Source organism: Herpailurus yagouaroundi, unplaced genomic scaffold (assembly GCF_014898765.1).
Source record: "Herpailurus yagouaroundi ecotype Mexico unplaced genomic scaffold, PumYag 189, whole genome shotgun sequence".
NCBI lineage: Eukaryota > Metazoa > Chordata > Mammalia > Carnivora > Felidae > Herpailurus > Herpailurus yagouaroundi.
In genome coordinates this window covers 11,648,300-11,718,324 of record NW_024412420.1, presented here as the reverse complement: position 1 = coordinate 11,718,324, position 70,025 = coordinate 11,648,300, and the positions used below count along the sequence as shown (strand labels likewise).

General features: G+C 49.8%; 1 protein-coding gene across 2 annotated transcripts; it reads left to right on the top strand.

Moving 5' to 3' along the window:
* The first annotated feature begins 18,932 nt into the window (after positions 1-18,932).
* Positions 18,933-60,897, top strand: IGF2BP1 (insulin like growth factor 2 mRNA binding protein 1). Of its 2 annotated transcripts, none has more exons than XM_040497257.1 (15): positions 18,933-19,429; positions 20,693-20,753; positions 44,722-44,770; positions 45,303-45,354; positions 47,637-47,700; positions 49,291-49,572; positions 50,494-50,628; positions 51,259-51,381; positions 52,713-52,848; positions 54,318-54,440; positions 54,775-54,891; positions 55,460-55,534; positions 56,589-56,720; positions 56,969-57,082; positions 58,902-60,897. In XM_040497257.1, exons 1-15 carry the CDS (start codon positions 19,255-19,257, stop codon positions 58,992-58,994), a joined length of 1,731 nt encoding a protein of 576 aa, XP_040353191.1. In that variant the 5' UTR covers positions 18,933-19,254; the 3' UTR covers positions 58,995-60,897. The 2 variants fall into 2 exon arrangements, with proteins under 2 accessions (XP_040353191.1, XP_040353190.1); XM_040497256.1 differs by having other exon boundaries at positions 18,934-19,429; positions 54,772-54,891.
* The last annotated feature ends 9,128 nt before the right edge of the window (positions 60,898-70,025 follow it).

Below are 70,025 nucleotides of genomic sequence, written 5' to 3'. Positions count from 1 at the left end.
TGACCTAGACTTTGATGAAAATAAATAAATAAATAAAGGGGCGCCTGGGTGGCTCCGTCGGTCAGGCCTCTGACTCTCTTGACTTCGGCTCGGGTCGTGATCTCGGGGTGCGTGAGTTCAAGCCCCGCGTCCCGGCTCCGCCCTGCCCTCGCGGAGCCTGCTTGGGATTCTCTTGTCTCCCTCTCTCTCCGCCCCTCCCCTGCTCATGCTCTCTCTCAAAATAGATAACTAAACTTTAAATAAGTAAAATAAAAGTCTTCGTTAAAAACAGGGAATGTACTACCTACCGCCTCTCTTGGCCAAGCTGCTATAAGGAATCCGTTTGGGAAGTCCCTCTCAATGCCGACCCCAATCCCTCTTGCTGTTTTCAAAGGCTCTCTTTTGTCTGCCTTGGTCAAGAAAAGGGCTCAGCCCTTAGTAGTCGCCGCCTAATCAGTGGGAGGAGAGCTGCGGCGGCGCGGCGAAGAGGCAGAACTGGGGGGTGGGGGGTGGGGGGGGCACAAGGCTCTCATCCCCCCACCCCCCACCCCCTGCCCCCAGGAAGAGAGGGAAAAGCTGGAGGTGTTTTTAGGATGAAAAGCCAAAGGGCTGGGCCTCCCAGAGAAAGCGGCTTTCCTGACCCTTTCTCTGCCCCAGGTGGGAGCACATTCCAGGGGGGAGGGAGGTGAGGGGGTGAGAAGAGAGGGCCCGCCCTTCATTTTCCCTGCAGGGGGACAACTTCCAGGGTCCCCAGCGAGCCCCCCACCCCCCACCCATTCCTGGGCTAGGCGAGGGGAGAGCCCTCTATAACCTCAGCCACCAACCAATCACACCCTTCTTTAAGTAGATTAGGGAGTAGCCTGTGGGGCGGAGAGGGGGCATTCCAGCCGCCCGCCCCTCCCCAGGTGAGGTCTGGCTTTGGGCAAAGCCCTTATCCGGGCGGAGCTTTCGTCTGCCCATCTCGGAACTGGAGATAAGATGGGAGAATCCAGGAGCGCCTGGCTGGCTCAGCAGGGTTGATCTCAGGGTGGTGAGTTCAAGCCCCACAGTGGGGCATAGAGCCTCCTTCAAAAGCACACGAACAGCCGCCGCCCCCCCACCCCCCACCCCAAACAAAAACAGAATCGGTCCTCCCTACCCCGTGGGCAAGTGTGGCATTGATGTCTGGTTCGCCTGAAGGCATCCTGCCAGTGTTGGCAGGTGGCATTCTCTGGAAAGATCTCCTCCACCTCACTCTAATGGCGAGGATTCAGTAAGACGGAATAACAAATCCAGGCCGACTCGGCCCTTCGCCTGGCGCAGGGAAGGTTCATGACATCCGCCTGTTAGGGGTGAGGGCTGTGGAGACAGACCCGCCTAGGCTAGCAGCTGGGTGGTTTAGAGCAACTCAATCAAAGGTGCTTCGGATCAGCTTTCTGGAAAATGGGGAATGTCATGATTCCTGCCTCAGAGAATTGATTTGGGAAACATGTCTACTGAGCAGATACATTGTGTTACCTTGTATGTTGATACATTCCTGATCTTTTGCAGGGGAACAAATTACTCCAAACCTTAGCAGTTTATTTTTTATTTTTATTTATTTATGTATCCATGTATTTATTTTGAGAGAGAGAGAGAGAGAGAGAGAGACTGAGCACGGGTCGGGGAGGGGCCGAGAGAGAGGGAGACACAGAATCCGAAGCAAGCTCCAGTCTCCGAGCTGTCAGCCTGGAGCCCGATGTGGGGTTGGGATCCACGGACCGTGAGATCGTGACCAGCCGGAGTCGGACACTTGAACGACTGAGTCACCCAGGTGCCCCTAAAGATTTTATTTGTAAGCAGTCTCTACACCCAGCGTGGGGCTCAAACTCAACAACCCTGAGATCAAGAGTCTCACGCTCCACCCACTCAGCCCCCAAACTCTAACAGTTCAAAGCCACAGACGGTTGACCTCTCACCGTTTCTGAGGATCAGGAGGACTCTGGCGGTGGCTTAGTTGGGTGGTTCTAGCGGAGGGTCTTTCATAAAGTTGAGGTCAGCTGTCAGTGGAGTCGCTGACACCCCCAGAACCCTGGGGCCTTAGATCACCTTCCAACACCTTCCAAGCTTGTTGCAGCGACTGTAGACGGAAGGCTTCAGCGCCTCCCCGTGTGGACCTCTCTGCATTTCTTCCCCCAGAGCAAAGTCACGCACTTAAAATGACAGCCTAGGTGAAACTCAGAAATGGCATGCTATCCCACCAGCTTTATGCTATTGGTCACAGAGGCCAACCAGATTCACGAAGCATTTCTTTTCATGGCCGTAAACTCTGGCCATTTAATATCTACTTATGCTCATCTCAGTCCCCTTCCCTCTGCAAGAGTGAGAACTGAGATGATTTTGCATCCTGAAGACAGGCAAAGCAAGTAATTTCGCTGATATTCCACAAAGACCCAGCAGAGTACAGACATCAAAATGAGTTGGATTCCAAGCCTGTACTTGCTTTTTAGGCAGAAAATACTGCTTGGGACATACTTACACCAAAAAAAAAAAAAAAAAAAGTTTGTTGTTTTTAATTTTTTAATGTTTATTTTTTATTTTTGAAAGAGAGCAAGCAGGGGAGGGGCAGAGAGAGGGACACAGAATCCCAAGCAGCCTCCAGGCTCTGTGCTGTCAGCACAGAGCCCGATGCGGGGCTTGAACCTTGAGATCACGACCTGAGCCAAAACCAAGAGTGAGACGCTTGACCAACTGAGCCACCCGCGCACCTCACCTAAAATAAGTTTTTAAATTGTTGTTTATCTGAAATTCAGATTTGGGGAGCTTGAGTGGCTCATAGGGTTGAGCCTCCGACTCTTGATTTCAGCTCAGACCATGATCCCAGGGTCACGGGATTGAGTCCGATGTTGGGCTTTGCACTGAGCATGGAGACTAAGATCCTGTCTCTCCCTTTGCCCCTCTCCCCCACTTGCACTCTCTCTCTCTCTCTCAGATATATTTTCTACAAAACTTAACTGCACATCCTGCCCTGTTATTTGCCAAATCTGGCACCCTGGCCTGGAAAGCTTTTTAAAACCCCAATACCTCGGGGTGCCTGGCTGGCTGAGTTCATAGGGTATGCGACTCTTGATCTCAGGGCTGTGAGTTCGAGCCCCATGTTGGGTGTGGTGCCTACTTAAAAAAAAAAAAAATCCCAATGCCTCAGCGCCATTCCCAAAGACTCTGATGTAATGACTCTGGAGATTTTTTTTAAAGCTTTTATTTTGAAATAATTTAAAACCGGGGCTCAGTTGAGCATCCCACTCTTGGTTTTGGCTCAGGTCACGGTCCCAGGGTTGTGGGATTGAGCCCCAGTCGGGCTCTGTGCTGGAAGTTGCAAAAATAATACAGACAACTCCAATATACCCACAGATTCATCAACTTTTAGCAATTTGCCACTTTTGTGGTATCATTCCATTATTTTTTTTCCTGAACATGCGAACATAGGTTATACATGTCATGTTCCTTTACCACTTAATAATTCCACGTGTATTTCCTAAGAACAAGGATATTCGCACACATAACAGCAATAAGGAAATCATGAGATTCAACAAGTTTAACATTGGTTTAAAGCATATAGTCCGTATTGCAATGTTTTCCATTGTCCCAATAGTGTCTTCTGGGGCATTTTATTTTCCCTTCGTTGTCAGATTCACCCCAGGATCATGTATCGCATTTCATTGTCATGTCTCCTTATTTTCCTTCAATTTCTCAGCCTTTCTTTGTCTTTCGTGATACTGACATTTCTGAGAGTAGAAATTCGTTGTGTTACTGAACGTTTCTTAATTTGGCTTTGTCTGATCTCTCTTCCAGATGAAATTCGGGTTATGCAGGGTGGCCAGCATACTATACAATTTAAAGTGTGTCCTTTTGGGGTGTCTGGGTGGCTCAGCCAGTTACGCAACCGACTCTTGGTGTCCGCTCAGGTCATGATCTCAACGATTTGTGAGTTCGAGCCCCGCATCAGGCTCTGTGGTGACAGGGCGGGATCCCTGCTTGGGATTCTCTCTCCCTCTCTCTCTCTGCCCCTTCCCCACTTGCTCTCATCTCTCTCTCAAAAACAAACAAACAAACAAATGAACATAAAAAAATTTTAAAGTGTGTCCTTGCTAAGGGATTGCACTTAGTGGATCAAAATGTCTACCTGCCCATGAGTGATGGAGATTTTCACGCTGTATAGTTACGATTTTCCTCTTTAAAAAAAAAAAAAATAATGTTTATTTTTATTTTTTATTATTATTTTTTTAATGTTTATTTTTGAGAGAGAGAGAGAGAGAGAGAGAGAGACAGAGTGTGAGCAGGAGAGGGGCAGAGACGAGACACAGAATCTGAAGCAGGTTCCAGACTGTCAGCACAGAGCCTGACACGGGGCTCAAACTCACAAGCTGTGAGATCATGACCTGAGCTGAAGTCAGGCATGTAACCGATTGAGCCAACCAGGCGCCCCTCTATTTTCCTTTTTATAACTAATAAGGAATCTAATACCTCCTTCCTCATTAGACTTCCCCCACCCTCAGATTTAGTTAACAACCATTGATGATTTTTGCTTGGACCCATTCTCACGATGATGATGAAAAATGCTCATTTTCCAATTCGCCCCAGTGCTATCCAGGTATAACTGACACATAATTAACTGCATATATTTAATTTAAAGTGCACAGGGGCGCCTGGGTGGCTCAGTCGGTTGAGCGTCCGACTTCAGCCCAGGTCATGATCTCGCAGTCCGTGGGTTCGAGCCCCGCATCGGGCTCTGTGCTGACAGCTCAGAGCCCGGAGCCTGTTTCAGATTCTGTGTCTCCCTCTCTCTCTGACCCTCCCCTGTTCATGCTCTGTCTCTCTCTGTCTCAAAAATAAAGAAACATTAAAAAAAAATTAAAAAAAAAATAAAGTGCACAGTGTGAGGGGTGCCTGGCTGGCTTCGTCAGTGGAGCATGTGAGTCTCGATCTCGCAGTTGTGAGGTCAAGCCCCATGTTGAACATATAGACTAATTAAAAATAAAAAATCTTGGGGCGCCTGGGTGGCGCAGTCGGTTAAGCGGCCGACTTCAGCCAGGTCACGATCTCGCGGTCCGTGAGTTCGAGCCCCGCGTCAGCTCTGGGCTGATGGCTCAGAGCCTGGAGCCTGTTTCCGATTCTGTGTCTCCCTCTCTCTCTGCCCCTCCCCCGTTCATGCTCTGTCTCTCTCTGTCCCAAAAATAAATAAACGTTAAAAAAAAAATTAAAAAAAAAAAAAATCTTGGAGTGCCTGGGTGGCTCGGTCGGGTAACCGCCCGACTCCTGATTTTAGCGAGGTCATGATCTCACGGTTTGTGAGACTGAGCCCGAGCTGGGCTCCTAGATATCAGCACAGAGCCTGCTTGGGATTCTCTCCCTTCCTCTCTGCCCCTCCCCTACTCTCTTGCTCACGCTTGCACACACAGACACTCTTGCTCTCTCTCTCAAAATGAACATGTAAACTTTAAGAAAGAAAAAGAAAAAATCTAGAAAAACCAAGGGGCACATTTTGACAGTTTTTTGTTTTTTTTCAACGTTTATTTATTTTTGAGACAGAGAGAGACAGAGCATGAACGGGGAAGGGGCAGAGAGAGAGGGAGACACAGAATCGGAAGCAGGCTCCAGGTTCTGAGCCATCAGCCCAGAGCCCGACGCGGGGCTAGAACTCACGGACCGCGAGATCGTGACCTGACCTGAGCCGAAGTCGGACGCTCAACCGACTGAGCCACCCAGGTGCCCCACATTTTGACGTTTTGAAATACATCTTCTCCCGTTAAATTGTCACTACAGTTAAAGTAATAAACACCGGGGCGCCTGGCTGGCTCAGTTGGAAGGGAATGCCACACTCGATCTCCGGGTTGTGAGTTTGAGCCCCACATTGGGTGTAGTGAACATACCTATCACCCCCCCCACCCCCCAATTTCCTTGAACTCTCTCTCTCGTGCTCACCCCTCTTCCAACCGCTGATCCGCTTTCTGTCGCTATAGATTAGTTTGCATCTCCTAAAACTTTGTACAAATGGAATTATATAGTATGTATTCTTTTTTCATCTGGCTCCTTTCATTCAGCGTACTTATTTTGAGATGTAAGTGTAGCACGATCAGTTGTCTGTTCTTTTTTATTGCTGAGTAATATTCTTCCGTCATACGCATATATCACAGTTTATCCATTCACCTGTTGATGGACATTTACGTTGTTTCAAGTTTTGGGCTATTACAAATAAAGCCGCCGTGAATATCTGTGGCCAAGTTGTTATGTGGATGGATGCTTTCTTTTTTCTTCGGTGAATACCAAGGATTGGGGTTGTGTTGAACTTTTTAAGAATCTGCCTTCTCTGCCCCTCCCCTGCTAGTGCTCTGTCTCTCTCTCTCTCAAAAATAAATAAACATTTAAAAAGAAAGGAAGGAAGGAAGGAAGGAAGGAAGGAAAAGAAATAAGGAAAGAGAAAGAAAGAAAGAAAGAAAAGAAAGAAAGAAAGAGAAAGAAAGAAAGAAAGAAAAGAAAGAAAAAGAAAGAAAGAAAGAAAGAAAGAAAGAAAGAAAAAGAGAGAAGGAAAGAAACTGACAAACTGTTTTCCTGAAGTGATTGTAACATGTTTCATTTCCATCAGCTGTAAGAGAGCGTCAGGCTTTTTAATTTGAGCCATTCTCATCTGTGCGTAGTGGTATCTCTGTGATTTTAACTTGCGCTGCTCTAATGATGGTGTCTTTTCATGGGCTTATCTGCCACCTGTACCTCTTCTTTGGCGAAATGTCTGTTCAATTTTTTCTCCCATTTTGGGGGGAGAGGGATGTTTGTGTTCTTGTTATTGCGTTTTGAGACTTCTTTATGTATTTTGGGTACAAGTCCTTTGTGAGATACGTGATTTATAAATTTTTCCTCCCAGTCTGTGGCTGTTCTGTTCATTGCCTTACAAGTTACCTTCTAGAGGGGCGGCTGGGGGGCTCAGTCGGTGAAGCGTCCGACTTCGGCTCAGGTCGTGATCTCACAGTCTGTGAGTTCGAGCCCTGCATGGGGCTCTGTGCTGACAGCTCAGAGCCTGGAGCCTGCTTCGGATTCTGGGTCTCCCTCTCTCTCTCTCTGCCCTCTCCCGCTGTCTCTCTCTGTCTCTCAAAAATAAATAAACATTAAAAAAAAAAAAAAAGAGTTACCTTCTAGAACCAAGAGGGTTTTTTCTTTCTTCCTTTCTTTTTGAAATTTTGATGAAGTCCAATTTATCGATTTGGCTTTTCATGAAGTTTGGTTTTGGTGGCGTATCTGAGATATCTTCGCCTAACTCAAGGTCACAAAGGTTTTCTCCTAGAAGCCTTATAGCTTTTGGTTTTATAGTTGACCTACATGATTACATTTAAGTGTATGATTGAGTTAATTTCTGTGTATAGGATGGGATGTGGAAGGAAGTTTTTCGGGGGGACATGAACATCCACTTGTTCCAGCACTATTTGTTGAAAGGATTATCCTTTCTCTGTTGAGCTGTCTGTACACCTCCGTATAAAATAAATTGTGATGTATGTGTGGGTTGCACGAGGATGTTTGTTTGTTTATTTATTTATTTTTAATTTTTTTAAACGTTTACTTATTTTTGAGAGAGAGAGAGTGAGAGAGAGAGTGTGAGAGGGGGAGGAGCAGAGAGAGAGGGAGACACAGAATGCAAAGCAGGCTCCAGGCTCCGAGCTGTCAGCACAGAGCCCGATGAGGGGCTCAAACTCACCAGTCGTGAGATCATCACCTGAGTCAAAGTCGGATGCTTAACTGACTGAGCCACCCAGGAGTCCCTATTTTATTTTTTAAATTAAGGAATGTTAGGGGGGTGCCTGGGTGGCTCAGTCGGTTAAACGCCCGACTTCGGCTCGGGTGATGATCTCACGGTTGGTGAGTTCGAGCCCCGCGTTGGGCTCTGTGTTGACAGCTCGGAGCCTGGAGCCTGGAGCCTGCTTCTGATTCTGTGTTCCCCCCTCTCTCTCTCTCTGCCCCTCCCCTGCTCATGTTTTGTCTCTCCAAAACAAATAAACCTTAAAATTTTCAAATATATACGTTAACAAACACAAATTTTTAAACAATCAAAAATATTTTATTTTTAAGTCATCTTGACACCTCATTGGGGCTCGAATTTACAACCCCAAGATCAAGGGTTGCATGCTCCACAGACTGAGCCAGCCAGGCGCCCCACGCACTAGCATTTTGAAACGCCGCACTGGTGTAGGAGCAAAGACTTGGGGGTCTAAGACACTGAGGTTGGAGTCCTGTTTTTGCTGCCTGTCTGTGGCACAACTGACCTATAGAGTAAAAGCCCTGAAGTTACCCACCTCGGGTGTTCCCCACATTTTGCAATGTCCTTTTCCCTGTTCCCGTCTCTTCTGCTCTTCTCCTGGAGCTGAAAGCTGGTCCTGAGGAATGTTTCTCGAAGCCCAGCCTCCCCAGGATCTAAGAAGGAAGGAAGGAAAGGGTGATGGGCACGGTGGTATCCATAAACGATTTTCAGTCAGTTAGGACATCTAAATCAGACATTTGCTCCCGGCAAGGCTGTATGGACAAAGTCCAGTTCCAAGTCCCTTTACTTTTGGTGGGAAGAGTGTAACTTCTCGCCACGTGTGTACAAGTTCTGCTTAGCCGCTCAGTACGAGAACAATCTATTACTACCTGATCAGTGGAATCTGTTGATAGGCAACATTTTTCAAAAGCATTGGGCTCATGGAAAACTAATAAAGGAGATCTTAGTTGGTGAAAATAATGGAAACCACTCACTGAGACAAAGGAGACAACATGGATCCTGCCCTGAGGTTTCCAGTGCGTCGAAAGACACCATCTCACCACGAGAAACTCCCAGACCGATGCGGAAGAATTGGGCTTCATCCTTCGAGGGGTCTGGTGAATGCACACGGAAACAAAAATATTCATGCCCGGGAGTTAAAAGGAGCGATGTGTCTGTAAGAACTGGGACAGACCGGGCAGGTGTGAATTGGGGTGCTTGTATCATCTCAGTTTATTAGGAATGCATGTATAATTAATCAGACCTTTAGCTAAAGTCAAGCCACATCCGTGATTGATCAGGGTGAGTCGCAGTTAACCCTCAACCTTGGTTACTAATGGAAGGACAATTTCTGGCTGCATCAAACCTGGAAACAGCGGATGAACCCAAACTATCCCGTTTGGTTTGTAAAGGTATTTTGGGGTGATTCACTTGAACATCCATTTGCCTTTTTTTTTTTAAGTTTGTTATAAAAATACAATAGCCTAGAAATCTTGAAAAATATAGCAGAGTCGAGAGAGAGAGAAACAGGGAGAGAGAAAGAGAGAGGGAGAGAGAAACAAAGACAGGAATAGAAAGAAATCCACTAATCTCAAAACCAGAGACTTACTATCGACACGGGTTTCCAGACTTTTTATTATTTCAATGGATTTTGGTTTCTTTCTTTCTCTCCCTTTCTTTTCTCTTTCTTTTCTTGCTTTCTAGCTTTCTCTCTCTCCCTTTCCTTCCTTCCTTCCTTTTTTTTTTTTTTTCTTTTTTCACTGCAAAAACCTTTATTGTTTCCATTTGGTCCAAGGCTTGGGAGAGGGCTCCAGGGTGGTTTAAAAGCTGCCTGGTGATCGCAGGTCTCTTTCTTTTCTTTAAAGTTTAACCTCTTCTGGACGCACCCCTAAATAACACGTTGTCAGTTTTGCATATTTTTGAACTTCTATAAATGGAGCCATACTGGGCATCTTCATCAGTCTCCAGGTTTTTGTTTGTTGGTTGGTCAGAATTGGGAAGTTCACGCCCGTTGCAGAAGTTCCTTCACTGTTATTGGCCCCAAATTCCATTGTTTAACTATACTGTTTTGCTTATCCATTCTCTTGTAGATGCACATTTGTAGGATTTCTAGGTTTTAGTATTATAAACAATGCTGCTATGAATATTCTGGTGCACATCTCCGTGTAGCCACGTGCGAGAGTTTCCGTAAGGTGATTTCTCGTCTTTTATGTTCACGTAGCTTTCATCATTGTTGTTAAGGTGGTTCCAATCAGACAGACTATATGAGAACAAATGCTAAATTGTGTGATATGCATTTTTTAAAATAACCTTCACCCAAGTTTTCTAAACCCCTTTTGGACACGATTTTTAATGGCTGCATAATATTTTACCATCTGGCTATGTTGGAAGTTGTTTGAAGATCTCCCTATTTGTAAGCATTTATATTGCTAACAGTTTTTTGTTTTTTTTTTTTTTTTCCTTGACAGTGGTAAATAACATATTTGTTCAGGGTTTTTGTTTTTGTTTTTTTTTAGTTTTGAAAAGGCTAAAATTTTTTGCCTTTAAAAGTCATAGTAAAATATACATAACAAAATTTATAACTTTAGCCAAGTTTAAATGTTTATTTATTTATTTTGAGAGAGAGAGAGAGAGAGAGAGAGAGAGAGAGAGAGAGAATCCCAAGCGGATCTGTGCTGAGCACAGAGCCCCACACAGGGCTCAATCCCATGAACTGTGAGATCTTGACCCCAGCCAACATCAAGAGTCAGATGCTTAACCGTGGGAGCCACCCAGGTCCCCCTAATTAGCCATTTTTAAGTGTAAAATTCAGTAGCATTAAGTACATTTACATTGTTATGCAACTATCACAGTATCCATCTCAAAAACTTTTTCAACCTCTCAAGTTGAAACTCTGTACCCATTCAACATTAACTCCCCCTAACCCCTGGTAACCACAATCCTACTTTCTGCCTCTATGAACTTTACTATTTTAGGTATCTCCTAGAAGTAGAATAATATATTTGTCCTTTTTGCCTGGCTTATTTTACTTAGCATAATGTTTTCAAGGTTCATCTGTGTGGTAGCTGGGATCAGAATCTCATTGTTTTTTAAGGATGAATAAAATGTTTCACGTACTGGCTTTTTGGTAGAAAAATTTCTCAAAAGTGCAACTTCTCAGGGCGCCTGGGTGGCTCAGTCGGCCGGGTGTCCAACTTCTGGTTTTGGCTCAGGTCATGATCTCAGTTTGTGGGTTCAAGCCCCACGTCAGGCTCTGTGATCTCAGTCTGTGGGTTCAAGCCCACATCAGGCATGGAGCCTGCTTAGGATTCTCTCTCTCCCTCTCTCTGACCTTCCCCAGCTCACATGTGCATGCACATTCTTTCTCTCTCTCTCTCTCAAAATAAATAAACTTTTAAAAAGCGCAACTTCTAAGTCAAACAATATGAAATGGCAAGGTTTTTGTTGCCTTAAAATTGTTGTCCCACACAGCCACATGGAATGTTTTATTTCACTATATTCTTGCTAGTAATGAGTATCATACATTAAAAACAAAACAAAGCACTTTGCTATTTTCACGACCTGCTTAAATTTGACTTTAATTCAGCCTGTGATAAAAAACTGGTTTGCCTTCTTCTTGAGTGTTCATAGCTTTGTTGATAGGTGGGTCTTCAGTCAACGTGTATTATGGCAGGTGGCTGTATATCAGACATCCTGGGACTCACTGAGATGGAAGGCTGTCTGGGGGTGACACTTGTGCTCTGGATGACATACAAAACAATAAATGTTCAGATGGTTGATGGGGTGCTAGGTACCTTCCTAGAAAGAAGATCCTGAGAGATCTGTCAGCAGGAGGTGCAGGCGGACCATTCCTTGAGTTGTCATCTGGTCGGATGGCATCCAGGGAGACAAGGATGGCTGAGGGTTGTGCCAACTAATTCTGTCGGTTGACATTGACCGCCTAAAGCTTTGAGTTGAGAAGACCTCCAAGGCTACTTACCAGACAGAACGGGAAGGTGATGCTCATCTGGAGGGAGACATGTGGCACAGGACAGTCGTGGGTACAAGACTAGGGAGTGACCAGCCGAGAGATACCCCTTGGTTGCTGTTCTTAATGTAGACCAATCAGCCTTTTGAATGGCTTCATCTACCTGTATTCAATCTGATCATTGCAGAGTATTGTATATACAAAAATTAAAAAAAAAAAAAGAAAAAAATAAAAGAAAGAAGAAAGAAAAGAAAAGAAGGGAAAAGACAAAAAGAAAAAGCCCTTACAGACAACACAGCATTTTGTTTGATTGCACTGACCATGTCTTCGTGGAGAGCGTCAAAAGATACTTATTTAATACATATTTTTGGACACCTGTCAGCATTGTGTGGGACTCCAGTGGGTGATATGCAGGCTTTGCCCTCAGGATTTGATACATAAAATGCTAATAACAAAATCGTTTACAAGCAACATAAGACAGAAAAGTGATACAAAGAAGTAAAAGTGTCCAGTGAACTTTCAGACAAGAAAATGCTGCCAGAACCCAGAGCTCTGTGGTCTGAATCACAAAGATGCCCACCTCAAAAATGTAGCAAGCTTTTCGGGGTGTCTTTTTGGTGTATGAGATAATGCAAGCATCTCTCCAGCCTTTCACTTCACCAGAAGTAACAGTTGGAATGACAGCAGGTTAGTGGTAGAGGGACAGGAAGAAGGAAAAGGGAAGGAGCGAAGAAAAGTCTAGAAGGTTGGGATAGGTATATTGATTAAAAAGGAAAGACATGGCTTGGGGGCAGAGGAGCTGGAGAATAACAAAGAGGGGAAGAGAAGTAACAAAGAAAAAAGAAAAATTAAAAAGAGGGTACAGGGAAAGGGGGAGGAGGAAAGGAATGGGCAGTGTCGGGAGTAGGAGGAAAAATGGAGGAACAAAAAGGGGGGGGGGGAGAAAGGGGAGGGGCGGGGGGAGGGGCGGGGAGGAAGAGGAAGATGGGGAAGGACTTCATGAAGCTCATTTCAAAGCAATTTAGAAATAACATTCACGTTTGTTTCCTACACAATTTGTAAACACATTTTAGAAATGAAAGGATAATCATAAACATTTTATTCAAGAATTTACCATATAAATGCCTAACCAAGTACTTTTCAGGTTATTATTTTTTTTTAAGAATGGAAGTTAAGTTGTGTTAATAGTAACTCTTAAAAATTTGGGAGTGTTTTCTGGAGAGGTGAGTGGACCCAGACTTCTTCTAGATTGTTAACCCATGAAAATCAGAAAAAGTTTTAGACTTCTATCTGTTTAATCAAACAACCAAAATAATATTCTATTAGTCTGGGTCCCTTTTCTTTGTAAAACTGCTTTGTGTTACAAAGACAGATGAAGTGCTTTGAAGGAGTATTTTGGTGATGAGATTTTAGTGAAATAGTATATGCATAAAATTTTTAAACATAAATATAAAAAAAAAACCATAGCAGGATCCCCTCTTAAGCACTTTGAAATATTTGAGAAAATATTTCTGGGAAAAAAAAAAGAAAAAAGAAAAAGAAAATCCTAACTAGAGACAAGAGTAAAAGCAATTAATCTTATCATCAGGAATAAAATTTTAAATAGGCAAACAAAAAGAATTTGCTTTCTAGATAGAAAAATTCTTTTAGTCTTAAAAAGCTTATACGTTATGTAGCTAAAATCGAATTAACTCTGTGCAGCTTGATGTTGTAACTGATGCATTTTGAATGAAAATCATTTACATACTTCGAAGACATGGGGATTTCAAGTACCAAGTTTTCTTCTTATTACTTCCACTTTAAATAATATTTCCAATAATCTTTTGTTGCTTTTTATAATTTGTGGAAAATAACATTTCCTTGTCTTTTCTTGAATGACACAGTCTTCCTCCAAATAACCTGTGCTTCATTTTGCACTTTGTGCAAAATAGGGACTAAACAAAATTGTTCATTATCTTTTAACCAAATGATTTTAGAGTAAAAAAAAAATGCAAAAGGCAGTGTTAGTGTAGTGTGATGAATGTCATTGACCACTTTTTGTACATGTGTCAATAGGGGCTAGTGTGGTATAATTTAATTTACTCACAAACTGACTCTGGAAACATCCATTTTTTAACAAGTTAATAAAATAAACGATTCCCTCCCTTATCTAAAGCTTTCTACATTGCAAACCTGAGCCAAAACAAAAAACTGAGCAGTTTAGTCACATAGGCTACGAGACCCATAGGAAAACAAATGATTGCTCTTAAAAGTTCTCTTTTCTCTTTGAGTCTTTTCTATCTCTGGAATAAACACATTTCTCTTTAAGGTCTTAAACATACAATACTTCTCTATAATAATTTGAAGGAGGAAATTTTCTGCTTACAACTCCCTTACATTTTAGGAGTTATCTTAAACACATAATTATCCTTACTTATTTGACAGGAGAAAATGCTTCATGTGCTTTTAAATGGGGATTAATTTACACTTTTTCAAAGTTTCTAGGCATTTAAAAGAACCACACCAAGACTTCAAGTTGTAGGAAGAAACAAAATATCCCAAGGCAATTAACAAGGACAAAAACAAGCAAACAGCAGCAAAATAAATAAAAACTAAGCAAAAAACCAAATTCCTCCAAAAACTGTTTAGTCTAAGTAGCCATGTGTCAATAAATGTAATTTTTTTTCTTTTTCTGTATTTCATAGAAACCATAATTCTATTTCAAAATTGATTAGGATTCATTTGAAAATAAAATACAGAAAAGTTCTAGTTTAATATATTTCCTTCCTAACTGCTTTCTAGGTTTTGTGTCCTCTCTTTTGTAAAATATGCTGAACTTTTAAAAAGAAAGTCATTGATAAATGTATGATTAAAAATGCAGTATATATTCTGGGGATTTATTCAAGTGAGCTCATTGGAAAGAGGAAAAAGTTATATGCCCCCAAATATCTATTCACTACTTCTTACAAAAGTAAAAAAAAAAAAAAAAAAAAAAAAAATTGATGTAACTTATAAACCTAAAAATAATGATTAATGATTAACTTACATCTAGTGTACTGAATGTTACATGTTGGCAAAAAAATGATAGTTATGAAAACTTTGAGGCAGCTTGGGGAAATACTTCTGGTAAAATAGCAAATGAAAAATGAAGATATACACATAAGATGAGAAAATCTAAACCTATTAACAATGGACAAATATGGGGAAGATACATTTAAAAATAAAATTCATATTGTATGACCATGGAATTGTTGATTTTCTTACTTCAAAAAAAAAAAAAAAAGGAAATCCACTTTTTAAAAAAAGTTGTTTTATTGTCCTCAATGTTTTTCTCTCTCTGAATTTGTATGTTCACCCTGAAGGAAAATGGATCAGAATCCCATCTTTAAAATGGAGTCAAGTTTCAGTGTTTCTGGATTCAGAGAATTGAACCTTACAAGTAGACCAAATACTTCTTCAGGAAAAATGAAGAGGAAAAGAGAGAGAGAACAAGAATAACAACAACAAAAAAGTGTAACAACAATAACAAATAAGTGGAATAAAATAATCAGAATAGTGTTATTAAAGAAATAATTTATCCTGCAGCCACATATATATATATATATTTTTTTTTCTCCCCCTGCAGCTGTATTTTTAACTCTCACAAACTAAATTTAATTCTCCACTGAAGATTAAGCCTTCCCCAAAAAAGCTGTGTAGGAAAAAATATGAAAGACAAATACCATGTTTATTAGTTGTCTCTAAGAACAAAAGAAAGCAAGAAGGAAAGAAAAGGAGAATGATAAATTATGGCATTCCAAGTTGGCCCATTCCTGTTCCTATCCTAGGAATGTGAGTCTTGACAAGAAAGAACCCTTCTCTCAGGTTAATTTTAGTGCTGGGCTCACTCAGAGGGGAGACGAAGCACCAATCAGCATCATTCAGTACCCCCAACCCCAGCCTAAAATAGCCAGATCACTGAGGCAAAACTGATTTGGGGGCTAAAAAGGTCTGCATCTCACCCGGGCTGTCTCCTCTCCCTTGTGTTCGTGCAGCCTCTGACTATACACAGAATCCCTTGGTGGGGGCAGGGGCGGGGGGAGGATTAGAATTCACCCAGACGTCTGATTTTTAAAAGAACTAATCAGTTTCAATTTAGCAATAGTTGGTCAATTTCTATTTTCACAAATTTGTATCTTCTCCTCTACTGTCATTTTAAAACGTTGGAAAGAAACTAATTTCAACTCACATTTAGACTTCCATTGTATTTTTTAAATGGGGGGGGGGGAAACCCCGACAAGTGAACTGAATTCAATGATTACGTTCATAATTTTTGTTTTCCTTGGAATCCAGGGTAGGACAAGGTGAGCTGCATTCTACAGGAGTTTAGAGGTCTGGATGGAAATTTTTGTGGGGTGTAACTTGCTTTTGTCTTAGGACTAAAGAGATAGAGTAGTGGGTTATGTTCCCCAGGGAGAAACCCTGAGAGGTGCTTCTATTAATTCTTAGAGATTTAAATTAAATGGAGGAAACAGTACTTAAAGTTTCTGGGAACTGCAATGCCCTGTCTAGGACCCTCTGCCTTATTCCCCAATGTAACAGAAAACATTTCAGCAGATTGGGGCTCCTATTTAGGAAGAGGCCAAGAACACAACAGCCTTTCTGAGACCATCTTTTAGCCCTTTCAAAAGTCCACACACATCACCAAGAAAAGTCCCCGGGCAACAGACACACATTCTGGCAAGATTTTTTTTTTTTTTTTCCTGGACTCTCAATTTTCCTCTTTATTCTCTTTGCTCTGCAGTTTGCATTAGCTGGTCTTTCATTTTTTAAATGTTTATTGAATGCCTACTACGTGGCAGACACCGCTTCCAGCTCGTGGGTTTGTGTGAAAATTACGGTCAAGAGCTGACTAAATATTAAGAGTCAGAATCTGCGGGGAAGGGCGGGGGGTGGGGGGCGAGGGTCGGAAGAGGTGGTGGGGGGGCTAGGATACAGATGTCGCCCACCTTCCTGCGTAGAAAACAACATTCTTTTTCTACTCAGCAACTAACAGCTCATAGTATTTTAATTTCTGTTGCCCCAAGCAGAGGGGGGAAAAAAAAACAAACAAAAAAAAAACCCAACAACCCGTCACAACCCCCCAAATCCGACAAACACGTGGCTGGCTAGAACAAAACGCGGATTTGGAGAGTGGGTTTTGAAGGTGGTGATGGAGAAAACCGAGTTGGAAGCCCTCCCCCCACGCCCAAGCCCCATTTCTTTGCAGCGCGCGGGGAAAACCGGGAGGGGGACAAAGGTGCGGCGTGTGGTCTTTTAACTCCCGACTTTTTGAACGGTATAAAATCGTCTGACAGAAGAGCGGTGTGCCCAAGTCGGGGAGTCAGCTCACTGACTCTGCAAACAAAAAATAATAACAAGGAAAAAAAAAAAAAATCCAAGGCATTCATATCAGTGCAGCCAACACGTGTTGCGGAGCCGGCCCGGGCCGCAGGCGACTGAGACAATGGGGTCGGGGACGGGGAAAGGGAGAGTGACCCCCTTCCTCACCTGCCCTCGCAGCACGCGTGCCCCCGACAGAATTGTTTCTCCCTCCCGCAGAACCCGGAGCAAAACCCGAGCTTCCGCCCAGTGCAGGGAGAGTCTGGCGTTACCGGGGGTCCAGTCCCTCCCCCTTTCTTTTCCCGACCCTCGGGCCTGGGGGGGCTCCGAGGTCCCCGGGCCGCGCTCTCCGCCACCCGCCCCCCCACCCCCCGGCGCCGTCCCAGCCCCCTCCGCTGGAAACTCGTTGCCCTCGCCCGCCACTCGGCCCGGGATCCCGGTTGCGCGTGGACCCGCGCGTCCCGCTCTCCGCCGCCTATCCGGGACTCCGAAACGCGCGGCGAACTGCCCCCTCCCCCACCGCCGAGACGGGGTGCGACCGCCCACGTGTCGCCCCTAGCCCAGTCGGGTCCGTCCCTCGGGCTCCCGGGGCCGGAGGATCCGGAGCGAGTTGGTCAAAGGCGAGGAAAGGGACCAGGGCGGATCCGCTTCCCCCTCCCCAGGAACGGGCGGGGGAGGGGCCACCGCCCCCTCCTCCAAGCTCCCGCCCCTCGCTTCCCCGAGCGCCGAGCGGAAATTACCCCCTCCCCCCGCGGGTCTGACCTGGGGACGTGGGCGGGGCTTCGCGCTCGGCCCCCCGCCCCCGGCCCCTCTCCCGCCTTCCCGCCCGGATCCCACCGCTGCACCCCAAACAAAGTTCCGAGCCCCTAACCCGGCGCTGGGAAAGCTGCGGTCGCCGGCCTGGGTGGGGCGGGCGGAGGGGACTCCACCTGTCTGTCCCCGCAGTCAGGGAGGGAGAAGGGGAGCGTTCGGATCTCCACCCGGTCACTCCCTCCCTGAGACCTCCCCCTTCGGTTCGCTCGGGTCTGCTCACGCTACCACTCCTCTTCCTCCTCTCCACCCCTCCCTCTCCTGGGGTCAGCTTGGGCCGGAGCCGCGCGTTCCCCCAGGACCCTGAGACGGCCTCGTTCAGCAGCCGAACCCCGGGTGCGAGCCACCCTTCCCCCGTGGGAATCCCGAAACATGATTTCTCGCGGCTCCCTCGTTCCCAGCCGCGGTCCCCCGCGGTCTCGGCTTCCCGGTCCCGCGCTCGCAGGGTCCCTCGGTCCCGGATCCCCGCAGGCGGGGGAGTCTCCCAGGGCTGGGGCCGGGAAGGCCGAGACCCCTCACGTAAAAATCTAGGGGAAAAGCGCCTCTCTTTTTAAAATCGCCGGCTCGCGCGACCCCCGCCTGAAGACCCCAGAGTCCTCGGCTTCTCTTTGTCTATCTCGGCCGTTCCCCGCCTGTCAGTCGCTAGCAGTTAACCGGGGTAGGGTGGGCAAACTCTCCCCCCAGCCTGCACACGAATAAAAAAATAACCGTACGTTTTACCCATAAAGAGGTGGGAGATTCAGGGCCCGACCACCCTCCCCCCAAGCCGGGGCCGGGGTAGGGGGATGGGCGGGGGCGGGGCGCCTCCCTAGGGGCCAGATTCTCGCCAAGGGGGAGGGGGCAAGCCGAGCCTCGGGAACGCGGCCCCCGCCGCCCTGTTTTCCCCCCGGGGGTGAGTTGAGTGCCCCCTCCCCCCGCACCCCAGGCTAGGGATTGGTGGGCAGGGCCGGGCTGAAGGGCCGATGGGCCCAGAGGCGTCGGGGGTCTTCCCGAGCAGGGTGGGTGGGGGCTTTCACCACGTGGCTTCGCCTTTTTTTTTTTTTTTTTTTTTTTCCGGTCCATTTTTTTTCAAGTCGATTTTATTTAGAGGCGGCGCCAGGGCGGCCGCGGAGAAACGTGACACACCAGCCCGCTCGGAGGGGTTTCGGACAGAAGGGAAGGAGCAGCGCCGAGTCGTCCGCCTCCCAGCGCGCCGCGGGCACTTCTCCCGGGCCTCGCCGAACTCTCCCGCGACCTCTGCGCGCCCTCAGGCCGCCCTCGCCGCCGCGGGCTCCGGACAACTTCAGGGGTGGGGTGCGAAGAAAGTTTGCGGCTGCTGCCGCCGGCCTCCCGCCTCTCGGCCTAGGAGGCTCGCCGCCCGCGCCCGCCCGCCCGCTCGGCCTTGCCAGGGACCGCGTCCCGCCCCGAGACCGCCACCATGAACAAGCTGTACATCGGCAACCTCAACGAGAGCGTGACCCCCGCGGACTTGGAGAAAGTGTTTGCGGAGCACAAGATCTCCTACAGCGGCCAGTTCTTGGTCAAGTCCGGCTATGCCTTCGTGGACTGCCCCGACGAGCACTGGGCGATGAAGGCCATCGAAACTTTCTCCGGTAAGAGTGCGCCCACCTCCCCGGAAAAACCACAACGAAATCCCCGAACAACGGAGACCTGCCCCTCTTCTCTCCTGGCCCGCCAACTCCTCTGTCCCTCCGTCCGGCCTGCGGGGCTTGGCCTGGGCACCCACCCTCCGCCCGCCTCCTTCGACGCCCCCTGCATCCCCCCGACTCGCCCCTCGCGCGGAAATATCCCGGACCTCCTCACCCCTTCCTCCCAGCCCCAGAGCAGAAGCTGGAGGCTTTAGTAAGGCCGCCCCTGCCCCCCACCGACGGGGCGGGGGGCCCCATTGGCTGTGTGTGTGTGTGTGTGTGTGTGTGTGTGTGTGTGTTGGGGGGGGTCCCCACTCTGGCGGCCCCGGTCCGGGCATTATTTTCACGTCCGCCCCTCCCTATCCGAGGCTGGCCGCCCCCCACCCCACCCCCCTCGGCCCCCTGTGCGAACACCCCCTGCTCCCGTTCCTCCGCTCTAGGCCTTTCCAGGCGGGGAAGGGGTCCCCGCTCCGTCTCCGATCTCCCGGGAGCCCGGTGGGGACTGCAGCCTTCGGGCAGGACCTGAGACGAGGGGGTCCCGCCTCCCGCCCAGGGCCTGGGCTTGAGCCATTTTGATTTGAAAGTGGGGCGTGAGCGGGGTGGCGCGGCGGCGGCGGCGCCGGGTCGCCATGCTGCTTCCCGAGACGCCCAGGCTGGGCCGAGAGGCGCGCGTCGCGGCCGCCGGGGACCCTCCCCGCGGGGCCCCGCACCGCTCCCCCAGGGCCTCTGCCCACCACCGGCCCCGACAGGTGAGCGCCCCGCCGCCGGGAGCCCCTCTCCGCGGCAGGACGGGAAACTAAAGTTTCATTCTGCACCCCTCCCCCGCCACACACTTTGGGAGCATCGCGGGGGGGGCCCTTTCTCTCCCGGCCCCTGCTCCCCACATCTGGGAGTCGAGCAGGCAGCCCGCCCACACGAACGCCCTCGTCGCCCCTTTCCCGGATCCGGCTCCCAGAGCGAGCCACTGCCCAGCCAGCCTCGGTGGGAGAACAGAACGAAACGAAAATTAACAAAACACAATAACGAATTTATAGATTCCACCATTCCCAGAACGGCCGTTTCGCGTCCCGGCCGCGGAACCCACTGCCTGGATTCCTAGGCAGATCTCAAATCCCAGGAACCTCTGAGTGCCCCTCTTTCTCCGTCCCTTTCCCACCCCACACTCCTGTTCCAGCTCTTATATGGTCTTTTTTTTTTTTTTTTTTTTTTTTTTTTTTTAATCTTTAGGGAAAGTCGAATTGCAAGGAAAACGCCTAGAGATCGAACACTCGGTCCCCAAAAAACAAAGGTAGGAAAGGGCTCTTTGAGAAGGGAGGCAACCTGGGGGCGCTTAGAGGCTGTGTTAAGGGGTCCATAGTGTCTCCAGTGGAAGAAACCCATTACTGGCCTTCCCACCCCCAACTCCGGATGTTGGGGGCAGGGAGGGAAGATTGGCTAAGATCTTGTAATGGGTGGTTTACAGCTTGTAAAAAATAAGCCGGGTTTGGGGTGGGCTGGGAGAGATGGTATTTGGAGAAGTAAAAGGGAAAAAAATCAAGAGGGGAGAAGCCTTGTGGAGTTGATTCAAGGTGTATGGGGCCATTTTTATGGGGAAGCTAAAAATCTTTGAAGAGTTGGATCTCCTGGGCATTGCTGCAACTTCTAGCAGGCCTCATTTTTTCTTTTTTCTCCACCCATCCCTTAGCATAATTCTTAAGTGGATTGGGGGGGGGGTCCCCTTCAGTTCCCTAGGGGAAGTGGATTTGGAGTTCCTGTCCCCAAAAGAATTGTTTGGGGTTTATATGTATTTCTGCAACAGGCAAGGACCTTTTTTTTCTCAGACCCCTACTCTTAGTCCCTCACATCACACATCCTCCCCTCCCAACTGGATTTTGCAAAGAATATGCTTTGGCTGTGTGCTATCCTTTCCGAGCCCCCCCCCCCCCCTTCAGTCCATTGTTACAAGGGGACCATCTGGGGTGAGAGCTTTGTGTTCAGGCTGTGAGCTGGGGCTCTTTGGAGGGTCTAGAACTCCCTGGATGAATAGTGGAGAGAGAGAGAGAGAGAGAGAAAGAGAGAGTGTGTGTGTGTCTGTGTCTGTGTCCCAGTACCTTTCTGTTCTCACTGAAGCAAAAAGTGGGGTACCTCTATCATGTTCCCCCCAAATCTGATTCATGGAGGGGGGGGGGTTCCAGATCTTTTCACTGAACTCTGGCTGGGAAATTATAAGAACAGAGTCGGCTCTCTCAAATCTGACTTTAAACATGTTGACAGCGCAGTTTTCTCTCCTGTGGCAGCTCCCAGGAAATTTTTGAGCCCTGTGTTACCCTCTCCCCTCCCTAGGTGTGTTCTCCCCCTCATTTCACTGGAAACTTGCTGCACTGAGAATAATCCCTGGCCTTTTTCCCGGGTGGGGAAGGTGTAGGTGGGTGGCTTTGGTTTTTTGTTTTTTTGTTTTGTTTTGTGTTTGAGCCTGGGAAGTTTAACTGCAAAGTTTAAGTCAGATAAAAATCTGTTCGGTGGTTTTTGCTTTGAGATATTTTAAGTAACTTGGAGCTATTGTATCTATAGATGATCAATATGGCTTGTAACCATGTTTATAGAGTCTGTGATTTAACCTCACAGTGCTTCTAAGACTCTTATTGGAAAGGCAATTAGAGTTAGGAGTAAAGAGGCAATAAAATCGGAAGGACGGGGGGCAAAAAAAAAATGCTTATTTATTATTTTGAAACATTTCCTGGAGATGGGAATGAGAGCAGCATACTGACACCAGTAGATTTATTGAGAAGATTGTGGCTGATTGAACTGAAAGCTGAGTGTTTGAAACGTGTTGATGAGAGAGATCCAGAACAACTGGAATTCTGAAATATGTAGGATTTTTTTTTTCCCCTTTGGCGCTTCAGGATGGTTTAAATTGTAAAGAGAATGCATCGAAGGCAAGAGAAATAGCAAAACGTGATGAAATGGGACCCAAAACATTTATACTTTAATTTCCATGGTGCTCTGTATTTATGGATCTTACCCCCTAAGCCATCTGTTTGCTTTCAAGCCATTTTTAGGCTCCTTCTTGTTCCCTCCAAAATGCATTACTTAGGGCCCTTTTGAGTTGGGAAGGGGTGGGGTTTGTGAGAAGAGTGGGTACAAAATCTTCCTTTCCCTATCCATATTAAATTCCATCTTTTGTGTGTTCTTCCCGTCCCTGAAATAATTTTTTGAGCTCAAACACTGAGTCAGTTGTGTGTGTGTGTGTGTGTGTGTGTGTGTGTGTGTGTTTGCGGGGTGGTGAGAAGGCCCTTCATTTTTCTAAAATGAATCAATTTTTGAAATTTTAGGATTTAAAAAAAGAGTTTGTTTGCATGAAGTCCGTTTGCTCTATCATTTTGAGTTCTTTGAAGGAAGCATTTTGTGGTATGTGTTTTTTAGTTCGTCTGTCTGAAAACCAGTTCTTCAGTTGGTCTGGGACTGGCCTTTTCAGTCTCGTGGATGTATAAAAAACAGGATCTAGTGAATTAACTATAACCAATATTTGAAGCAAGATGAACAACTGTGCATGTGTATTTTGTGTATGTGTACTTCTTTTCACTGTTTAAAGAAATAGAAGTAACTATTTTTGGTGCACTCAGTTCCAAATGAGATATGACTTGACACATTTCTGAGACATTCAAGAAAGTCTAAATCCTATGTGTTCCTGTTTTTTGTTTGTTTGCTTGGTTTTTTTTGGGGGGGGGGGGGATCAGACAAATGATAGAAGGTTACAGCAGTTACCTTAGCATCCCTGACACTGAAGTATGCATCTATTTTGTTCTAAGTTTGTATCTATTTGAATATAATTTGTACCTTTTTAAGAACCCAAGAGACCGAGCACTATGTATTTAAACTGAAAACATGTTTAATTTTAATTTTTAATCGGGTGACATTCGATTTCTTCCACCTTTCCAAACCCCTTCTTAGCCAAACTCCTTTTTTTTTTTTTTTAACGTTTACTTATTATTTTTGAGACAGAGAGAGACAGGGCATGAATGGGAGAGGGTCAGAGAGAGGGAGACACAGAATCTGAAACAGGCTCCAGGCTCTGAGCCGTCAGCACAGAGCCCGACGCGGGGCTCGAACTCACGGACCGCGGGATCATGCCCTGAGCCGAAGTCGGACGCCTAACCGACTGAGCCACCCAGGCGCCCCAAACCCCTTCTTTAGACAGTGTTGGCATTCTGGCTAACAGTTTTGGCTTTTTGCTGAGAATTTGTGTATGTTCACTGTCAAATATTAGGACAACGGAGAAAAGCCAAGAGCATTTTTAAAACAGTTGTGGAAAGGGTTCATATATGTGTTTTATTTTGAGAGACATAAGAGTCCTTAAGGTAAGGGGGGGGGTCCCATTTTAGACCTGTTTACCTTGGGAAATGACTTGCTTTTTTAAGGGAATTAAACTTTTATTTCATTTGCCATTGTGTGTGCCTTTTTCTGGAGGAATGTGACGTAAAGACAGCATACCTACTGTCAACTGCTGTCATAAAAATAAAAGGTGTTGGCTGTTAAGAGAAAAATGCAAGAGGGGCACTGCCTTTCTGCATGAAATGTGTTCAACTTAAAAGATTGATTTTCCTAGGCAGGTTAATGGTGGTTCTTTTCTCTAAGCTGACTTAAAATGAGGCGGGCTAACCCCTTTCCCTTTAATTTTCCAACTCTTACTAAAAAAAAAAAGCCCAAACAGAAATTGGGTGTCAGAGCCACGGAAGCGTGGGAACCCTCCAAAAGGGCTTCCACTTTATTCTGATTTTACAGTTGAACTTCCCAAAGTTAGCAGCTTTGGAAATCCGTGCGAAGGGGATGTCCTGTAAGTGGCAAAAATATTATTTTTAATTTTAAGTGATTTGCTCTGAAGTCCTTGGATCACTAAATGTTTTCAAAACAAGCAAAAAGATTTTGTCTTCAGAAATGGATTTGTCTTTAATAACCATTGTTCTCAGGGGCTGAAAATGAATTATAAGGGGTTTAAGAAGCAAGGGAATGTCTTTAAAAAAACAACAAAGGAGTAAAAAATACAGGAGTGGGAGGATTTTCAGGCACTTTTACTTTAGTGGTTGCAGTTGAAAGATACATCTGACCTGTATTAAACCAGTAAGTTTCACACTTTTAGTAAAAGGTTTTCTTGGGAGTATGTGGTTAGGGCTTTTTTTTTTTTTTTTTTTTTGCCTTGATATAAATTTAAAAATGGTTGATTCTTAAATTTTTCTGCACTCTTTGGAGAGGGAAGGTGGAAATCAATTCACTCTCACTTAAATTTCCACCTAGCATGTAAACCTTACAAATTCGTGAGTTATGTTTTCTTCGCTGCCAGAGAAACCCTTCACTTGTTGCCATTTAGGGCACAGCATTTCAAGATCTTTTCCTAAGGACAGTGGCGTTTGCCCGTCCATTGGAAGAGTTGTGGGTTGCTAGAATCTTTTCTTTTCTGACCCAAAGTCAAAAGATGAAATTTTCCTTCAGTGCTTTCCCCGATGGAGAACTCTGGAGGAAAGGAGAGGAAAAGTTGTAGTTCCCATCGCTAATTTATTCCAAGTATAGTCAACTCTTCCCAATGTACAATTTTAATGGCATAGCTTTTGGTGGAAAAAGCAAAACATTCTTGTAATTATGTTTCAGAGATGAAATACATGACATTAGCAGTTGGAAAAAATCTTGATTCAAAGGTTCTGAGCTTCTAATCTTTTCAAATTACCTTAATATACATCATTTGAATCTATGTCATGTGTCTGGGTAGTTTTAAGGCTTATTTTGTAAGAGTTTATTCTATACTTTAATGTGTAGCAGCCAGCTGACAAAGATTACCACTGAGATAGGCTAGGGAGGATACAATTATAAAATATTTTTAACAATTTCAGATCTGGTTTGGTTGAGTAAAAAGGGGGGGGTGGTGGGGAGACCAGCAAATGCTGTGTGAGATTTGGGTGGGGGGGGGGTTGCTGAAAGACGTATACGGGTTTTATCTCTTGGGTGGCAATGTTGTCATTAGAATGAAAGTGTGAACCAGAGGCGATTGAAGAACAGACATTTTGCCAGCTGTTAGGATTTGAGTCCAGTCTCGTTCTCTGTCCGCCCCCTATAAAGATTCCTAAAACGTGGCCGATGCCTTCCAGAAAGTGCAGCTTAGAATTTGGGATGGGAGTGTTGAGGGAGAGGGGAGAGGAGGGGAAGGGGAAAAAAAAAAAAAAAAAAAAGCAACAGCAGCAGGGGAGACTGGAGAAATCAGACGAGTTAGTCCCGGGTTGGAAATTCCAGACGGGGGAAAAAAAGAGAAAGAGAGATGGGGGTTGGGGTGGAGTCCCCGCTTCCCTTTTTAAAGAGAGGCGGCCGGAGGCGCACAGCGCCCCACGGGACAGAGGGGGTCGCAGGCGGGCGCTTTCGGAGACGGGTGGGAGATCGGGGCGAAGGGCAAGGCGCTTTCTGCCGGCGGGGTTGCCCGCCTGCCCTTCCCCTTTTTGCAAAAAAGCCGAGAAAGTCGCGGCGGCGCCGGCTGCGCTTCCTGGAGGGCCCGCGCCGGCCCCGCTGCCCCACGCCTTCCCCGCCCGCAATCTCCGCCCGCTCCGTTCCTGGGGGGGGGAGGGGGGCCGCCGGCGCGCCCGTAGGCCCGGAGATTGGGGTGGGGGGGGGGGGGCTCCCAGGAGGGCTTCCCTGCCCGAGACCCCCGGCCGCGGCGCGCGGCCAGACAGCCTCGCCTTGGACCTGAGAGCCCCCGGATCCCCAGCCTCGCCCACGTGGAGCGGTCCCTGGCTCTGGGCGCAGCCCTTTCCAGCGCCCGGGCTGTCCCTAGACCTTTCCACTCCAAGGCAGAAGCAAAAGGCCAAGGAGGAGCGAAGAGGGCTGGGGAGGGAGGTGGAGAGAAAATGGAGGTGCATGTGGTTGTTGTGGCCCTCTCCCAGTAGCTGAGGCCCCTTGGCAATGGGGCGTAAGACTGGAAGAGTCAACAGGGTCCAGGAATCTTTAGAAAATGGACTGGCTCCACGCTCCAAAGGCTGTGGGAAACAACCGCAAAAAGGAGTAATGGTAGTCACCCCGGCTTCTAGGACGGGTTTTGTTCCCCGGGGTAAAAGGTGGATGACAGGTCCTCCAGTGGGCCACTGACTGGCCCTTGAAGAGTTTTCTCAGGGTCTCAGCCCGGGGTTTGACTTCATGTGAACGTAAAATTTGCGCGCCATTTCCACCTGTGCGGAGCACATTTCCTCTCCTCGCCCACACCTTTTTTTATTAATTTTTTTTTCAACGTTTTTATTTATTTTTGGGACAGAGAGAGACAGAGCATAAACGGGGGAGGGGCAGAGAGAGAGAGGGAGACACAGAATCGGAAACAGGCTCCAGGCTCTGAGCCATCAGCCCAGAGCCCGACGCGGGGCTCGAACTCACAGACCGCGAGATCGTGACCTGGCTGAAGTCGGACGCCTAACCGACTGCGCCACCCAGGCGCCCCTCCTCGCCCACACCTTTTAAAACGCCTGTCAAAACAGAAGCAAGGAAAGGTCTCAGAAAACATGCACTGGAGAGAGTGCAGCCTTTTTTGGTTAACTGATAAAAAGTTTGATTTGGCTAGGAAGACATCTTTCGGGGGAGCGTCTGTGCTAACATACCCTTGGAAGGAAGGCACGGCCAGCAGGAAGATACTCAGTCTCCAGTTGGCTAACTCCATTCCGATAGAAAAACTTGGATGTCCCCTCAGATTTTGTTCAAAGGGGCCTACGTGCTTTTTTAGTGAGTGGGAGGGGTCATCCTGATTATGTTCGCAGCTAGTAGGTTTGCAATAAATAGTCAAGGAATGAAAAGCACAGCAGGTTCAAACAAGTTTTCATCCTAAAGACAGGTCACCGAAATCAAATGTATGTTGACTACGGGTAAATCGCAGGAGAAAAGTAGGTCTGCACCTACCTCATCATTGTGATACAGTCGGAGAAAACCTGATTGCAAGACACTGAAATGTAACTGTACGGAACAGACAGGGCCAGAAATGGAGTCGCATCGCAGAAGTCCAGTCCTCCAGGGTCCGGAGTCCTGTCGCAGAAGTCCAGTCTCCCAGTTGTACGGCAGAGAGCATAGAGCATGGCGACCCATCAGTAAACTGCTTTTGAGTGACAGAGCAAACAGCTAGATGATGAGAAGAATTTTGGACTGGTATGTCCAGATATTTTCAAAGCCCCTAAGGACAAGTCTGCTTATTAGACAAGTGGCATTTAGGTGGCTCGAGGCACCTAAGGGACCTGTCAGGATGGATGGGTGTGAATTTCGCTCCTAGCGTAGGGGAAGGGAATGGAGAACTGTCTCTTTGAGAGGAGACAGGAGGGGACCTGTTTCCCACACCATGTCTGTTCCCTGGATTCTAGTCCGCCCTCTCCGTATTTCTGTAGAAGAGGGTTAAGGAAAACTTCAGTTTTTTTATTCCTATAGCGTTAGTTTCAGTTGAAAAGCTAGTCCTTCATCCAGATGTTTTGGCCACTCGCAATGGAAAATGTTAAGTCTGCGTGAAATTTGATTGGATAGTTTCGTTGATTGGATGTAGTTAGACTCTTTCAGAGGAGAAATCAGAATTCAGGGAAAAATTGTTTTGTGTAAAGATTGTTTGTGGGGTCTGAGTTCTTTGGCAACAGGAACCTGGTGGACAGGAATCACCGTGAGCTCCTGAGGCTCAAGGAGAGAGGAAGCTCTACTAGGTCAGGGTCTCGTGACCTACCCTGGGCCCCTCCCTCCACTCTCTATTGGACTGTGGAGGAAAGGTCTCCCAGGAGAGCCCGGTGTTTAAAAAACAAGAGCTTTGGAGTCAGGCGATGACTATGAAACCGCAGAAGTTAATCTTCTTAAGCCTCAGTTTCTGTAACTGTAAACCGGTGTGACTACACATTAACTATTATTATTGCTGTTATTTGTTTTAGATAGGGACCTCTCTGCCTTCTGTCTCTGGACTGGCGGCTTGGGGCATATACTCTAAGGCAGTAGGTCGGGTGTTTAAGCGTGCTTATGTGAACGTGGCCTGTAGTTTACGTGGGACAGCGAGGGGTAGGCACATGGCAGGGGGTTTGTGTGTAGGGAGCTCCGATAACCTGCATGTTGAAAGGAAAAGCCCCCTTTTGGGAGAGGGAGCTGAGGCTTACCAGGGCAATCCCCCCAGACCCCCTGGGACGTGGACCCCGCTGCCAAGTCTCTTACCCATCCCGTCAGACAAAAGGCTCGAAGAGAAGGTGCGAGCATGGTGGAGAATGTTGCTGCTGGTTATTCCTTAGGGGAGGGGGCCGCAGATTCTATCGTTGTTGATGCCATGAGCCCGGGGCAGGTGAAATTTCACACTTGAGGGCTACCGTCAAAGGGGCATGTGGTGTAGGGATACTGGTGAGTGAGGAACCACCTTCGTGCTGCCGATGAGGTAAGTGTTACAAGAATTCAGGATGGGAAGGGGACAGTGGGAGTCCTTGAGCGTCTGAGGAAGGAAGAAATGAGAGTAGCTTCCCCCACCTGGTGGGAGATGGGCGTGTTTTGCCTCAACGCTCCTCTCTCTCTCTCTCTCTCTCTCTGTAAGCTAACAAAATAGCTTTTCAGGAGTTGGGGATCCCTCGATGCCCGGGAAGTGACTGCACACACTGTTCCCCGTCCTGGGCCCTTGTAGACGGCAAAGCTCCAATGGCCTCGCTTTCCCTGGCCCCCTGGACTGGAAAGGGAGCACTCCCCCCCCCCCCCCAACATCCACTTCCTCTCTCTCTGGTGCTCCCTGTTCAAAGGGTGCACAAACACGCGCTCGCGCAGACCTATTGCCCCTTTCGAAATCGCAGTGTAGGGACTGAGGATTGAACCTTCTCTTAGCGGGCTGGGGAGAGGAAGGGCTTCCAATCCGGATGTGGGCTTTGGCCATTTAACAGGCTTGTGACTTTAATCAGTTACCATAAAGGGTTTTTACAATTAGTTGACGTGGAATGATATGTGTTGCCTCTTTACTGGAGTGGCGTCTGGGATTGCTTGGGGCTCCTCAGCTTCCCATGAGGTGCTCTGAAGATGAAGAGGAGAAAAGGAGGGGAGACAGGAACTGGGCTGGGGGCTGTCGGGTGGAGTAAACTTGTTGAGGATGTGTGTTCAGAGCTAGAAATATTTATTCTACTTCCTCCTCCGGGTCTCTAAGTTGCTTGGGAGAAGTCCGTCTGTAATAGAGCATTTGCTTTGGCAGGATTTGGAGACAGAACCCTAAATTAAAGAGTAAAGATGATCCTCTGCAGACCAGGCTGTTGGTGGCTGCAGCCAGTATGTTCTGAGCAAGGACTAGACAGAGGATGTTGGCTTGGGAAGGAAGGCAGCAGGGTTCAGAAGAGTATTTTCTTTGAGTTCTTTGGTGGAGTGTCCCCCACACCAGCAACTTTTTACCGAACGTAAAAGAAGGGAAAAAATCTAGCTAGCTGACTAGCTTTTTTACCGAGACGGTTTTCCTGAATATGGTCATTACCATTTTGAACCAAAGCGGCTGCCGCTGCTGCTGGCTTTTTTATTTATTTTTATTTATTTTTTAATGTTTTTACTTATTTCTGAGACAGAGAAAGACAGAACATGAGCAGGGGAGGGGCAGAGAGAGAGAGAGAGGGAGACACAGAATCCGAAGCAGGCTCCAGGCTCCGAGCTGTCAGCACAGAGCCCGACGCGGGGCTCGAACCCACGAACTGTGAGATCACGACCTGAGCCGAAGTCGGACGCTTAACTGACTGAGCCGCCCAGGTGACACACTAAATTTAAACTTCTAACTGGAGGAAGAGCCATGCCTGTCTAGGCCCAGGCTCCTTCGGTCTCTTCAGAACATCCCATGGTCAGCAACTTTAGCCTGGGCGTGTGTGTGTGTGTGTGGGGGGGGGGGGCTCTGCATTCTGGCATTAGCCATTTTCTGCAGGGGGATGGAGAGATTTTAAACATGCGCGGTTACAACCAAATGCGGCATAAGAAAATCTTTAACACGATGGTACGGACTGGTGGGATAGCTTGCTTGCATTTTGCGGTGAAGTTTGGTACCTCTGAAATATTTGTAATTTAAAATTTCAGTTTTTTACGTTAAAAAAGAATTTTAGATATTTTAATTTGGCTTTTTATTTCTAGCCTTTTATTTACTTAATTCTAAGTGGGCTCTAGGCCCACAGTGGGGCTTGAACGCATGACCTGGAGATGAAGAGTCCCATGGTCCACTGACTGAGCCAGCCAAGCGCCTCTTAAATAGTTATTTTAAAATAATTTTAAGTCAGGGGCGCCTGGGTGGCTTGGTCGGTTAAGCCGTCCGACTTCGGCTCAGGTCATGATCTCACGGTCCGTGAGTTCGAGCCCCGCGTCGGGCTCTGTGCTGACCGCTCAGAACCTGCAGCCTGTTTCAGATTCTGTGTGTCCCTCTCTCTCCGCCCCTCCCCTGTTCATGCTCTGTCTCTCTCTGTCTTAAAAATAAATAAACGTTAAAAAAAAATAAATAAAATAATTTAAGTCAATTAAATATTTTTAAAGAATAATTTTATGTGGTGAAGCATACATAACATGAAATTTAGCATCATAAGCATTATTTAAAAAAATTTTTTTTAACGTTTATTTCTTTTTGAGAGAGCATGAGCAGGGAAGGGGCAGAGAAAGAGGGAGACACAGATTCTGAAGCAGGCTCCAGGCTGTGAGCTGTCGGCACAGAGCCCAATGTGGGACTCGAACCCATGAACGAGATGGTGATGTGAGCTGAAGTCAAATGCTTAACCAACTGAGCCACCAAGGCACTCCAGCATCGTAACCATTTTTAAGTGTGCAGTTTAGTGCCATTAAGAACATTCGCAGTGTTGTGCAGCCATCGTCTCCGCAACTCTTTTCATCTTGCAGGACTGAAACTGTACCCAGTGAACAGAACCCCCCCCCCCCCCGCCCCTCTCTGGGGGATTTCAACTGTTGCCAGTTTTGCATTTTCCTACATGGTGGTCACCTCTTCATCCTATATAAAATGGGAGTCTTTGCCCTGCTCCCCCCCCCACCCCACCGCGCTGCATTAAATACTAATTATTGGGTTTTTATTTAGCACTATTGGGTCTTTTTCAGGGTGGTGGAGAGAAACAAGGGTTGAGAGGGTGCTGCACAAAAGAGGTACAAGATGAAATCTCTGCCCTCCAGCATTTTCACTTCAGATCCAGGAAAAGCTGTGGGACAGCAGAGGCCAAGAGACTACGTATTAAAATGGGAGGCACACAACCTCAGGGACTAATAAAATAGAGGAGGGAGGCTTTGAGTGAGCTAAGCTGTGTTTTGGAGGATAGGCAGACAAAATAGGAGCGGATTAAGGAGAGCATTATGGATTGACAGGGAGATAGATGTTGATGGGAAGACAGTTCATCCAGGAGAGAGGGGTAGGTAGCATTGTAGTGAGGAGGCCTCAGGCAGGGTAGGGCACATATCCCTGTTTCTTTCCTTCGCTGAGCATCTTCTTTGCTCCAGAGTTCTGTTTGAGGCGACTCGGGTCAAAAGATGAATTCCTTCGACAATTACAGGGAGCATTTATGGAGTATCTGTTCACATTTAACCGACGTCACCTCGCTGAATTCTCATAAGAACCCTGTGCGGGTATCTTCATTCTCCAGAAGGAAGCTGAAGCTCTGAGTGGTTCAAGTAACTTAGCCGGTCAAAACCCAGTCAGTACCTTGAATAGGGAGTAGCACTGGGATTCACACCCGAGCCTTTCTGCCTCTAAGGCTGAGCTTTCTAAGAAGGTGGGAACAGGTGATCTTTTAACAGTTCAAAGGAATTTATTTATTTATTTATAGAATTTTTTTAATGTTTCTTTTTTTTTTTTTTCAACATTTATTTATTTTTGGGACAGAGAGAGACAGAGCATGAACGGGGGAGGGGCAGAGAGAGAGGGAGACACAGAATCGGAAACAGGCTCCAGGCTCCGAGCCATCATCCCAGAGCCTGACGCGGGGCTCGAACTCACGGACCGCGAGATCGTGACCTGGCTGAAGTCGGACGCTTAACCGACTGCGCCACCCAGGCGCCCCTAATGTTTCTTTTTGAGAGAGAGAGAGCGCGCGAGAGCGCGTGCGCGTGCCTGGGTGGGGGAGGGCCAGAAAGGGAGGGAGACACAATCCGAAGCAGGCTCCAGGCTCTGGGCTCTCAGCACAGAGCCCGACTCAGGCCCAAACCCACGGATCCGTGAGATCATGACCTGAGCCGAGGTTGGATGCTGAACCGACTGAGCCACCCAGGCACCCTAGCGCTTCAAAGAAATTGAATCTTGGGGCGCCTGGGTAGCTCGGTCGGTGGTGTCCGACCCTTGATTTAGGCTCAGGTCATGATCCTGGGGTTGTGGGATCAAGCCCTGTGTCAGGCTCTGTGCTGTATAGAGCCCAGACAGCGTGCGAGCCTGCTTGGGATTCTCTCTCTCCCTCTCTTTCTGCCCCTCCTCCTTTTTCTGCCCCTCCCCCCAATAAATAAATAAATAAATATTAAAAGAAATTGAATCTTACTTTGAGCTTTTTTGGGGGGGAAGAGCATAAGGTTAGCAAATGAAAACATGCCCAACGTTAATGCCTCCGTGAAACCCCATGAAATAAGCTGTGTCGGTATTTTGAGTTACAATTTTGAGTTACAGGGGCCTCCATCGTGTGGCGTTCTGGTAGGCACCAGCCCAGGAGCCGGTGGCCTATCCCTCCCCCACCTTTGTTTGGGTTCAACTGGGAGAAAATAGGAGGCTGGGGGGAAGGGCAGGGATTGAGACGCTTCTCCTCCCACCCACCCCCCTCCTCCTAGCAGGAAGGGACAAAGAGTTGACCTTTGTGACAAGCCTACAGAACCATAATTCATAGCTTACGTATGTTTTGAGGCAAGAACCCAGGTACCTGCCCTTGGCTGACAAGCAGGAGGCAGGCTTCACGTACAGCGACACTCGCTGGCTAGCGTCACCTTGAGTTAGTCACCTAACCTCTCTGGGCCTGTGTTTTTGAGCTGCAGAATGGAAATAAGAGTCTTCTGTGGTGGTTCAGAGGCTCAAGTCAACCTCTTGTCGCTGTTCTGGGTTCCTAGGAGGTGCGAGTGTAAAGGACTTTGTAAACTCTCAAGTACCGTGCAAATGTGAGTTATTAATAAGATTATCATGAATTGATGACACCCCAAGAGGGCAGACAAAGGAGGTCCTTCTCACCCCCAGACGAATGCCCTACGCTGCATGGGGGGTATGACTCTTCGATTGTAACTTTTCAGAGGAGGCTCCTGGGACGCCCCGGGAAGAGGGTCTTTTATTCTCCAGGCCCGGAAGGCCCCTTCGTTCCGTGCCCCCAGCCCAGCCCAGCCCAGCCCAGCCCACTCCCGGGCCTCAGTTCCTGCCTTCTCGGTGGGAGGCCTCCCTGGCCTGGTCCTGCCTCCTCCCGCAGCCCGGCCGAGGTCTCTAAGGAATGCCGCCTCCCGGGCCATTTTCTCCCCTCCAGCTTCTGCGGCCCCACTTCCAGCCCTCTCCCGGCCCCCTACCCCCAACCGGTTCCCACTTAAATGCTTGCAGGCCTGTTTGCAGGCGGGAAGCCCCCTCCCCCACAGGACCACCTCAGTCACAGCCCTGACCGCAGGGAGGTCGGGTCTGGATTTACTAAAGGACCCCGGAGGGGGAGCTTGCCCCTCGCTGGCTGCCTGGCTCGCTCATGGGGTCGGGTTTCGGCCGGTGGCTCTGGAGAGAGAGACAAAGGGCAAAGTCCCGTCCCCACCCCCACCCGGCAGCCCCGGGGGCGCTTGTCCCCTCCCCCTCTGGGCCCCGCCGGGGAGGCGAGGCCCCCACCCCACCCCACCCCCTACCCTGGGCCGGGCGGGACCCAGCGAGTCGGGGTACCGAGGGGGTTCTGGCGGCAGAACATTCTAGACTGCCGAGCCTGCGACGGGGGCGGCGGGGAAGGGGGGGACCGGGGGCATCGCCTGCCCCCTCCTTGAGCTCTGCCGACAGGGCCCACCCAGCGGCTGGGGTGGGAGGCCGCGCGCTCAGCTTTCCCTGGGCGAGGTGAGGGGCTGGGGGAAGGGGCCGCCCGCGTGGGGCGCAGGCCCGGCGACGCCAGCGCGGCCGCTCAGCTGCTCAGGCCTTCTCAATTGCCCGTTCATGAGGGCTCCCCTCCTCCCCCCCAGCTGCTGCCAGCCCTCCCCCACCCTCAGCTGCTGCCGCCCTTCCCAGGCACCTCTTTCTCCTCCTTTGCCCTGCCTGCCCCCGCTTTCCGCGGCCCTCCTCGGCCCTCCTCGCCGGAAGGCCCCGCTCGCCACCCTGGGGCTCCTGGCAGGCCTGCGACCTTGCCTGCTGCACCATCTTGGGACGCGCCGGTGCAACCCCACCCCGGCCGCGGTCCTTCTGCCCTGGGCTGGGGAAGGGTAGAGGCAGGATGGGGTGTCCGTGTCCGAGGAGAGTTGTTCCGATGAACTACTCACCCCACGAGGAAGAAACAAACACCAGCTTCCTGAAGTTTGCGACTACCAACAACAGGTCTTGGCCGGCAGCCGGAGGGGAGACAGGAGTGAATCCCCTTGAGGTGGTTACCCTCCTGCAGGAGGGACACAGCCAGCGCCCCTTGCCACTAACAGGATGATCAATGTTCATTTGTAAAAATGTGTACTGGGAGGCATTTACATCCTTTCATAGGGAGCACTCGCGATTCCAAGAATTAATGCTAAGTCCCACAGGGTCTTTTCTTCCCTTCCGGGTGGAATGGAGTTGCTGCAGACTGATTTCTCTTGAGGCTGGTCTAGTTTCCTCTTCCTTGCTTCTGAGCGCCCCCCCCCCCCCCCTTGCAAAATCTTGTCTTGAACCGGGCTCTCCAGGTTTGCCGTTCCCTGCTGAGGAGAGGCTCAGCCTCTCTCCATTCCCAAGGCATGCCCCATGATGCTTTCCACCGAGCCCCAGTTCCGTCCTCAGCCAGGTCTCTGGGTCCCAGAGTGCCAGATCTTCTGGCCCTTAAGCTTTCTGCAGAAATGCTGAGATCCCCCGCCGGAGGGTGAGAGTTCAGCCTGCACCCCTCGTGCGGTCAGGGCAGGAAATAGTCTTTCTAGCCCTCCCTCTAAGAGTATATTAGCCTACCCCACTGGTAATGTGCTGGAAGATGCTGGAAAGGTCTCACTGCTAGCCCGAAGAAGGTGGCGAACAATGTCCGCAACAGTTCGTTTCTTTTCTTTAAAAAAAAAATTTTTTTTAACATCCATTCATTTTTGAGAGACCGAGAGACAAAGCGCAAGTTGGGGAGGGGCAGAGAGAGAGAGAGAGAGAGACCAGAATCCGAAGCAGGTTCCAGGCTCTGAGCTGTCAGCACAGAGCCTGACACGGGGCTCGAACCCACGAACCACGAGACCGTGACCTGAGCCGAAGTCGGACGCTCCACCGACTGAGCCACCCAGGTTCCCCCGCGACGGTTCATTTGTCATCCCACACCATCGCTACCTCCACTAGGAAGGCTGCGCTGCTCGCCGGGGGTCACCTCGTTATCATTTGTCCCTGCACAGTAGGTTTATTCCGAAGGCTGCTTCTGCCCACCTCCCCATCCCCAGATTCCCCTTCCTCACACTTACTGGTGTAGATAGAGCTCACGCGGCCCCCCCCTCCGCTCTAGGAACCACTCAGGTGAAAGACAACAGTTCTAGGCAGAGAGCAAGGTGGAGGGAGGGAGAGGCAGTTGGCCTCGGGCGGACTTGAAATTTGTCTGGAAAGAGCTCCACTGTCTCAGAGCTTCTGTTTTGGCTTCCTCTGGTGCTGCCCAGATGGGCAAGAAAAAAACGTGGGCTGTCTTGTCAAACCATGTATTTCCAAGATGAGTGAATTGAGCAAAGTATTCGTCTTTGAGGTTTGCTTGCTAACACCAGTGAACGCCTCCCCTGCTCTGTGTCTCACCTTTGCTTCCTCGCCTGTCCCTAGACGTACACGAAAATTCGCAAGAATTTTTGGTGACTACCCTCTTACGCTGCTAACGTTTCTCTGACAGTCATCCAGCCGTATTATAGTGTAGTTAGCTTTTCTGTGAGTTAAACCCTGTGCCCAAATTAGAGCCGCATGCAGTAAAAGCCAGTTGGCACGCACTTAGCCATACAGAATATGGGCATTTTTCCTGCAGCTGACATGGGGGCTATACAGGCTTCTGCTGTGTTAACACTTCTTGTCAGAGAGAAAGCAGCAAGGTTTGGTGAGATGAGCATACGCCAGCCTGGAAGGAGAGCTGAGTTCTAGTTCTACCTTAGAGCTGCCAAGGCGCTTTTCCTTTTTTCTGAGCCCCCGTTTCTCCAGCTGTCAAATGGAGGTGACTGGTTGAGGACCCTCTCAGCCTCGAGGGGCTTACTCCTCTCCTGCTCAGTCTATGAATCTGATCTCCTTTAACGGGAACTTCCCAGTGCTGGCTTACGGGCTGTGTGTGTGTGTGTGTGTGTGTGTGTGTGTGTGTGCGTGTGCGCATGCTTGCATGCGTGCATGTGTGTGTCCTTGGTCCCATAAGAAGCCTAGCGATCCCTCACCCCACCCTTCTTCTCTGCCTCCAGGTAGGCCAGGAGCACATTAAACATAGTACAGAGCCTTCGAAGGAGAAGGCTGTGTGGTTCATTTCAGAGTCTCTTCTGGAGATTTGCCTTTTCCCTTCTGCTTGTTTCCGGCATTATTAGCACAGGAATCAGCACATGTGGGACAGTACATGTGTGCTACATACATTTAAAACAACATGTTCACACTGGGGCGCCTGGGTGGCTCAGTCGGTTAGGCGTCCGTCTCTGGGTTTCGGCTCAGGTCATGATCGCAGGATTTGTGAGTTCGAGCCCCGCATCAGGCTCCGCGCCGACCATGCAGAGCTTGCTTGGGATTCTGTCTCCCTCTCTCGCTCTGCCCCTGCCCTGCTCGCTGGCTCTCTCTCTCAAAATAAACAAACAAACATTAAAAAAAAAAAAAAAAAAAAAAAAGACCATGTTCACAGGACCACAGATACACCCAGTGGTGTCCCTGCCTTCCCGTACCCCCTCCTACACCCTGGCATTCACCTGGGTGGTGCATCTGCTCTGCCCGGTCTTGTACCTTTCAGTAGGTTAATATTTTCCTTTCCAGCCCCTACCCTGCCCATCAGCCCACCCGACAGCCTGCCTGTCTGGCTGCCCTGCCTCTGGATCAGCCTGGCATGGAGCCCTGGGCACGGTGCCAGCTCCTCCTCCCCCCCAACCCCGCCCCCTTTCTCAGCTACTGCCATGCCTGGAGCGTGCCAGGTCCGCCTCCTTCAGAGGCTTTCCTGGACCATTATTTTCTTCACCTCTCCACCCTACAGGGTTTCGGGGGCAGGGTGGGGAGGAAGGATGGGGTCAGTGGTGATCTTATGGAAAAGGCAGAGGTTGGCACTTTGGGACATCTTTTATGTGTGACTTCCAGCTGGAAGAAACTGGGAGGAGAGCCAGCTTCGGGAGGGTGCTTCTCCTCCAGCACTAGTCACAGGGGACTCTCTTGTTGAGAGAAGTCCACAGCATCACCCACTTCTGAAGGGATCCAGTGGACAGCCGCCCTCTCCTCTCCAGTTAACCCTGTCTGTTCCCTCCTCCCATCCCCAACAAATGGGGTCTCCTCCTGGACTGTCTTCTCCATGAGAGCAGAAGGCATGCCTGTCTTCCATCATGTTAGCTCTGCACGGTAGCACCTCTCAGCCTCCTGCAGTAGAAATGCAGTGAGAGCCACATACGTAAGTAAATTTTCTTTTTCTTTCTTTCTTTCTTTCTTTCTTTCTTTCTTTCTTTCTTTCTTTCTCTCTCTCTTTCTTTTTTGCTTAGATTGTTTTTGATTTTTGGAATTTTCTAAGACCCATGTCAGAAAAGAGTGAAAATAATGAAAAGAATTAATCCTAATATTAATTGAAAAGTTCAAAGTATTATTATCGTTAACGTTTATTTATTTTTTTGAGAGAGAGAATCCCAAGCTGGCTCTGCACTGCCAGCACAGAGCCCGACTCGGGCCTTGATCTTACGAACCATGAGATCATAACCTGAGCTGAAATCAAAGAGTTGGGACGCTTAACCGACTGAACCGCCCGGGTGGCCCTGGAAAATTCAAAGTATTATTCATGCAGCATGCCATCAATGTAATAATGAGGTCTTTATCTTGGGGGGTGGGGTACCAAGTGGTAAAGAATCTGGTGCATGTTTTTTTACGCTTAGAGCCTGTCCTGGTTCAGTTGCTAGTAAGTTTCATCGGAAACGTTTGATCTGTATTTAGACTTCACAAATTTTACGGAGGAAAAGTTAAAGTTGTATAAACACAGAAGACAAGAAAATTATGATCCCGGTTGCGGTAGCCACATTTCAGTTGCTCAAAAGCCACATGTGACTAGCGGCTAGTGTGGTGTAGACAGCACGGGCCCAGTGCTTAGTAGGTGCCAGGAAAATCTATGGAATGAATGACTACAGCAGCTGGACTACAGAAACCTTGAGGCAAGTCACGGTAGCGAGTTTCTTGACTACTTCTTAGGATTGAGCAGGCACGATGCGGCTGCCGGTGTGTAACATCTTCGCTCTTTTCCAACGTGCACGTGATAACTCGAGCCCCATCCCCGGCCAAGCTTATTTTCTAATTGCCTTGGGTTAGTTTCTTCCCAGCTTTTTGAGAAGATACCTGTAGGCTCGAATGAAGACTTGGACGTCATTGGGAAGAGTTAAATGCGTAGATGTGTGGGAGGATGTCTTAATTTGGGACATAACGGATGGATTCCGAAGTTTTCATTAGCTCCTGAAATCTTGAAATTGTGTGCAAACTGTTGGCGTTTTTCTGGTGTAGAGTGTTCTTACCTTTTCTCACACTGCTAATGGAAACCAAGTCTCAAAAAAGGCAGAGGGGCATCTTAAGAACCACTTAACCTAAGACCATCAGGGCCCAGAAAATTCCTCTGATTAAGAAAGCCTTTTCCTACAGGTGGACCGACTTGATCCCTGTCTGGGGAACACAAGACTCGGTAAAAGGCTAATCCTAATCCTTGTTTCCCAGATGTGAGAAACTGAGGTCCAGGGAGTTGAAGGTTTGACTTGCCCAAGGCCACATAGCCTGTTAGTCAGAAAATCACAGCCAGGGGGAGGCGTAGAGGTGCAGGATCTAATCTGGAGATCCCAGTTTAATCCTGGTTCTCTGCAGAGATGAAAGTCCAGGTTTGACTTTTGATAAGGGGCCCAGAGCTTGACAAGATTTCCAAAACCTGTTGCTGCTTCCCTCCCCCCACCTTCCACTGGTTGACCCCACCCTGGTTTAAAGGAACCCCTCCTAGAGAGGGGTGAGGTCATCTGCTTGACTGAAGATGGCACCTTCCCCTGTGGCTATGGGGGTGGAAAGAAGAATCCACCACTCCCTGGGGCAGTTTTCAGCTTTTCTCCAGGAGACTTGGAGTCCTTCCTTATACCTAGGGTGCATTCTGCCCTGCAGGGAGCCCCCATTCTGTCCTCTGCAGGCTCACCGCCGAGGCTCGCATTCTTGCTAATACAACACCAACTGGAAAACCTCATTTGTTAGATGCATTCATTTAGAACCTGCTGTGACTTTAAAACTGGGTGAGCTATGGGGCGCCTGGGTGGCTCAGTCGGTTAAGTATCCGACTTTGGCTCAGGTCATGATCTCTGGGCTCATGAGTTTGAGTCCCGCGTCGGGCTCTGTGCTGACAGCTTGGAGCCTGGAGCCTGCTTCAGATTCTGTGTCTCCCCCTCTCTCTACTCCTGCCCCGTTCGTGCTCTGTCTCTCTCTGTCTCGAAAATAAATAAACATTAAAAAAAAAAAAGCTGGGTGATCTAGAGTAATTTAAAAAACAATTTTAATGATGGGAAACAAATACAAAAAAGTAGAAAGGATAACGTAATCTCCCGTCTACTCATCACCTTGCTTTAAAAATTACCAACCCATGGGGCACCTGGGGGGCTCAGTCGGTTAAGCGTCCGCCTCTTCAATTTCAGCTCAGGTCATGATCTCCTGGTTCGTGAGATTGAGCCCCGCATCAGGCCGTGCGCGTGCAACAGAGAGCCTGCTTCTGATTCTCTCTCTTCCTGTCTCTCTCTAAGTAAATAAACAAACAAAAAATTACCAACTCCTATCTAATCAGTGTTTTCTTCACCCCCTGATTATTTTGGAGCAAATTCTAGACACCTTATTGTATCTGTAACGGTCTTTTTTTAAATATGAGAACTTGACGAATCATTAGTTCTTAATAGTGTAATCAGATATCTAGTCAGTGTTCGATTACGCCATAGAATCACTTCACCCGCTTACGGAAATACGCAGCTAGGGAAAGTTACTAAGCTCAAGAAATTACGGGTGGAATGTTCTGATTTATTGGAGAACAGTACCCACTTTAGCCAGGCCCATTGTTCACCGTGTTGTATGAATTCCGAATATTTTTAATTTGTCCCGCAGCCTAACTTTGACTGTATTTTGGCAAAGGCTTTTTGTTCCTTTTCTTCCTTCAAAAACAGCAGCTCGGGACAGTGCACCGAGCCTGGAATCAGACAGGTTTTGAGTTCAAAGCCTGACTCTGTGTGACTTGGCCAAGATACTCAATCAATCTCCCATTCTTGGGGCCCTGGTCTCTAAAAGGGAGCCATGGACCCCCAGCATCATGGTCATGGGAGTCTTCTAAGCAAGTGCAGAATCTCAGCTCGGAATCTTTCAAGTATTCCTCAAGTGTTAGGCCCTTCCCTAATTGACCTGTTTTCCTTCCCCGTGTATACTTCTCTGAAAAGGTGAAAAGGATGAGAGCTTCCTTCCCAGGGAGAACTCCCAACCACATCCCTTTCCTGATACCCAGCTCCTGTACTTCCTGAAATTCTTGGTTTGCTGCTTAGCTCCTACTGCCGTTGAATGGGTGCTCTCTCCCTCCGTTCTCTCCTGGAATCTTCCCAGGGCTAGAAAGAAATGGTCACTTGGCTCTCTGGCCTTCCCCTCTCCCCCACCCCCATTAGAGAAATCAATCCCCTGTGGTTGCTCTGCACTGGGAGCTGCCCCAGGGCACGGTCAGGGCAAGCAATGCCTTCAGATCAGGGCAGGCAAAGAGGTCAGAAGCCACAGGGTGTTGGCACCCAGGGAAGTAATTAGGTTGGCGAAACCATTGCCTTTGTTGCCAAGAGCTATCACTCAACAGGTTTGTCAGCTCCTTCGTGGACGGACAGGTGGTTGTTCTTGTACCTCTAGGCATTCTCTGGCCTTTTCTGAACAAGCGATGTTGGGGTTTAGGCCCTCCAGGCTCCGCTCAGACTCTAGAGCCCTGCTGCCTGTAGAGGAAAGGTACCGCGCGACCGTAGTGGGAGCTGATGCTCTCGAATGTGGAGTGGGTCCCTGGGCCGAACTAGAACCCTTTAGTTGTCAAGGGAGGCGGAGGAGTGGGACTACAGGCAGTGGTATTTCCCACGATTTCCTCAGCACGGCAACCTGAATACTTACAACGGTTACCATCACGTTGAGTGCTCATTGTCGGCCCTACCTGGCGGTCTCCTCCCATCCTTGTCTGGACCCCTGTAGGCTCCTGAGGACCTGGATAGGGATTGAGCACTCCCTCCGAGTCAGGTGCCCCAATTCACACGCCTTGTCTCTTTTAAGCCCTCACAAAAGCTTTATCAGTTTCCACAGGAAGAAACCAAGGTACAGAGCAAGGAAGTACCCTATCAAATGGTCTTAGTTTCTTCCATGGACTCCCAAGCCCTCGGCGCACTGCCCCGGCCCAGCGTGCATCAGGCCTACATAGTTTGGGAGTTAAGCAGGGGTCCCGGGAAGGGGGTACTGGGTATAGTTCCCAACATTGCCCCATGTGCTCTGGGCCTGAAAGAAATTAGGTAGCACCATAAGTAATAGAAACCAGGCCAAGGGCTTAAAAGACAAAGGGCCTTCGTGGCTTCTGTTGTGCTTTTATCAGGGTTGGGGGCTTTGCTGAAAGGAGGTTTGGAGGCCTGAAGGAGCCTGGCATGGTTTCCCAGGATTGGGTGTGTGTGTCCTGGAGGGGTGGGTGAGTCCCTGCCTATTGGGGGTGGGAGGGGGCTGCCAGGAGGTCTTTTCTTTCATTGGTTGTGTGGCCCTGCCCTCCTCCCCCTCCTTCTCCTGGAACATTCCAGACATTCCAGACTGCCATTGCTTTCAGGATATGGATTAAAATCCCAAACTGAGATTTGATTTCCTCACCTCATCCCCTCCCCAACTCTTCCTTCCCTACCCTGAAAAGAAAGCCCCTAAAACTGGGAGTTTGAAGGAGGAGGGGGAGGGTACTTTTGACTTTTGACCTGAGATTACACTAAGGGACCCTCTCGAAAGAGCCATCTTCAAACTGAGCTCCTGTACAGAGGTTGCTTTAAGCCCTTGCAGCTTTGAACTCCCAGGCAGGCAGCCCCCACCTGTTCCATCCAGAAGAGTTTGTTAGGGCCTCCTCCCTCAGCTTGAGTGACTTCCTGTCATTGGCATCAGGCTAGATCAGTGTCCTCAGTCTTTGAATGGTGTAAACTCAACCCTCCAAGAGTTGGACTTGCACTGTGAGGGCTCTTGAGTTTTCTCTGCCCATTTGGGCACAAAATGAGTGCTGTATGGGACATCCCTCGCAGGGGCAGAGACCGTGGGGCTCCCTCTTTTGCCTATGAACGAAATCGAAGAAGGTGGTCCGGTATGCAATCCACAGAGGACCCACAGAACTGGACTGACTTCTTACGGTTACTCTTTTGTCCTGCATAGTTGTCTGACTTTAGGTCAGGTTCACGAACCAATCAACCGAGAAAGCCACACACAGATTCTCAACACCTATCCTCCTTTGCCCTGAAGTTATTTCGTCCCGGGGAGAGGTTTCCTTAGTGTATTTCATCAACAAAGACTTTACGTGCTCAGAGCTGCATAGCTAGAAGGGATCTTAGAGACCCTTTGGTTTCCATTTTGCAGCTGAAGACACTTGAGGTCACAGGGATGGAATCATGAGTGAGCTGGCTCAGGACAGAGCCAAGAGGGAACCATTTCAGTTAGAGCTTAGCATCCTTTCTCTTGTTCCCATGTGTTTACACTCCCGCCCGCCTCTCCCCCCCCCCCCCCGGCCTGGCAAGAGCCGACATGGGCCTTGTTAGGAACAGTGAGGCCTGAAATTTACTTGGCTTAGTCAGTTGAAGACCCAGTCAGGGTAATTTAAGGGCTAGAACTGGATTTTCTTGCTTCCCAGGCCAGTTTTCCCTCATGCCGTTAGAATTTCCTTGGACCTTGTCCCTGAACTAAGTTTGTGATCCAGGATATATGCAAAGACCAAATGACAGTTGACCGATGAAGATCAAGTCAATTGAAATGTTGTAAGCCCAGGGATTAGGGCATTGATTTGGGTGGTGAGCAGTTAATTGCCCTGGGAGTCAGCTTTGAACCTAAAAAGCCTTCCTGCAGGTGCCGGGGGTGGGGGTGGGGGGCCCGGGGTGGGGGTGGTGGGGAGACTACATTTTTAAGAGGTATTTGAAAGCTGGGAAGGAGAGGGTGTAGTCATTTGGGAGGAGGAGTGGTCGTGATGATGTGTTGTGTGTTACCCATTCTGGCCGGAGCATTCCAAGATGCCTCTGTTACAACACTTCTGAGTACTTGAAGCTCTTTGCTAAGCTCTAATATTACCTAACAGCACCTTAAACCCTGTGAATAGGGATTATTCCCCTTTTACAAAGAAAGGAAAGTGAGCCTCAAAGAGGTCAAATTTTAAGAACAGTGCTGTTAAAAGTGGAATACAGATTTAAATCCATACCTGTATAAAAACCACTTGACGACCGCACTATTATCCTGCTCTAATTTGGCTGCGCGTATGTCTCCCCTAATAAATGGTGAGCACCTTGAGGCCAGGGACTTTGTTTTGTTTATCGCTGGGTCCCCAGCATCTAGAGCAAAGTCCAGCGCGAAGTAGGCAGCAATTAAATAGGTAGCAGATCAGTGACTGATGTTTTCTGTAGCAGCTTTGTATTCCAAGTGCCTGAAACGTAGTGGGAGGTAAAAGACGCTTACTGGAGAAAAGGATCAGTGACACCTCAGTAGAGGGATAGACACAGCAGATGTGAGTTTTAGGGAATTCCGTGGCCCTGGTGCTTAGGGCATCTGGTTTCAGGTTTCCCATCTGTGGTAACACTGATAATTTACTCTCTAGAGTGAGGCACCCCTGCACCAATTCTGTATCCCCAAAGGTTATCATTTTTGGATTCTCAGACTTTGGTGTTGAACAGGAGGGAGGGAGCTAAAGACGGAGGCAGGGATTAAACACCGCGAGGTCAGAGGCTCCTGAAGCATCCGGAGCCGTCACTAATCCTGTTCCTTCTAATTTCAGGAGTCGGAAAATCCAGATTCGAAATATCCCACCCCAGCTTCGTTGGGAAGTAAGTGATTGGGGGAGACTCAGTGGGTGGGGTAGCGGAGACTGGAAGGGAAGTCCTGGTCAGTCTGAGTTGGTAGAGACGACTGGGGAGGTTCCCTGGTGGCCTGGGGGTAGGCCAGGGCTGCTAGTGCCGAGGAAGGTTGCTTGGATCTCATCCTCAGCCTAGGACTACCAGTGTTAGCCCTTTGGGCTTGGCCCTGTGGGGAGAGGCGTTATGGAGGTGGGTAGGATGTTCCTCGGGCCCCAAACTTAATGATGGCAGAAATTGACTCAGGGACCCTGGCGGCCCAAGTCCACTTCCAAAACGGCCCTTAAATGCTTTTTTGTGCTCAAGCACATTTCTGTAAAGATACCCCGAGAGGTCACTGCTAGTATCGGTACCCCGGAAAGGGTAAGCCGAACGGGTAGTATTCAATCCCCATCTAAGGCTCGGCCTGTGCCACTGTGCTTTGGGGTGAGGGGTGTCCGGGGCTGGCTTTGTCTCAGTTCCTGGGATGCCCAGAGTAGCCTTCCTCCCTTCTCTGTGCTCCTAGGTGCTGGATAGCCTGCTGGCCCAATATGGTACAGTGGAGAATTGCGAGCAAGGTAAGAGTGCAGAGGGGGTGGGTGGCGGGGAAGGAGGGTAGGAGTTGGGGGGGGGGGGGCATCTTCTTTGCTTCCTTTTCCGTGACCACATCTACCTGGTGTACCGAAAGAAGACAGGCAGAATATGGCATGGAAGGAGATACACCACACGGGGACTGTGGGCATGTTCACCTAGCTTGGACTGGGCCGTTTATCTCTGGGACGGGTTTCTCCTGTGAGTGAGCAAGGTGGCTCATTTCCAGCATGGTGTCCCTAGGCCCCATAGGGATCAAGCACAGTAGAATGGGGTCTCGCTGTTTTAAAAGCCGTAGTTTAAGAATGGAAATTGGGCGCTCGACCTGAGTATGTCTTCAGCCCTTTTACTTTAAAAGCTTCGTGATTCTTTGTGTTTGGCTGGACTCGTCCGTCAACTGGTGGTCTCTTTTTAGAAGCTCTGATTGTCAGGTGCACGTCTTGGGTCAATAATAATAATTAAAAAAAAAAAAAAAAGCCGAGGATTTATTACTTGGCACATAGTGATGGGGAGGCATAGTCTTTCAAGAGTGGGCCCACAGCAGAAATAATAAGAAAGCGGTCTAGGTCAGAGCACATTTGGCTACGATTTCTGAGGATTCTGCATTGTTTAAGATTATAAATAAGTTTCAGAAGAAATGAGCTAAAATGTGGAGTGATTTTGGTTGGACATATAATGGTAGAGCTTGGCCAATAGAAAAGCTTGTACTATTTGAGTTTGTAGTTCTTCAAGGAATGTGCATCATCAGCTCGTGAAGATTTAAAATTTCCTCTCAAGTCTCTATGGAAAGGTACGAGCTAGAAATCACTCTAGATGGAAATATGTGCCTGTACCAAGGTCAAGGCCCATCAAACGGGGTCTCCTGCTCTGATCCTGTAGCTTGCCCTTTTACCATAAATATTTGCCAGGACATGACCGGGCACACTGATAACCATTGCCCGGTGGTGCTCATGCGTGAGACTAATGACGGAGTTATTCCTGGACAAACGGCAAGACAGAGCCCTGGCTTGGGAGCACATCGTGAGCCTCACCGGGCAGCCCGGCAGGAGCCCACATGAGTTTAAACCTGTGTGGGGCTCACCAGGGAGCGATGGCACGAGGAACTGTATCAGGAGGGGACGCCTGCTACCTGGAGGAGAGAAGAGAGTGGGAAATGTTTGGTTTTGCTGGACAGCAGAGTCTCCCAGGGTCAATTTTCCTTTCTGTCCACCGCATTTAAGATCGTTACCCCCCACCACCGCTTCCTTTACCCTGGTTTGCATTTCTCCATGGCCTTGATCAATCTGTGATGCTCCCGTAGAATTTGCTTATTGTGCTTACTGATGTCTGTGCCAGCTGGAACGTAAGCTCTGGGAAGGCAGAACTTTCGTTGGCTTCGTTCATGGCTGTGTGTCAGTTTAACTGGAAAGACGATGATTCTTGGAGAATCTCCCTCACCCCTGTGGTGGGAGAGCTCTGTGGAGGAAGGCCAGAAGGGTTAAAGAGTGGTCTGCACTAAGGATTTGTGGCCCACTGACTCATCCTCAGCATGGTTGGGAGAGAGGCGTGGTTTCTGTCAAGTGTCCTCCACCCCAGGGCTGAGCAGGCCCAGGAGACCCCAAATCAAAAGACAGTGGTGCACGAGACTGGTTAATTTTATTAATTTAAAATGAGAAGTATGTCCCCAGATCGCCTGGAATTCTAACGTCCAGCCCAGTCTCCCATAGGAAAGAGTATATGGTAATCAAATGAAGACCAAGGGGTTTCATGATGAGGGCCTAGGACGTTGATGGGATTAATGGCATGTGCCATGAAGTCATGATAGATTGCATGTGTGTTTCCCTGTTAAGATCTTTGGAATGCCCCGTCAGGACATTGGCTTGCCAATCTCTGTGTGTGTGGAGTTTTAACTAGTTTAACTTCCCAAGAATAAATTTGTATCCCAAGCCAGGTGTGTGTGTGTGTGTGTGTGTGTGTGTGTGTGTGTGTGTGTGTGTCTGTGTTTTCCTGCCGCCTAACTGCTGATGTGTTGATCACACCCTTTTATTGCCCAGATTCTGAGGGGCTGGGTAGGGACAATCAAAGGAAGACACAGAAAGGAAAATGCAAAAAAGGTTAATTTCAATTTTCCAGTTCTGGTGAGAGGGGCCTAAATTAGGGGAAGTATTTTGCCTTCTCATTCAGCTCTTTCCTTCTCATAACCTGGAAAGATGAGCTTTTAACACTTGGGGTTCATCGATGGCATCTCCAGATCTCGGCTCTAACCTTGGCCTCTGTTTTGCTCCCCCAGTGAACACCGAGAGTGAGACGGCAGTGGTGAATGTCACCTATTCCAACCGGGAACAGACCAGGCAGTGAGTGGGCCGGAAAGTGGGGGGCAGGGAGGGTCTTTTGTGGGGTATTGGGAGCCAGGTACCCCTGCTTCCACAGGGTTGGGGTCCTGGCAGGCGGGAGTTACTCCTTCGGTTCGGTTATGGTGATAGCCAATCCCAGACTCTTGTCTGTTGGTCCAGGGATCTCAGAGGTACAGAAACTCAGAAACTCAGGGACTGATTGATAGCAAACACATGGAAGGGAACGGACCCAAAGACCTCCCAGGAAAGGTATACCCTGCAACTGCAGAGGGCCTTTGCTGTGTTGATGGCTCCATCTAGTGGTAGTCGGGAGGAACTGCGAGCCCTACAAAAGGGATTTGTTCATCTTCTGATGTGGCGGGGGGCAGACATTTTATTGCGGCGATGCCATGAGCCCAGTTTATGCCTTTTGCAGGATCCTTTTTGTCCCGTCACACCCACGATTTCTAGCTCCTTAAGCCCTTGGGCTGAGCAATTACACTTCTCACCCACTGGTGCTGACAGAGTTTGTACATTTTGTGCATGTACTCATTTATATCCGACCCGTTCGCTTTTGGTGGCTTTCTTGTTCCTGCGGCAGGCCACCTTTATCTTTTCGGTGCCCTCCAACCTAGTGTTAACGTCGTAAAGTCCCACTACTTCCTCAAATAACCGCTGTCTTTTCTTCTTTATTTATTTTTTTATAAAAGTGTATTTATTTTTATGTAATCTCTACACCCAACGTGGGGCTTGCATTCACGACCCTGAGATCAAGAGTCGCATGCTTTTCCAGCTGAGCCAGCCAGGCGCTCCTAAATATTTTTCAAAGTAATCTCTCCTCCCAGCGAGGGGCTTGAACTCATGACCTCGAGATCAAGCGTTAGCATACTCTGGCGACTGAGCCAGCCAGGCGTCCTGCCCCCATTTTCGTTTTGGCTGGCTCATCGGCTCAGACGGCTCAGAATTTTCTAGAAGTCCCTACTGCCCCTTGTGGCCAGTGTATGGTCCTTAGCCTGGCTTTGAACGTCACGGCAACACTCTCCTCTGGCTGTTGTTGCCATGTTGATATTTCTAACCTGCATCGGCCAGCGTGGGACTGGACGGAGCACGTCTTCCTGCACAGGGGTGAAGAACACCCCAGGTTTGCAGACATTTCCGGATACACTTAAACTCCTGCTTCCAAGTAGTAAGCAGGGCACCGTGGCTCGCTCTCTCTCTCTTTTTTTTCGTACGGTTTCCTCAAACATGGGAGGTGCCAGACTCAGCAGGTGCAAAAACAAGCCTCTTGTGTCATCCTCTTTTTATCTGTTAACATTTATTCACCATCACGACCTGCGATTCTCATGTGAGTCTTATGATTGAAATTATTATGTGGCTGAAATTCATGAGCCCGATGGAAACCACCTACGTAGGTTTCCCTTCGATGTCATCAGCCATTTAGACTGGAAAGTTCTCTGAGGTGGAGGTTGGAAGGGGGAGGGGGGGGCACGTGGTCATCTCCCTGGCTTTTAGCGGGTTCCAGTTTGGAACCCGGCGTGCTTTACACGCGGAGGGCATTTGCTGTGACTGGCATGGATTGGTGTGACCGGTAGATTCTCCCTCTGTCCCCAGAGCCATCATGAAGCTGAATGGCCACCAGCTGGAGAACCATGCCTTAAAGGTCTCCTACATTCCCGACGAGCAGATAGCACAGGGTCCTGAGAACGGGCGCCGAGGAGGCTTTGGCTCTCGGGGTCAGCCCCGCCAGGGCTCCCCTGTGGCGGCGGGGGCCCCGGCCAAGCAGCAGCAAGTGGACATACCCCTGCGGCTCCTGGTGCCCACCCAGTATGTGGGTGCCATCATTGGCAAGGAGGGGGCCACCATCCGAAACATCACGAAACAGACCCAGTCCAAGTGAGTCTTGGCTGCCGGGAGATGGAGATCGGGTGCCTCCGGGAAGCACACCGAGGAGCCTCAGCATTGACCTCTTAGGAAATGTCGCCTGGAACGCGTTCCCTTTTCTCTGTGTTCGTTCGGGGGTCGCTGCTTCCAGTCACGGCCTCCTAGGAAGGCAGGGGCCGGTAGGGGTGGGGGTGGGGGGGTTGAAAAGGCCTGGGACGGGCCATTTGGTGGCAGCGTCTGGGCCGCACAGACCTTAGAGGGGTTCTGTAATTTCTTGTAGGAAAGTCTCATCGGGCAAACCTAGTCTTTGTGAGTCAGCCCCTCCTTGGTGTTCTGTGGTTTCAGTACTGCCTGTTGGTGGCCGGAGGGCTGGACAGCCTGGCCAAAGTCGGCCTTCAGTAACAGGTCATGATCCTGCCCCATCGCCCATCCACCGCGGCTGCTCCTCTAATCCCTTTTATAAAATTTTTTTTTTCCCAGACGCGTATAGTTGACCCCTCTTCTCTAATCTTTATGGCTGATCAGCGTACTCTGGAAAAGAACGGGTCACGTCGTGTCCTTATCGCGAAGTCATCCTTTAGTATTTACTTTTAATTTGGGACAGCGCGCCTTCCCTTTATAGTTGTACGCGGGGCGGGATCCAGAATTTAAGGGGAGAAATACAGCTTTAGAGCTGTGGGCTGACGTCCGCCAACCCCGTGTTCCCGCCCCAGACGCCACCGTTGTCCCTCCCCACCTCCTGGTTGAGACACGATCCGGAGCGGCAGGCTGGCCGGGTTTCCCTGGCCCTTTCTCTGCCCCTCCCATTCTTCACTTGGACGTGTTCCAAGGGCCCCTTCTGTACCTTCGGTTGAGGAAAGGTGGCCGGGAGTGCGAAGACGGCCCCGGGTTTCACCAGGGACGCCTAACCGTCTTTGACCTTGTGGTCCTCAGGATCGACGTGCACAGGAAGGAGAACGCAGGCGCTGCGGAGAAGGCCATCAGTGTCCACTCAACCCCCGAGGGCTGCTCCTCTGCGTGTAAGATGATCTTGGAGATTATGCATAAGGAAGCGAAGGACACCAAAACGTAAGGCTTTCGCCCGGCGTGTCTTGTAACGGGAGGATTGCCACTTCCCCCACCCCAACTATGAACAGTTAGCAAGAATGGCGATAAATAAGACGTAAACTGGGAAACGAGGTTCTCTTTCCCACAAGGAACACCCTGTACGTATCCTCTTAGCGATACCGTGAACTCACGGGTGTTTGTACATCGACGTGCTGTGCACAGGTGTATGTGTGCACACGTACGTTGTAGCACAAATAGGGTCCTGACGAACGTGTTCTACGTTGGCTGTTGCGCTTAACGTGGATCAGTAATCCTAGACCCACCTCATTCTTTTTTTTTTTTTTTTTTTTTTTTTAATTGCCTGGAATTCGGTAGTCCGTGATGACCCGGTATACGGTTGGATGAGTTTAACAGGCATACACCTGTGAGCATAGCCATCGCTCTGGTTGTCCTCCTTCCCCTTGGCAGCCCAGCCCCACTCCCACATTTCCGTAGCCCTCAGCAGCCACCGCTGTGCTGGTTCTCGCATCTTTTAAAATGTAACTCTGTCGCGTGCTTTGTCCTGGAAACCCCACGTCTGTGGTGGCAGGATGATCGAGTCTGAGCGTGGCCTGCCATTTAAGGAACTCTTACCCCTCACTTCTTCCCAAGGGCCGACGAGGTTCCCCTGAAGATCCTGGCCCATAATAACTTCGTGGGGCGGCTTATTGGCAAGGAAGGGCGCAACCTGAAGAAAGTGGAGCAGGACACCGAGACGAAAATCACCATCTCTTCGTAAGGCTCTCATTTGCCTCTTTATTTATCAAAAGACTTTTAGAGCACGAGCAGGGGAGAGGGGCAGAGATTTTTGTTTGAAATTGTTTAATGTTTGTTTGTTTTTTTTTTTGAGAAAGACAGAGGATGGGCGGGGCAGGGGCAGAGAGAGAGAGAGGGAGACACAGAATCTGAAGCAGGCTCCGGGCTCCGAGGCATCAGCACAGAGCCCGACGCGGGGCTCGAATCCACGAACCGCGAGTTCGTGACCTGAGCCAAAGCCGGACGCTTACCTGACTGAGTCACTCAGGTGCCCCGAGAGTATTTTTTGTAATGTTCATCTGTTTTTGAAAGAGAGACCGAGCAGGTGAGGGGCAGAGAGAGAGAGAGAGAGAGAGAGAGAGGGAGAGGGAGAGGGAGAGAGAGGGGCAGAGAGAGAGAGTCCCAAGCGGGCTCTGTGCTGTCAGCACAGAGGGCTCGAACTCACGAACCCTGAGATCATGGCCTGAGCCGAGATCAAGAGTCGGACACTTAAACCAACTGAGCTACGCAGGCGCCCTGAGGGAGAATCTTATGTGGCCTGATGTGGGGCTGAGCCCCAGTCACAGAGTCGGACGATCAACTGACCAAGCCTCCCAGGCGCCTCTTTATGAGTGGGATGCCCCAGGGGCTCAGGGTCAGCAGTATTTCATTATTGAGCCTCAGTACTTGGCCCCTCAAGTTGGATGCGGTTTCTGCCTATTGAGGGGTAGTCAGCGAAGTGGCAGAGAGCATTTCTCTCCGTGAGGGCTGGTGGTGTGGGAGTGCCTCCCTTCAGCCCTCCGGCCTGCGTCTCAGAGAGCCTGCGGCCAGGAGCCAGGGCCTCGGGGTTTCAGACCTACCTGCCAGGCTGAGAAGGGGCCCGACCTAGGTCCTATTCTGAACAGGGACGGAGTGTGTGCTCTCCCTGTGCAGCGGCCTTGCCTCTCCGGCAAGAAGCAAAGCCAAGCAGCTCGGTTAGGTGGGTCTTTGGTGAGCACTGTGCCTTATGGACTTGCTCTGCTCCAGAAGCACAGGAAGTGGATTGCCTTGGACCACGGGGGGACGTTCCGGTCCTGAGCATCTTCCTTTCCTGGTTTTAGCGGTGGTGAAAACCTGTCTGAGTGGACTCCTTGCAAATGGAGGGGTGTTTTCCTCTCCCTGGCACCGTGCCCCCGGCCTGGGTCCCAGACCGAACGCCAGAGACCAGGAGCTACTTGCCAAAAGTGAAACAGCCTGCAGACATGGTTTCTGTGGCTAGTTACGAGCCGGGGTCCGCTCCTGGCCCCGGCCGGTCAGTGTGGAAAGGTGACTCGGCTCTGTTCTCCCACCAGGCTGCAGGACCTCACCCTCTACAACCCCGAGAGGACCATCACCGTGAAGGGGGCCATTGAGAACTGCTGCAGGGCCGAGCAGGAGATCATGAAGAAAGTTCGGGAGGCCTACGAGAACGACGTGGCTGCCATGAGTGTGAGTGCCTCGTGCCCCTGCTGACCGCTCTCCGAGCCTGAGCCACGGCAGAAGGGGGTCTCCATGTGGGGTGGGGAGGCCACGTGCTTTTGGACCTCCATTCCTCAGAGTCTTTTAAGTGTAATTAATTGAGATTCTTTATCGGATTCCTGGGGCGGGTCTCCTCTTGGGCTTCAAGGTCCGTGATCTTCCTGTACAATTGGTGTTGGCGTGTAGTTCGGTGAGAAGGGTCCGTTATTTTAATCTGATCAAAAAAAATTTTTTTGGTATTTATTTTTGAGAGAGAGAGGGAAATCGCGCGCGAGAGGGGGAGGAGGGGCAGCAGCGAGAGAGAGGGAGTCACAGAATCCGAAGCAGGCTCCAGGCTCCGAGCTGTCGGCACAGCCCAGTGTGGGGTTCGAACCCACGGACTACAAGATCATGACCTGAGCCGAAGTCGGATGCTCAACCGACTGAGCCACCCAGGTGCCCCTAATTTTTTTTTTTTAAGTTTATGTATTTATTTTGAGAGAGACAGAGACAGTGTGAGTGGGAGAGGGATAGAGAGGGAGACAGAGAATCCCAAGTAGGCTCCGCGCTGTTAGCGCAGAGCCCATCGTCTGATTTTTGTCGTATTTTTAAATTTTATTTTATTTATGATGAACAGGCTGTAAATTTTTTTTTGTAACGTTTATTTATTTTTGAGACAGAGAGAGACAGAGCATGAATGGGGGAGGGTCAGAGAGAGGGAGACACAGAATCCGAAACAGGCTCCAGGCTCTGAGCGGTCAGCACAGAGCCCGACGCGGGGCTCGAACTCACGGACCGCGAGATCATGACCTGAGCTGAAGTAGGACGTCCAATCGACTGAGCCACCCAGGCGCCCCTGTAAATTTTGTTTTAACGTTTATTTATCTTTGAGAGACAGAGAGGGACAGAGCACCAGTCGGGGAGGGGCACAGAGAGAGGGAGATACAGCATCTGAAGTAGGCTCCAGGCTCTGGGCTTGAACCCACAAACTGTGAGATCTTGACCTGAGCCGAAGTCGGACATTTAACAGACTGAGCCACCCAGGCACCCTGCCCCTCCCCCCGTCATCTGATTTTTAAGGGGAGGGAGGATGGTGGGTACGGGAAGAAAGGTGAGTCCTGGAAGTTAATGGACATCTGTCCTCGCAGTGCCTTCTCATAGGAATGTTCCAGTGCAGGTTCAGTAGGGTAAACCACCAGAGATGCGGGGGACGACATCTGAGGCTCTGTTGGACCCTTCTGGGGGGGGGGAGGGTGGCCGGTTCTTAGTCCAGGGATAATGTGCCACGGCTCACAAGTCCACGCTCTATGTGTACGTGAGCGTGTGTGAAAACCACAAGGACAGGCCGGTTTTGTGCAGGTACAGCACCCAGCGCTCCTGTGTTGGGTCCCGCCGCCTCTGGGCTCAGCCAGGCCCCTGCAGGGTGAGCTGACCTCTTCCTCCTCACCTTCCTTCCCCAGCTGCAGTCGCACCTCATCCCCGGCCTGAACTTGGCGGCTGTGGGTCTTTTTCCAGCCTCGTCCAGTGCGGTCCCGCCACCGCCTAGCAGCGTCACTGGAGCGGCTCCATACAGCTCCTTTATGGTAGGTGCAAGATCTCATCCCAGGGGACCCTGGGCCCTTCTGTGGCCTCCCTTCGGGCCCAGCCCCCCGTGGGGGCCCGATGCTTGGGGATGCATTTGCAGGGAGAGGGAAGGGAGGTCTGGGATGCCCCCATCGTGCGCACTCCCGGCCGCTGGTGCTCCGCTGTGTGGATGGCGCCTCCTCGGTCCTTACTGGGCAGAGGGAGAGCCGGGGAGGGCGTAGCCCCTGTTGGCCGCCCGCTGCCTGCGCCCTTCTGCCTCGAGGACACGTGCCCGGGGTGCGGGAGGGCTGCACCCCTCGCCCGTGCTAACGGCACCCCCCGTCTTGGCAGCAGGCTCCGGAGCAGGAAATGGTGCAGGTGTTCATTCCCGCGCAGGCCGTGGGCGCCATCATCGGGAAGAAGGGACAGCACATCAAACAGCTCTCCCGCTTTGCCAGCGCCTCCATCAAGGTGACCTGCTCTGCCTGCCTCCGGGTCCCGCGAGGAGCAGAGCGTTCGCTTGCTGCCGGGGGCTCAGACCTCTGTTTCCCGACACCCCGGGTGGCCCGCCCTGGGGCAGGGCCTCTTCCTCTGAGGGATCGCAGCCCCCTGCGCTTTTCACCTTGCCAGGGTCTTCCTTGCTTCCAGGCGCTCAGACGAGGGAGGGGGCGGGTGTTGCAGCGTAGAAAGCGAACTTGGGTTCTGGCACGGACTGACGTGGGTTCAAGCCCCCGCCTGCCCCTAAGCCAAGGACCTCAGCCTCCGTTTTGCTCACGACTGCAGAAGCCGAGGCCCTGGGCTCAGGGTGCCTGGCGCACAGTGCTTGCTTTGCTAAGTGTCAGGCTGGCTCTACACCTTGGTCGGCCAGGGTCCAGGGCAGAGAGCAGGGAGAATCTTCCCTAGTGAAACTAAGCGGTTAAGTTTCATAAGCCTGAATCCATCTGTGGTCTAAGAGGAGCCGGTCAGACGCAGTGATCCTTCTCTGGTGAAGTGTGGGCGGTAGGGGGAGCCTCTTTGACCACCTCTGTTTGCTTTGTAGATTGCTCCTCCCGAAACTCCTGACTCCAAAGTTCGTATGGTCATCATCACTGGACCCCCAGAGGCCCAATTCAAGGTTCTCATCTTTGTTTTTCCAAGCTAGACCCGGGTGGGAGGCTGGGTGGGAATGCAGATCCGCACGACGCTTTTTAAAAACGGTTTTTATCCATTTCTTGGAGTAATCTTTTTTTAAACATTATTTTTCAAAACGTTTTTATTTATTTAGGGGGGAGAGAGAGACAGCGTGAGGGGGGGAGGGGAGGAGAGAGAGAGAGGGAGACACAGAATCTGAAGCAGGCTCCAGGCTCCGAGCCTGACGTGGGGCTCGAACTCGATAACGGTGAGATGAAGTCGAACGCTTAACCGACTGAGCCACCCAGGCGCCCCGATTTCTTTTACGTAATCTTTACACCCGGCGCGGGGCTCGAACTCACGACCCCGAGATCAAGAGTCTCCCGCTCTACCGACTGAGGCAGCCAGGCGCCCCTGCAGGATAAAGCATTGCAGTGCTGCTTCCAGTTGGGCATCACGCTTAATTTCTGTTGGCTTCTGTTTCCTTCTTTACGTGTGAAGGTGAACAGGAATTCGGGACAGAAGGAAACCCTAGGGCTTGGCTTCTTCCTTGGGCTTTGCCTTAGTTACATCAAAGGAAGACCTTTGATGCCAAATGTCCTTCTCTCCTTTGTATCCATCGCTAAGTGCCTGCACTTCTGGTCACATAGCCCAAGAGCCGACAGTGAGCACATCCTGACCGAGGCAGGGATGGAGAATGGGGACAGGCTCTTTAGGCTGTGTGCAGCGGCCCACAGCCTGTTCTCTGTGGCCTCATTCAAGTCAATGGGGTCATCCCAGACCCTATAGGGATTTGTAGCTTATGAATTGTTCTGGGAGGTGTGGGTTCAGTTACTCTGCCCCAGCTCTCCAGTGTTACAAGCAATCGGAAGGAACAGGTCAATGCCACAACAATGGCATTTTCGGTCACCTGGGTAGATGGTTGATCTACCCCTGGGTGGGGCCTGGGGGGCAGCAGGGGAGGGGCTGGAGCTTGGGGACCGGACGTCTCTGTTTACCTCGCTTCCCTTTTCGTCGCGTGTATGGCCTGCTGATTAACAAGGATCTCCTCCTCTCAGGCTCAGGGAAGAATTTATGGAAAACTCAAGGAGGAGAACTTCTTTGGTCCCAAGGAGGAAGTCAAGCTGGAGACCCATATCCGGGTGCCAGCGTCAGCTGCCGGCAGGGTTATTGGCAAAGGTGGCAAAACGGTGAGCCTTGAGGGCCAGGCTGAAAGTTCTGGATCTTTGTCCTCAAACCCGACAGCTTTGCTCTGGCTTCTCTCTCCCCTACCCCGCACAACCTGAGGACTCCCGACTTGCTCCTTGACCTAATTCTCCTCCACAGCCCAGCTCTGGAGTCCTCTAGTTACCTGCTAGCGATTTGCCTCTTGTCCTTCCCTCCAACCCCTCCCTTTCTTGATGGCGCCCTGAGCTTCTCCTCACCCCTGGCCACGCAGGTGAACGAGTTGCAGAATTTGACAGCAGCTGAGGTGGTGGTGCCCAGAGACCAGACCCCAGATGAGAACGACCAGGTCATCGTCAAGATCATCGGGCATTTCTATGCCAGCCAGGTACACGTGGCACCCCCCCCCCCCCCGTTTGCGGGAGAGCGGCAGGAGCGCGGGGATCAGAGAGGGAAGACTCCAGATGTTGACCTCCATGGCCTGGATGAATCCGGTGGACTCTGCCTGCCTCTGGGCTGGCTCAGTTTTCTTTTAATTTCTTTTGAGAGAGGGGAGAGAGAATCCCAAGCCATCTCTGCGCTGTCGCGTAAGCCTGAGGTGGGGCTCGAACGCACAGACTGTGAGACCGTGACCTGAGCTGAAATCGAGAGTCGGACACTTAACCGACCGAACCACCCAGGCGGCCCTGGGTCATTCTTTTCTAGGTGTAGGAGTGTGACGTGTAGATGTCTTATTTCCTCTTGAGGCTGTAGGGAGAGCGGTCTGAGGATTTCATATATGATATATATCCTATATAATAACCGGTATGTATTCTATATTCTTGGTCATCAACTCAGGGTCTTTTCCTGTTGTCTAACCTTAGTGCTTCGCTAACACCTTGTGCACAGGATGAGAAAGGAAATTGGTATCACCCCCTTCCCCCGCCAAGTCTTGTTTGTGAAATAATAATGCCAATAACAACATTCTGGATGGCCCTTCCCCAGTGCAGTCCCTTAGCCTTTCTCACAATGACTTTTCCATCCCTGCTTCCAGTTCTTCCACCGTCCCATTGCAGAACTCCCAACCCCCACCTCCAGGGAGCCGGTCGGCACTGCCCAGCATTGGGACTGACCCCAGAGCCTGCAAAGGAGAGTGGATGTCGGGGTCAAATGCCCTGTACTTTGAAAAGTCAGGCAAAGGATGACCGGAAGGGAGTGAGGTTTTCCTAATATCCTCCAGTGTCGGAACCGGAAGGGGTACGGAGGCCTTTGGACGCAACCCCTTCCTCTTAGAGGACAGACGTTTCACAGCAGGCTTGTGGCCCCACCGACACTGTCTAAGGCAGTACGGGAACCGGGAATCCGGGCTCTTGGTTCCCAGTGTGGTGTGGCTGTGCAGCAGCAGGAACGTGGGTTCTGGAGGCAGAGGCCTTGGAACTCAAACCCCGCCTGGCGTGGTCTTCTGCGCCGTATGGCTTTGGCTAACTTTTCTGGGACCGTCTTTTGAGAAGTATTAACGGTAGCATCTGTGGCCGAGTCTGCTGCACCAAGCACCATTCTGTGTGGTTTACATATATTAACTCGTGTAATCCCCACGATAGCCTCATTTTACGGATGGGGGTGTGAGCTTAAGAGGGTAAAGGACGTACGCAAGGATGCACAGGGCCAGGAGGTTTTCAGTACCGAAGCGGGGATGGTTGTCATCTGTTAGGATGAGGAGTAGAGAGAAGAGCTACGTAAGCCGTCCGCTCGGGGCTGACCGAGTAGGAAGTGATCTAAAAAAAGGGAGTCCACCGTCTTGCCTCAACCTAGACCACCTTTCTGTTTAACCAAGAAACCAAGCACGCCGTGGGTGGGAGGACGCGATTCTGGCGACCGGTTCCGGGCGTCACGTTGTGCTGTTGATTTCCCTCGTGGAACCGTGTTCTTGGGGACGGCGCCTTTGAGAAGGGGAGGGGAGAGACACCGATCCATTTTGTACGGTGGGGCTTCGGTGTCGCTGCTGCTTTCTAAATCCGTCTCTGGACGTTTCGTTCTCTCTCCTGGGAACGTCGACGTGTGTGGTGGGGCTGTGGTCAGTGGGGAGGAGGTCTCCGAGGTGTATGACCCTCCGAGGGAGCACACACTCCTGGCGACTCCAGGAGGTTGATTCGGGGTTCCGCGGTACGTGTGGCAACTTTGTTAACCGGAGGCCCTCACTCCTGCCGCTCGTCTGTTTCTTCCTACAGATGGCCCAGCGGAAGATACGAGACATCCTGGCCCAAGTGAAACAGCTGCACCAAAAGGGACAGAGTAACCAGGCCCAGGCACGGAGGAAGTGACCAGCCCCTTCCCTTCGCGGCGCCTCAAGGACAACGGGCTGAAGTCGAGAGCGCGTTCTCCCCAGCAGGCCTGAGAATGAGTGGGAATCAGGGACCCTTGGGCCGGGATGTAGACCAGGTTTGCCCGCTTGGCTTGAGGAAAGACGTTCCAGTGAGGAACCCTGATCCCTCGGCCCTACACGCCCAACCAATTGGCCCGACACTGCCCGCCCCTCAGGGTGTCACCATGGAAATTCTAGCTCAGGGTGCTTTTAAACGTGGATTGTTGAAGTAAGTTCTCCAGGTCCCACCAAGAGAGTGGGTCAGGCCCCAGTGGGAAGAGAAATAAAATTTCCTTCAGGTTTTTAAATCATGCAGAGGGGTGTTTTAATCAGCCTCAAAGGATGGTTTGCTTCTCAACCCGAAAATCCTTCCAGCCTTCTCCTACTTGGTTCGTTGATTAAAATACCTCTACTCTCGTGCCCTGACATAACCTCTTCCTATATAGCCTCTTCCTGAAGTCACGCTAATTGTTTTATCTGTACCGCTACCAGAAAAGGTGGGAACCAATGCATTGTTTTGCTTACGTTATTGACTCAGAGGAGAAGACACACCAGCATCTGTAGTTTAAGTCCACTCCTTCCCTAACCGACCAGTAGGAACAGCAAGGAATAAAGAACGGGGGAGAGATGTGATTAAACTATATAGTAATCCACGTTTAAAAGGAGTGCCCTTAGGGCCGATCTAGTCCAGATCGCCATCTTGAAAAATTGGCGCGATGAAAATGTTCTCCACTCTGTCGGGACTTCCCCACCGAGATTCCCTGCCCCGTTCACGTCCTCCTCCCCATCTAGGTGCACATGGGCGGTAGTGAATGCTCGGCAGGGTAGGGGCTGACCACTGTACTGTCCCTGATTCCCACCATTCTCAGGCAGATTTTATATTTTTTTAAAGTCTATTTTAATGATTGGATATGAGCACTGGGAAGGGGACGTAACTCCCCTTGATAAAGTCTCAGTTCCATGGAGGACTTGAGTGGCCCCAAAGGCTGCCACTGTGCCCTCACTCCAGCCCGTGTGCTCCTATAAGGGCTGGTTCCCAGAGGCAGGGGTTGCGGGGCACTCCCCCGCCACGGCACTGTTCCCTCGGTGGAGGTGGGATGTGGAACCCAACCCCGAGCTCCCGGTAAAGCTGAAGTCCACCATCTGGCGTACGTTATGAATATTCAGTAAATGGGAGAGTATTTGCTTCTGTCGTTATCCCAGAGGCATATTTAACCGATGGCTTCTGCCTCCGTGAATCATCGGCATGACAAAAGTTGTGCCTAAAAAACAAAGTTCAAAATGCCAGCAACCTTCTGCACAAAGGGGTAAATAAGCTTAATTTATTAATTTCCCAGGCTCAGTAAGATCCCGTTGGAAGTTCAGCCCTTGTGGAAGACAGCAGCCATCAGTTGAATGAGGTTGGGCCTCCCCTCCTGATATACTGATTGTCAACGCATATCAGCCAGGTGGTGCACTTTAGTTAGCTACCTTGGACAATGCTATCAAGTGTGCTGGGAAGGGAGGAAGGCCTCTCTGCATGTGGAAAAAGCCCATGCGTGGAGTCCCCTCCTTCCGACACTGCAACAACAACAGTAGTAACAACGAGACAACCATGACACGTGGGCGGAGTCAGTCAGGTAATGCTGTGCGCGAAGTAAACTACCTCAAGGTATGAAGTTACCTCAGCAATTACTTTCCTTTTTGTTCCCCCCACCTTTTTTTAACCTTTTTTTTTTTTCTTTGCGGCTTGCTGATATTTTATATAAAAAAAGAAAAGCAAAGCAAAAGAGAAGCTGATAGTCTTGAATATTTTATTTTTTTAATGAAAAGAAAAAAAAAACGAGAAAGTTATGTTTCATAATTTCTTACAACATGAGCCAGTGTAAGCCTTTAGGATCTCTCTATGGAGAACAGGCCCTATGGGAAGGGCAGCAGGGGCTGGCTCTTTGGGAGGAGGCTGGGGCTCAGCGGCCCAAGGTGGAGAGAGCCCGGGGTGAGGCCCTGATCTCTGACCCCCAGATTCCTAAGCCACTGGCCTCTCCTGGGAAATCCCGCCTGCTGGGGATTCAGAGACCTAGCAGAGCTGTGGGCCTCCAGTGGCCAAACGGCAGCCCCCAGCCACCTGCTCATGGCGTCTCCTCTCTCCCTTTTTGGTTAAAGGGCATCCCAGCCAGTTCTCCCCACCAGTGGTGCTGTTGAGATATTTTTAAATAATTGCCTCCGTTTTATCGAGGAGTGAAATAATATCTAAAAAGTATACCCACTTAAAAAAAAACAAAAACAAAAAACCCTCTATTTCTCTTTCTAGAAGTATGGGAGCCAAGATTCCGTTGGTGGAAGAGACACAGCTGCTCTCTTACCCTCAGAGAGGTCCACCTGGTTTGTCATTGCAGTCTTTTCTTTTTTTGGTGTTGTTTTCATTTCAGTACCATCTTGCTGTTCCTTTGGGTCTGCGTCAACAGACCCAAGGAGCAGACAGACACTCAGATGATTGCCCCTTCGTCTCCTGTCATCTTTAGATTGATCTGATTGGTTCTAACAGTGGACCCAAACCTGAAGGAATTCTTGATTTAGGGTGGTGGGTGCAAGAAGCAGTAGGGGGGGGTATGGGAATGTGACTGGGGACAGGTTCCTGCCTCGCTCGTGTCTTATCCTTGCGTCCCCATGACATTCCTTTACAACCTCCAGAACTGTCTACCCCAAAGAGAGGAAGAAGCAGGAGAGCATTTAGGGGTGATATCAGGCCTATGTAATTGAGCTTCCCACCTCCCCTAACCACAAAAAAAGGGTCTCCCAACTTCCATCTCTGGCTCTATATGCTTTAGCCCAAAATGAAGCAGATAACGTTCAGACATCGGCCATTTGGTGATTTGAGGCGAATTTCCAGCAGCAAGCATGCTTTAATATCCGGTTCAAACTACCAGCAGAAAAACAAAAAACAAAAACCAACAAACAAAAAAACCACCCACAGTACCTGAAATGTGATTGTTGCAGTGTTCAGTTTCCTTGGGATCCTGCTCCCGTCACACCTTAAGCCCACGTCCTTTTCCTTTGGCTGGTTCAGCTCCCGGAAGAGACCAGGAAGTGTGGCAAGGGGCTGTCAGACGTTAGTTGAATTAGGCACAGCTTCCACCCATCGCTGACATTTGCCCAGCAGGAAAGTTGTGAAAGTTACCCTATCAGAAGCAGAAGGAATATGGTTTGGTGGTTAAAGTTTAGCGGGATAAAGGGACCTACCTGTCTTGGTGGGCCCGCCTTTGACCCTTAGGCTAGGTCTTGGGGTAGTGCCTCGCCCTCCTGCACATCACCTCCATTTCCCCGTCCTTGGCGAGATAAGTCAACGTGGAAAGCACTTGGGAGATTTGGATGAACAGAGAAAAGTGACTTTTAGAAAACCACTTCTATACTGAAGAGAGAGAGAGAGAGATATATATGTGTGTGTGTGTGTGCGCTACATATATATTTTTAAGAAAGGACCATCTCTTTAGGATATATTTTTTATTCTGTGGAACACACAAAAAAACCAAAATGGTTTGATTCACTTAACTTCAAAGCTGCATCTGACAGTTACACCCGGATGGCTTTAATCCCCTCTAGGGTCTGGTTGCCTTTTGCAGTTTGGGTTGTGGACTCGGCTCCCCAGAAGGGTCTGGGTAGGAGAGAGCCATACGTAGGGACAGAGTTTTATCCCCTGCTGCCCTTTCCTGCCCTCCTCTGGGTCCTTGTCAAGTCCTTATTCCTTTCCCGTGAGCTCTCCACCTCCGGGGGGGCGGGGGGTGGTTGGGAGCTATTCTTAGGTATGCCTCACTATTGGCAGGAAAGACCCCATGTAAAACCCAGAGAGCACTGCGGGGAACACTCCAGGTGGCTCTGTGTCCGTTTTCCTCTGTGCCAAAGACAGACAGACAGGGGCTGAGAGAGGCCGTTTCTGAATCCAAGCAGTAGCCATCTTTCGACGTATACTTGGGCCCTCTGAGGGGGGCTCCTGGAAACAGTGCGAGCTAAAGACGCGCGCGTCCCTTCCCTTCTGAGGCTCCTGGGGGACGTGGGGGCGGTGCTTAACTTGCCAAGGGGTAGGGAGCTGAGAAAGGGGTCCATTGGCTCCTGGTTGCACTTTGGGGAAGGAGGGGAAGTTTGGGGCTCCTCCACGTGGGACTGCTCTCTGTCCCCTGCCCCCACTGCAGAGATAGCATGGCGAGTTCCCTTCAGGCCTGGCAGACTGGCAGCGAGGAGGGGCCTCAGTTAGCTCTCAAGGGTGCCTTCCCCTCCTCCCACCCCAGACGTAACCCTCTGCCAAACTGGGAACCAGCAGTGCTATGTAACTACCTCACAGAGCCCCAGAGGGACCCCCCAGGCTTCCAGTTCACTCCGAAGCCGAAGCCGGCACCTCTAGTCCCCCCTTTCCTCCCACCTCCCACCCCGGGGGGGGGCGGGGAGGGGGGGGCGATCTGCTTTCACTCTCCTGAAGTGTTTCACGGGGAGATCCTAGTGGCTTTGACATTCAAACCGCGCCACTGTTTTTTTGCCTGTTTGTGGCAAACTGGTGGAAGGAAGACAGCACAGCCTGACCACAGTAATTGCAGGAAGGTGGGAGACCTCCATGCCAGGGGACATAAAGCCATTTCCCTTCCAAACGCTCGATGACGTAGACGCAGAAACGTCTCTCTGGTACCCAGACTTCGAGTTAACGCCAGCTGAAAGCTTCGGTTTCTTTGCATACGTAAGGCTTCTCTGTCGGGGTACAGGGCAGGCAGGAGGCCTCGTGACCGAAGGTGAAGGTAGAGGGCGAGGGCCAGATCCCAACCTTGACCCTTGGGCCCGTGCACCTCCTTGGGGCACAGCCTGATGTGGGCACCATTTGCATGGTGTCTTAGCGTGGTTGAATCCGGACTGACGAGACATGGAAGAAGTTTTTGTTCTCTTAAACAGCAGGAAGCTCCTCGGGAGCGTGTGTTTTCGAGTTACCACAGGTGATGGATGCTACGAGTAGAAATGGATTAACTACCTCAATCCTTACAATAAGATTGGAACCGAGGGCAGGGACTCGTGCATAAGGGTATGAATCCTAGCCAGGAGAAGTGAGTTGAGGCTTGTGCCACAAAAAAGGTTTGTTCTTGAGGAACAGGCAGGCCTGCCAGGACTCCCCCCACCCCTGTCCAGGGGGCTGGGCGGTCTGGCAATTAGGTCCCCCCCCCCCTTCCGCCTTCCTTGCCCGGGGTCCAGCGTGTCACCCCTTTCCCTCCGGCTTGACCTCCGCTCACTTGCTCTAGCCTATCTCGTTGGACCAGAGAGGCTGGCTGGAGGTGAAATGGCCTGGAACCCATCACTCAGCCCTAGCGTCAGGAAGCCCGGGGAAGCCAGAGCTAAGACCTCTTCAACAGGGTTTCTTTGCGAGCTCCGCCTCCGCTGTGTCCTCAGTCTTCACAGGGGGGGCGGGGGGGGGGAGGACAGTTGGCTCTAGAAGTGGTGGTGCGGGATCCTTTGTCCTGAGAGAGTCCAAGGCCCCCCAGTCCTCTGGTTGCTCAGGCGTCTTTGTAGTCGGGGAGTCCACTGGGCGATCCCAGCCCCTCCCCACCCTCTAATGGACCTCCTCATAGAAGCCCCATTTCACTTTTGTTTTATCTACCTCTTAGCAAGACAATAGAGAGAAATTAGGTAGTGGCAACTCCACTTGCTTAGGTTAGGGGGGGGAAAAAGATTTCTTTTTCCAAAGGAAAAAAAAAAAATATTACCTTAAAAATACTTTCCAAAAAAATTAAAAAAACCAAAACTAATTAAAAAAGAAAAAAAAAGAAAGAAGGAGACATTTTCCAGTGACCACTGGATTGTTTTAATTCCCCAGACTTTTCTCTTTTTTTCCCCCGTAAATAAGTTTCACTCTTTGGCGAGTTTCTCCACTTGTTTAAGATAATGTGCTGTCCTAACTGGGACAGCGATCACAGTCTGCCCCCCCTGGCTTGTCCCACCCCTACACCCTGTTCCCACCAGTGAGTCTTACCTGCGCTCCTCCCCCTGACACCCGCCCGGCCAGGTGACTTCCGTCCCCCCAGCAAGAATAAAGACTGTGTGTGTGTGTGTGTGTTGGGGTGCTTAAGTCTTGACTCACCCTTTTCCCCCTGTGGGGGTTGGGAGGCCACTTGTAACACTTCCGTGTACATTTTATGTAACCCACTGCAATGTAAAGGTGTTCAAAATGAATTTCAGCAGATGATGAGTTAGCCTAATGAATAAACATCCTCTGTCGCCACTTGGATGCTCCCCTCTTCTCCAGCATCTTCCTCCTGGTCCCGGAAACCAGAAGAAGTCAGAGGAGCCCCCTCCCCAGTGCAAAGTGAATTCGCATCCGGTGCTGAGACCCCTCTTAACTCAGGAGAGTGGAAAGTGTGTTTTTCTGGAATGCGGATCCTGGTGGCGGCCGGAAGGGGCTTCTGCATGTGACTGTGCTATCCCATTCTGTAATTCGCGGCCACTTTGAAAATTGTACCTGGGTGGAAGTCTGCCAGCCATCGCCACGGTATTTCGATTGTACCCTTTCTCCCACCCTTTAATCTGTACTTTGCTTTGTCGGGGGAGGTGGGGCAGCTGACTCAGACTTTGCGAATTTGTTCTTTTGCTGGATGGGCGCTCCAGCTTTTCCCATGAAGGTTGTTTAAGCTACAGACCACTTCATTCTGCTGTTTCAATTTCAAAAATAAAAAGGAAACTTCTATCGAAAGCTGCGCGCGCGTGTATGTCTGTCTCGTTTCGTCTCGGGCGGGAGGGGGGGTGGTGGTCTTTGGGGTCTGGTAGCGGAGATGCTCAGACCTCCAGCAGCCGACTTCAGTGTTGAGAGTCCTGGTTCCCAGGGACCAGAGTCACTCAAATGCAGACGAGGCCTTTTTCTTAAATTCACCGACAGCCAACAAGGAGTGGCCTTTAGACGGTGCCTTGCTGTTAACGTCCTTGGCATGTTGGAATACGGCCTCCGCCGTATCGCAGAATCGGTGCATGTTGGGGAATCCGTGCAGAGCAGTCTCGGTGGCTCTGGAGGTCAGGAAGAGGTATTGCCCTTCCTGACCCCTGCCCCAAGAAAAACTATGCAAACGGCTTCTTCCTTCCGGGTTTCCGTCACCAGCTACCGTGACCCTGCCCTCGCCTAGTTTCCTTTCTGAATGTCAGCAAGGTGGAGGGACACAACCTAGACTCCCAAGCGTGGCTTCCCGGATTCTTGGTCCAGCCCTTTCTGCCCTGACATCTTTCAGAGATGACCTGATGGTACAGGGCGATACCATGCTTAAAGAAACGTTCTAGGCCATCTGTTCAGACCTAGGGCTGTTTAGACCCTGAATAGATGGGTCTAGCGCCAGTTACGGTGTTGTGAAATCTGATGTCAAGGGGACAGCTAAGAATGGAACGATCTGTCCCTCCTCCTTATGTCCGCCCTCGGTATTGGGCAGATCTGTGAAGATTTCGCTTCCCCCCACCTACGGGACGGTGGGGAACATTTGCTAAGAATGGTTATACCTGTCTTTTCTCCTCCTAATCCTCTGTCTCCACATCTTTTCTTTTTTTCCCTACGTAACCCAATCTTTTTTTTTTTTTTTGTTTATCTTGAGAGAGTGAGAGTGCGAGTGAGTGGGGGAGGGGCAGAGAGCAAGAATGGGGGGTGGGGAACGGCAAGCAGGCTCCATGCTGTCAGCGCGGAGCTCGAACTCACGAACCCCGCAAGATCATGACCTGAGCCGAAACCAAGAGTGGGATGCGCAACCGACTGAGCCACCCTGGCTCCCCAAATCCAGTCATGTTTGCAAAAGGTTTAATTAAGGTGGATCTGGATAAGTTAAAAGTCATTAGGCTGGGTTTAGTGTTGGTGGTTATTTGTGGCCTCCCACAATAATCTCCCACATGAGATCAGTGTCTTGCTGGAAACTTCACGCAGGAGGTGAATATTTATTTGTTCCCTGCCGTGTTTCTGAAATCATTTAAGGTGGCTGAAACACGGGGATGAAGCCCTGTGGACACTTTGCTGATAATGGTCAACGTTTGTTGGGATCAACAGTGTGCTTACACCCATTTAAGGCATTCGGGGCCTTACGTGACGGCGTGTTTAACTCTCCCAACAATCCTGAAATGAATGTTACTCCCCTTTTATACACAGAACCGAAAATCAGGTTATGTTACTAAAGCCACAAAGCGTTTGATTCTAGAACCCAGTCCTTTGCCAGTACAGCTAACCACCATCTCTGCAAGAGGAACCTTCGCTGGTGTAGGCGAAACATGGAAGCTACTTCTGCTGACGGTTTGCGAGAACACCCTTCTTTTCACCATCTGTGTAAGTAATCAGTGGTAAATTCACAAAAGCGGCTTTTTGTATCGTTCCTGGTCAAATCGGTCACAACTGGCTTTGGCCTTGCCTTCAGTGCTTGTCAGTGCACGAGCCTGACAACTTTGGTGGCCAGTGTGGGGCCCATGAAGGTACGGTGCCCTTAGAAGAATGGAGGCTGGGGCGCCTGGGTGGCTCAGTCGGTTAAGCGTCCGACTTCAGCTGAGGTCACGATCTCGCGGTCCGTGAGTTCGAGCCCCGCGTCGGGCTCTGGGCTGATGGCTCGGAGCCTGGAACCTGCTTCTGATTCTGTGTCTCCCTCTCTCTCTGCCCCTCCCCCGTTCATGCTCTGTCTCTCTCTGTCTCAAAAATAAATTAAAAACATTAAAAAAAAAAAAAAAGGCTGGAGGCTGCATGGGCCAAGGTAGGGGGTACTACACGTGCCCCAGGGTCTGGTAGCTTAGCCCTCACCTAAGTCGTGGGCGAGAGGGCAGGTGTCCTACCTATTCGGGAACTGCGTGGGTCAGGTTGGCGTATAGGACTTTCTGGAACCTCATGGTTAACACCACCTGTTGATAGACGTTTGGAGGTCAAGCGGCGGCGAGAGGGAGGATCGGTGCTTTCAGGTGTTAAAGGTGAGTTTGAGGCTGAGTTGATAGCCACTTAAAACCGAAAGGAAGTGCGGGGCGCCTGGATGGCTCAGTTGATCAAGCATCCGACCTCAGATCAGGTCATGATCTCACAGCCCATGAGTTCAATCCCTGAGTTGGATTCTGCACTGATGGCCTGGGGCCTGGAGCCTGCTTCAAACTCTGTCTCTGTCTCTCTCTTCCCCTACCCCCACCCCCGCTCCAGTGCTCATGCGTGCTCTCTCTCTCTCAAATGTAAATAAACATTAACAAAACCCAAAAGGAAGCGCGAAGTTGTGCAAGTTGCTGCGTAATTCCCACAGTGTCTGTGTTAAAACTCCCTGGTTTGTGTTTCTGTTTTTTTTTTTTTTTTAAACACCTGATGGATTTGGGCAAAAAACTTGCAGGAAAGCCGTGGGGGGTGGGGGGGTGGTGCTGGAGGTAAAGATAAAGGAGCTTTGCAACTGAAGGGTCCAGACCATTTACTGTATGAACTGTCATAACCGGGACTGAAATGTGTCACAGGCTGTACTGTGAATGTAACAAAGTGCTAGAAAATTCTTCTGGTGTCCAAAATTTTCAGTCTGTGATGATATCTTTTTTTTTTTTAATCTCTGCATAGGAAGGTTTTTATTTTTTCCATTGTACGTTATGTTGCTCTATTTGTCTATAATAAACATGTATAGTTATATAATATTTATTTACTTATTTATTCATTCATTCTTTTTTAAAAATCTTTTTTATGTTTATTTTTGAGACAGAGAGAGAGCAGGAGCGGGGGAGGGGCAGAAAGCGAGGGAGACACAGAATCAGAAGCCGGCTCCAGGCTCTGAGCCGTCAGCCCAGAGCCCGACGCGGGGCTCGAACTCTCGGACTGCGAGATCGTGACCTGAGTTGAAGTCGGATGCTCAACCGACTGAGCCACCCAGGCGCCCCTAATTCATTCATTCTTGAGAGAGGGAGAGAGAGTACACGCTTGCTTGCCCGTAGTGGGGGAGGGGCAGAGAGCGAGGGAGAGAGAGAATCCCAAGCACGCTCAGTGCTGTCAGTGCACGGCCAGACACGGGGCTCGAACCCACGAATCGTGAGATCGTGACCCGAGCCGAAATCAAGAGTTGGACGCTTAATCGAGCTGAGCCACCCAGGTGCCCCGTTATTTTGTATTGAGGTCAAATTGGTATATAACGTTATGTTAGTTTCACGCGTGTGGCACAGCAGAGTGACACGTGTATACTCCCTGCAAAGTGATCGCCACGGTAAGTCTAGTTGCCATTCCTTACCATACGGGTGACCCCCCCCCAACCCTTTTCACCCACCCCCTCCCTCCTTTCCTTCTGATAAACACCACTGTATCTTCTGCGTCTCTGACTTCTGTTTGTTCAGATCGCTTTTTAGATTCCACATAGAAGTGAAATCATATGTTATTTATCTTTGACATATTTCACTTAGTTTAATGTCCTCATGGTGCATCCATGTTGTCACCAATGGCGACAACAGTCTTTTCTATGGCTGAGTGGTATTCCGTTGCCGATACGGATCACATCCTCATCCGTTCACCCACCAATGGACACTTAGGTTGCTTCCATATCTCGGCTGTTGTAAATCATGTTGCAATGATCGTAAGGATGCGTGCATCTTTTTGAGTTAGCATTTTCCCTTTCTTTGGGTAAGTACCCAGAAGCGGACTTAGAATTGCTGGATCGTATGATCGATGTACTTGTAATTTTTCGAGGAACCTCCGTATTGTTTTCCTTAGGTGGCTGCACCAATTTACATTCCCACCAGCAGCATCCGAGGGCTCCCTTTTCCCCCACATCCTCATCAACTCTTGTTATTTCTTGTCTTTATAATGATGTCTTGTTGTTTGGCAAGTTCAAGATCCCATTCTTCATGGCCTTGGCTGCCTGCCAGCGGGAGCAACCACAACCAATAATCCCAGCAACTCTCGAGGCCTGCCGGCCAGGGAGAGCGTCTTGAAACAGTGAGTTTCCCTGACAGTCCGGGGAAAGCGGCTGTTTTTTCACAAAGTAAAAAATGCCATGTTCCTAATTCAACATGTGTAACTCTTGGCAGAAGT

Coding starts and splice junctions, on each gene's coding strand:
- IGF2BP1 (XM_040497256.1), top strand. CDS start 19,255: ATGAACAAGCTGTACATCGGCAACCTCAACGAGAGCGTGACCCCCGCG. Junction 50,629..51,258: donor GAAGCGAAGGACACCAAAAC/GTAAGGCTTTCG, acceptor CTTCTTCCCAAG/GGCCGACGAGGTTCCCCTGA. Junction 56,721..56,968: donor TTGGCAAAGGTGGCAAAACG/GTGAGCCTTGAG, acceptor CTGGCCACGCAG/GTGAACGAGTTGCAGAATTT.